General features: G+C 53.1%; 5 protein-coding genes across 20 annotated transcripts in view; 3 read left to right on the forward strand and 2 right to left on the reverse strand.

The window, feature by feature from the left end:
• Positions 1-4,413: 4,413 nt before the first annotated feature.
• Positions 4,414-17,614, forward strand: HROB (homologous recombination factor with OB-fold). Its single transcript, XM_057716092.1, has 10 exons — positions 4,414-4,587; positions 5,587-5,637; positions 8,351-9,517; positions 10,740-10,823; positions 11,804-11,944; positions 12,556-12,664; positions 12,854-12,939; positions 13,319-13,444; positions 14,950-15,067; positions 17,001-17,614. Exons 1-10 carry the CDS (start codon positions 4,585-4,587, stop codon positions 17,090-17,092), a joined length of 1,977 nt encoding a protein of 658 aa, XP_057572075.1. The 5' UTR covers positions 4,414-4,584; the 3' UTR covers positions 17,093-17,614.
• A 4,012-nt stretch (positions 17,615-21,626) lies between these two features.
• ASB16 (ankyrin repeat and SOCS box containing 16) lies at positions 21,627-29,901 on the forward strand. Its single transcript, XM_057714978.1, has 5 exons — positions 21,627-21,982; positions 25,049-25,316; positions 27,013-27,505; positions 28,060-28,173; positions 28,696-29,901. Exons 1-5 carry the CDS (start codon positions 21,682-21,684, stop codon positions 28,879-28,881), a joined length of 1,362 nt encoding a protein of 453 aa, XP_057570961.1. The 5' UTR covers positions 21,627-21,681; the 3' UTR covers positions 28,882-29,901.
• Positions 29,902-36,801: 6,900 nt separating this feature from the next.
• Positions 36,802-40,895, forward strand: TMUB2 (transmembrane and ubiquitin like domain containing 2). Of its 6 annotated transcripts, none has more exons than XM_057714980.1 (4): positions 36,973-37,222; positions 38,821-39,098; positions 39,210-39,387; positions 39,638-40,895. In XM_057714980.1, the coding sequence occupies exons 1-4, from the start codon at positions 37,002-37,004 to the stop codon at positions 40,002-40,004; spliced, it is 1,044 nt and encodes a 347-aa protein (XP_057570963.1). In that variant the 5' UTR covers positions 36,973-37,001; the 3' UTR covers positions 40,005-40,895. The 6 variants fall into 6 exon arrangements, with proteins under 6 accessions (XP_057570967.1, XP_057570968.1, XP_057570963.1 ...); XM_057714983.1 differs by having other exon boundaries at positions 36,974-37,222; positions 38,821-39,387; positions 39,638-39,772; positions 40,642-40,895; XM_057714984.1 differs by lacking the exon at positions 36,973-37,222 and adding an exon at positions 36,802-36,890 and having other exon boundaries at positions 38,821-39,387.
• A 79-nt stretch (positions 40,896-40,974) lies between these two features.
• On the reverse strand, positions 40,975-49,088 carry ATXN7L3 (ataxin 7 like 3). Of its 5 annotated transcripts, none has more exons than XM_057714986.1 (13): positions 48,418-49,086; positions 46,951-47,061; positions 46,521-46,653; positions 46,142-46,313; positions 45,848-45,945; positions 45,640-45,662; positions 45,268-45,334; positions 45,038-45,066; positions 44,653-44,721; positions 44,338-44,381; positions 43,995-44,066; positions 43,745-43,902; positions 40,975-43,627 (listed from the first exon to the last, which is right to left on the reverse strand). In XM_057714986.1, exons 2-13 carry the CDS (start codon positions 46,999-47,001, stop codon positions 43,479-43,481), a joined length of 1,065 nt encoding a protein of 354 aa, XP_057570969.1. In that variant the 5' UTR covers positions 47,002-47,061; positions 48,418-49,086; the 3' UTR covers positions 40,975-43,478. The 5 variants fall into 5 exon arrangements, with proteins under 5 accessions (XP_057570969.1, XP_057570972.1, XP_057570970.1 ...); XM_057714989.1 differs by having other exon boundaries at positions 45,268-45,313; positions 48,418-49,080; XM_057714987.1 differs by lacking the exon at positions 48,418-49,086 and adding an exon at positions 47,716-48,262.
• A 5,033-nt stretch (positions 49,089-54,121) lies between these two features.
• Positions 54,122-67,137, reverse strand: part of UBTF (upstream binding transcription factor) — a 16,318-nt gene continuing 3,302 nt past the window's right edge. For 4 of the 7 annotated variants that reach the window (XM_057715175.1, XM_057715174.1, XM_057715173.1 and 1 more), the window contains exons 2-21: positions 66,949-67,073; positions 65,274-65,449; positions 64,641-64,724; positions 64,388-64,543; positions 61,936-62,000; positions 61,533-61,653; positions 61,064-61,174; positions 60,582-60,715; positions 60,301-60,442; positions 59,964-60,005; positions 59,719-59,832; positions 59,471-59,626; positions 58,968-59,102; positions 58,617-58,814; positions 58,108-58,196; positions 57,815-58,004; positions 56,971-57,018; positions 56,794-56,865; positions 56,568-56,711; positions 54,122-56,485 (exon numbers count right to left, since the gene is read on the reverse strand). In XM_057715175.1, coding sequence (XP_057571158.1) covers positions 56,360-56,485; positions 56,568-56,711; positions 56,794-56,865; positions 56,971-57,018; positions 57,815-58,004; positions 58,108-58,196; positions 58,617-58,814; positions 58,968-59,102; positions 59,471-59,626; positions 59,719-59,832; positions 59,964-60,005; positions 60,301-60,442; positions 60,582-60,715; positions 61,064-61,174; positions 61,533-61,653; positions 61,936-62,000; positions 64,388-64,543; positions 64,641-64,724; positions 65,274-65,449; positions 66,949-67,006 — 2,361 coding nt within the window. In that variant the 5' untranslated portion in view covers positions 67,007-67,073 and the 3' untranslated portion in view covers positions 54,122-56,359. The remainder of the gene's footprint in view (positions 56,486-56,567; positions 56,712-56,793; positions 56,866-56,970; positions 57,019-57,814; positions 58,005-58,107; positions 58,197-58,616; positions 58,815-58,967; positions 59,103-59,470; positions 59,627-59,718; positions 59,833-59,963; positions 60,006-60,300; positions 60,443-60,581; positions 60,716-61,063; positions 61,175-61,532; positions 61,654-61,935; positions 62,001-64,387; positions 64,544-64,640; positions 64,725-65,273; positions 65,450-66,948; positions 67,074-67,137) is intronic. The other 3 variants (XM_057715177.1, XM_057715179.1, XM_057715178.1) reach the window with 3 other exon arrangements.

Consider the following 67,137-nt stretch of genomic DNA (forward strand, 5'->3'; position numbering starts at 1 on the left):
TGATGGGTGAGTTTACGTGATAAGACGGAGGGGATGCACCTCCCTTGGTCTGTGAAGAACAAGTTTGAGGTTTCTGTCAATAGCCTACCTGTGACTGTTTACATTTAAATTAAGTAAAATTAAATCCAATTAAAGCTTGATTCCTCAGTCTCACCTGCCACAGTCAAGTGCTCAATAGCCACATGTGCTACTGCCAGTAGCTACTGTATGAGACAGTGCAGAAAGTTCTATGCGACAGTGCTGCTCTACACAGCCTTCACACACACAAAGCCGCACAAACAGACGAGCCCTTCCCCCACTCCCATACACTCAGACCCCCACCCTTGTAGGCAGCACACAACACACACTTAATTCCATACACATGCCACACACTCAGTGAACGTGCAGCAGCCACCCCCCAACACAGTCACTCAAAACTCTCAGTGTGTATACACACTGCCAGTGTATGCCGTTGTCCATACCAAGACAAACGTAAACACGTAAACACACATCATCACCCTGAATTGCATACAACTGTTCATACGATCAAAATACAAATTAGGACGAAATGCATTTGCAAATATGCTGAAACAGATACAAACTCAAGCCATGTGGTTCCCACAACAAATTTCAGCACGTTTGCAAACTCAAGTAGGGGGGAAGGGAACCCACATTGTTGAGCCCCTGCCAACATGCCAGGCATGGAGTTAGCCATTTCAATGCATTCATTCATTTAATCTCACAGCAAACCTGTGAGGAAGATGTATTATTCCATTTTCATAGGGGGGACAGCTAAGGTTCAGAGAGGTAAAGTAACTTGCTCAAGGTCACACAGCCAGTTAGCAGCAGGGTCAAATATGAACCAACATTTGCCTAACTCCATAGGCATGCAGCATGCTGTCTCCAAACACAGACACACAGACACAGACACACACACACACCCCCCACACCACACACACACAAATACAGGTGTACTTTCTCTTGTATCTAAGAAGGTGAGGCTTCTCTTCTAATAAGTACAGGTATTTGGGGAAGTTAGCATGGAGTTACCTAGACTCCTTTGCACTCCCTTCTGACAAATAGCATTAGGTCATTCAACAAGCACTTACTGAGTGTCTTTCGTGTGCCAGATCCCATGCCAAGTGCTGGCCCACAAAAGTGAAACCCTACAGTCAGTTGCTCTGAAAGAGTTCAAAGGCCAGCAGGGAGGTGTGAGGGAAATTTGAAGTCAATATGGGGCATGCAAGAGACCTCAGCTACCATGGAGGTAGCCCCTGAGTGCAGGGAACCAAGGAGAGGAAACCTGGATCTGCCTGGGGCAGTCAAGGAAGGCTTCTTGGAGGAGGCAGCATGTGATCTGGGGCAAGAAGAATGAGTGGGATGGAGAGGGATTGGTGTTGATTGGGAGACTGGTTAAGAGACAAGATAGGACAGGGAAGCAGATGCCAGGGCATTGCAGGCCCTGGGGATTTTATATGTCCTCAGGTGACTGGGAGGGATTGAAGAATTTTTATGGTGGAAAAATAGTATCCCGTTTGCATGTTGGAAAGAATGGACAGAAGGGAAGAGAGCTTGGACTAGGGAGACCATGCAGGAGGCTACAGCAATAGTCCAGGCAGGAGACGGTAAGGCCTGACGTTGAGTGTGAGGCATCTGGACAAGATAAAGGATGGAGGGGGATGAGCAGTTAGGGTGTATCCTGGTCCTGAGATAGTGCAAGGCAACAGCCTTCTGATCCATGTAAATGTAATAAAAGGCATGATATTCTTTCAGAACAAAGCATATGTGCATAGGCACATGATGTTTTGGACATAATTATATGGAATTCATATTCCCTGAATCCCCAGGTTAAGAACCCAGTTCAGTGGATTCTAAAAGGCAAGACAACGTAGTGGTTAAGCTTGTAGATGCCGGAGTCAGACTGCCTGGTGCATCATCTCAGCTGCACCACCTATTAGCTATGTGAGCTTGGACTGGACACTACCCCTTTCCTCCTCTGTAAAGCAGAAGTGATCCTAGCACCTATGTCAAGGCTTGTTACAATGAACAAGTGAGTTGATTCATGTAAAGGGCCTAGAACCTTGCCTGGAAAACAGAACGTGCTCAGGAAGCACTGGCTGTTGTTATTATCATGGATTAACTCAGTGCTATTGAGACACTCCTCTTTGTACCCAACTTCACAGATGAAGCTCTGGTGTCTTCTGGAATGGGTCCTCCTGCCCCAGTCCCAGTACCCATTTTTCCCTTTCCTGGAACCCACCCCTTCTGTTTTGGTCTGAGTCTCCATTATCCTCAAGCCTGGTTATTTGTGTTAAACCCACTAACCCCTCTTCTAAGAGAAGGAAGAAGAGTACCTGGGCCCCATCACTATGGAGTCCAGGTCTTTGCTTTTAGCTTGGATGACAGTGCTAATAAGGGAAAGACATGATCTGGGGGAGAATCCTTCAGCATGGAGGTCCTCCCCAAATCTAACATCATAGACAACCTCCTCACTGTGTCCTGCCAGCCCCTCTCTAAAATGTCCCTGGTCAGCATTTCCATTTGCTCCAGCCACCACCCCCACTCCCATCCAGATTCTAATAGGAGGTGGGGGCGGCAGATGCCAAGTTCACTGAACTCCGAAAGGCGATGGAGGAGAAGGCATAGGACTTCCAATCAGAAGATTCACCACTGAATGACTGTGTGACCCTGAGGGAGTCCCTTCCCCTTGGGCCTCGATTTCCTAATCTGTAAGTAAAAGCTGCCCCTCACCCTTCGTGGAATCTTTGTGAAGACAAAATGAGCCAATGATTAAAATTGGAAAATGGAAACTACAGTGTGGGTAGTAGTTGATATTATTCCTCTTGGCCTTTTGGGCTGTGTGATGTCTCTTCAGCTGGAGCTGATGGAGCCCAGATCCACAGGGAGCCCTGTAACTGGGTGTACGGGAATATCCATAGTTGGACATAGGGTGGGCTGTGCCTGGGATTCCTGGGAGGAGAGGGGGGCCTGTAAATGGGAGGGTTGGGGTTTTGTCCCCTAGCTCAGAAGCACAGAGGCCTTGAAGGAATTCCTAACTTGGATGAGAGTTAGAGGTCCAGGTTTCCTTTCTCATCACCATTCTGCCCTCCATTGTGACATATGACAGGTTAGCTGGTCCACATGGAGTGGTAATGGAAGCCATAGGCTGCCCAGCGGTCAGGCCAGGGCAGGCAGGCTCCCCTAGGGAAGACCCACAGTTGATTCAGATCAGATCGTTAAAAATTCAAGACAGCTACCTCTCTCCTGCCTTTTGAGTCCTCAAAACTATGCGAACCTTGTTATCTCTCTCTCTCTCTTGTGACAAGCAAGAAGGGAAACTGCTGAATCAATAACCACAGTAGGGTTTAGTGATAAGAGCTGGCCTTTCCAGATCACTGGGCCCCTGCCCATCTGTCTGCAGAACTCTCCTGGACTGTATCTTTTGATCTATATCTCCCTGACTTGTTCATATTTTATTTATTTATTTATTTTACATACTTTTTTTGGCCATCGCGTGGCTTGTGGGATCTTAGCTCCCCAACCAGGGACTGAACCCACGCCAACAGCAGTGAAAGCATGTAGTCCTAACCACTGGGCCACCAGGGAATTCCCTCCCTGACTGGTTTCCAAACTTGAGAGCACAGGAGTCATTCATTTCTCTATCCCCAATGTCAAGCACGATGTCTGATACATAGTAGTCGTTGTGTCATTTATTCAATAACTCTATGGGGCATTGTTCTAAGTGCTGGGGATACAAAGTTGAACAAGCCAGACAAGGCCCTTACCCTCATGGAGCTCACAGTCTAGTAAGGAAAACACAGTAAAGATGTAAACCATGACAGTTATAAATAATGAAAAATGCTGTGAAGGAAATTGTGTTGTGATGGGGGGAGGGGTGTTACCTGAGAGAGAAAGTGACAGGAACGATCTGAGATCTAAGCTGAAACATGAAAGATGAAAGAAAAGGTCCCCACCGAGAACATCTTGCTTAATAAATGTGTGGCAAGAATAGATGGATGGATGGGTGGATGGATGGATGGATGGATGGATGGATGGATGGATGGATGGAGAGATGAACAGACAGACAAACCAAAAGGGTGGATTCTGGTGTGAATGAGAGTCACGCTGTAGTACCCAGTCCCTAGTATGCTTAACACAAGAGAGGAGGGTGGGCAGGATGGGACATAATGGGCCCAAAATTCCCAACCTGGCTCTCACCTGAGCGCCCATTGAACAAGCGGATTGGGCCCTAGGGGCCGCTGGAGGGCGACCGAGAGCCCATCCGTTTCCCTTTAAGGCCGGGGCGGAAGACCGCGGTGAAGAGCCTTTGTGTCGGCGGGATAGAAATAGGCCCGCCCCTTTAAGAGGGCGGAGACGCTGAGTGGCGGCGGCTTCGAACGCGGCCTAGGACGCCAGCTCCCAGCTTCCCAACCACCCACCCTCGGCCGCCACCTGGGTTGCAAAGACGCCTCTCTCCAACCTCGCCTCAGAGATACTGTCGCCCGGACGCTGACCCTCCCACCTGGCCCAAGGCCGAGGCCCCGGCGACCCGTAGAGTCGGGGTCTGCCCGGCCAAGCCGCTCCCGGAGCCTACAGGCCGTCGCCATGGTAATGCCGCGCCTGGGACCCCCCCCACCCCCCCAGGCCGCCAGGTCCCCCGGCCTCAGGGACCTGCCTTCCGGGTTCCACCTCCTCACCCGTGCGAGCTGCAGGGCCGGGTTAGGGTTTAGAGGAGAGCTCGGAAGTGTCGGGAGGCCTGGGCCCAATCAGGTTTCGACATGGACACGCCCGGAAGGTCGTGTGGAAGATCTCTCCACTCATCTCCCTCTGGGCCTCAGTTTCCTGCCTCTTGCCTTCCATTTCATCTTGGAGGACTCCTGTTCATCCTTCCCGGTGTGCTCAAATGGCACGCCTCCTGGGCCTTCGCCCCTCCCCCTAACCCTTCCAGTCTGATCCTTGAACATTCGGGGATAAGGTCTCCCTAACTGTAGCTCTTGCTGCTGTGGCATCTGGGGTTAGGCACAGCCCTTGGCTCTAGCACTGACACACTTTTAATGTTGGCCACAGCAGCCTTGCTGCCCAGAAAAAAGGCACTGAACTGTGGACTGGGAGGTATCCCACCCTCCTGGGACCGTAGCTTTTGAGTGTTGAATTAGATAAAAGGAAACTGCTACCTTGACTTTCAGAATCAAGGCCAATGTGTTGGGCATGCTTATTTAGGTAGAGTCCCTTATGTTTGACAAAGGTTCCTCAGGCCAAACCTGAGGTTGCAAAATCCTTAGGCCCACGTGCACAGTGCTGGGTCTAAAGTATGACCCAGGCTCCCTTGGGCAGTCTTCCCTTTGCCTCCTCCCTCTTATTGCAAGATTAATGCAGATGGTCCTGAGTGAATTATTTTACAAGAAAGGATTCTAAATCACTTGTCTTTAAGTAAATCCCATGTCTTCTCTCCTCATCCCTTATTCTTCCCCCAACGCTAGCAAAAAAATACAAACAAAACAGTACACCTGATAGTCTTGTTAGAATTGGGAAGAAGCAGAGTGAGAACAGAATGTACTTGCAAACGGTATTTCTCCTCCAACCTCAGTTGCTTTGTTTTCCTTTCAGGCATGCAGTCTGCAGAAGCTGTTTGCTGTGGAAGAGGAGTTTGAAGATGAGGTAAGGAAGGATTGGTGATCAGAGATGGCAGCGGAGGTCTTACGATGGAAACACCCAAGCCCAGAACCCACGTTTCCTTTTACTTGACATGTATATCTTTTTTTTGTCTGTGAGAGGCTGAGAAATGATGAGAAATGTAAACAACCCACTTAACTGTCTCAGAAACAAATAAAAAACCAGAGAGATGAGTTACTTAATTGTCATACCTTTAAATTATAAGGGCCCTTGCCTGGAAGCTGTGTCACGTGGATGCTTTGATTCACCTTCAGGATGACATACTTGATGTGGGAAGAAAGTTTACGGAGGGGCAGAGACAGCACAGTTATTGGACAGCGGGAGGCCCAGGGTTGCCAACTGGCTACCTGAGCCGGGGCAAAGTACTTCATTCTCTGGCCTTCCATCTTCTCTCCCGCAACATTAGGGCCGTTTTTCTGCCTCAGACATTCTTCCCTTCCCCCTCTTTCCTCAGAAGATGAGGGATTAGATCAAATCTGAAGCTGGCATATTAAAATCACCTCTGCTGAGGCCCTACCACACACCAATTAAATCAGAATTTCTGGGGATGGGCCAGGCAGGGGTATTTTTTTTAAATTAATTAATTAATTTATTTATTGGCTGAGTTGGGTCTTTGTTGCTGCACACAGGCTTTCTCTAGTTGCGGCGAGTGGGGGCTACTCTTTGTTGCAGTGCGTGGGCTTCTCATTGCGGTGGCTTCTCTTGTTGTGGCGCATGGGCTCCGTTGCTCCACGGCATGTGGGATCTTCCCAGCCCAGGGCTCGAACCCGTGTCCCCTACGTTGGCAGACAGATTCTTAACCACTGCGCCACCAGGGAAGTCCGAGGCAGGGGTATTTCTAATCTCTGGGTGCAGCCAAAGACCACTGAACTAGTGATCCGCACAGCTGTCTTCCCACTTAGATCTAACATATATAGTTTCATCTGGGCAGCCCAAAATTGCTATCTCAAATCCTTTTTAGAAAGAAACAGGTTTTAGGTGAGTAAAGCCCCAAAAGGTAAATTACATTGCTTAGGAATACATCAGCAGCAGCCAGGATGGCCTCCTGACTCCAGTCTAACGTACATGGAAACTACTGAACTACGTTTATAGAATAGAGTTGTTCTGGTTTATCAATGACAAGCCATTCAAACCTACCTTTTGTCTGCCAGTGATTTGCTTTAAAAATCACGTTTAGAGTCTGTGCAGATGCCTACTTGGTGCCTAGTGAGATGGTGAATGCTGCACCAGGGACCCTTGTGGCAGCCACAGCACCATGCTTCCCTTCCTTTGAGGCTTTTGGAACCCGAGGTTTGAAGGGAAAAGCAGACCTTCCTCAGACCTCTTAAAATTCCATCTCTGGCTTGTCTCATTCATTGTGGCCCCAAGACATAGTGACAAAGGTACGTGTGGGTTCCAGTTCTGGTTCTGTGAAGTTACTTAACCTCTCTGAGTCTCGGTTTCTGTATCCATAAAACGGGGATAATAATAGTCCCTATTCATAGGACTATTGTGAGAACTCATTGAGAGGATTCTGGTAAAATATTTACATGGTACCTGGCACCCAGTGAGGTTTTTCAAATGTTAGATGTTTTGTTATCACGTGGGGACTTGATTTCTGTTTTTACAAGTAATTCAAAACTGCCTGCTTTGTCAAGGAAATATGTGTCCTTGTTCTTGTCTTTTAGCTTTGGAGATGTGTAATTACAGGCTGAAAAAGTGACCCTCCTGGGTCTTACCAGGTCGTGGTAGGACTGCTAGGCTAGTAATGGAATTAAGAGTGAAGGACTCTGACAGCTCAAGTTTCTTTTCCGTGACCAGTTCCTTTCCCCCTTCCCAAGGCAGGTGACATCATGTCTGAGAGTGAGCTCTTCAGGAGAAAAGGGCTCCATCAACTCCCAGGGTCATCAGGATTTTCTTGCTGTTGTAATTGTAATATTACTGTTATTATTACTAAGTCCTAAGGTGGTCGTGTTGGAGTATGCTACTCTCCTGATAATACACAAGCAGGAAAGATCCCTTCTGTAGCCTAGACAGTCCAATGCGCAGCAGGGGGTGGGGGTGGAGGGGACCTTCCTGTCAGTTAAATCAGCAGTTCTGACTCAAAAACACCCTCAGAACAGGTCTGTTGCTCTTGAAGGTGTCAATCTCACCTTGCTTCCCAACTGGAATCCATACTTAATTTAACTTGCCTGAAAAGCTATATTTAACTTCTGCTTATTCTGCTGGATCCAAGGCCTCTTTGGCTTACTGAGGATTGTGTGTCTGTGTGCCTGTGTGTGGTGGGGGTGAGGAGTGGGTTGAGGACAGGCAGCAAGACCAGCTGGGTAGATCCCTAGTGCACAGGCTGGACACCAGAAAGCTCATTTCCTTGACATGGGTGTGTGACCTTGGGTGATTTATTTGACTCCTTGGTAACGTGGTTCCTTTGTGTCTCCTACTGCTCCCCCAACTGCCACCAACACCCCTCCCCATCCCCAGCCTGAGATTGAAGAAAGAAGCTACCTGAAGACTTAGCCTTAGAATGTGTCTAGTAGAAGTCTGGTGGTGGGCCTATGGGCAAGGTCAAAGGTGATGAGAGAATTCACCACTGCCTTTCACGCCTTGGTTGCTTGCTTGTGTGTATCTGCACATACAGACACACCACATGCCTGAAACAGTGAAAGCAGTGTTTTCTGATTTCCAGATGCCAAGACCCACTGTCTCTGTTTCTTTGTAGGATTTCTTGTCAGCCGTGGAGGATGCAGAGAACCAGTTTGCTGGCTCCCGGCCTGTGAATGCTGGGTGCCTGAGACCTGCCTCTTCCCGGCCACAGGAGGCCCAGCTGCTGCCACGCCCCACCGCCCCTTCAGAGGCTGCAGGCCTGCCAGCCCTGGGACTCCGCCTTCCTACCTCCGGCATGCCCAGGGCCATTGGGGGTCTACCTTCCACAGGAACAGCTCCCCTAAGGCCTGTCTCGACGTCCAGCAGCTGGACTGGCAATCAGGGAAGAGTGACACTGACAGAAGTGCTCGAAGAGCCAGCAAGACCCCAGTCCTCAGCCTCCCACCCCCAGCTCATCTTTAAGAGCAGACAGCAGGTGGTTGGTGGCTTCGAGGGGCCTGAACAAGATGAATTTGATGAGGTCCTGGCAAGCATGGAGCTGGAGGGGCCTGGCATGGAGCTGGAAGTTGGAGTGAGCAGTGAGGTCACAGGAATCCTGCCCACCTGGCAGCGAGAGGACTCAACATTGGCTAAAAAGGCCCGGGTAGCTGATCTGAGCAGACCTTGCCAAAAGGGGCCCGTGCCTGCCACCCACGTAACTGGTATCCTGTCAGCCCGGGATGCGCCCCCCGATCCTGTTGTCCGCTGTGGGATTCCCCAATCCCACTCGAGACCTGGTGCCACGGGTTACCTTCCTGTCCCAAGTGCCGTGGTGGTTTGCGCTCAGCAACCCCATTGGGAAGTCTCTTCCGACAGTCCCCCTCCTCGAGCACCCCAGCCTCTCCAAGCTGCTGGCAGGCCCATTCAGAGCAGCCCTCAAAATCACTTCCCTGGTCAGCCATTCCAGTCCCCAAATGCCTGCTTAACTGGCAGACCTCGTTTCCTTAGACCACAAACTCCCAGCTCAAGCTGTGCTACTCCCTCAAGGACTTCCTCTGAATTATTTCCTCGGGGGCCCTGCCGGCCCCGAGCTCCAGCGTCTTCTGTTGAGTCTCCTGTCAGCACCCTGAAGGGCCCCCGTCCCGCCCCGGTTCCTCAAGCTGCTCTGCAGACGCCCATTGTCACCAACCACCTGGTGCGGCTGGTCACGGCTGCCAACCGGACACCCCAGCAGCCCACCTGCTCCTCCACCCGCGCCAAAATGCGCCGCTTCCCCGGCCCAGCAGGGCTCCTGCCTCACCAGGTGAGTGACAGCTTCTCTCTGGCCAGAGCCGGAGCTCACCAGGCCGCTGGGGGCCCAGGAAAGCAGCAGAGGCCCAGCCCTGCCCAGTCCCAGGGGATCTTCATACTCCCCCAGTAAGTGGAGGAAGGAAGTGCAGAGGGGGAGGGTTTCCAAAGCTGTGGGAGAAGTCAGAAGTGGGAAGAACTGAATGCTTGAAAACCCGCATGTGAGGTAGATGCTTAAGGCTCTGAGAACATCACAATTTCCATGCATTTGTTGAGCACCTACTGTTTACTAGCACCAGGGTAGGAAGAGTCATTCACTTATATTTGCTAAGGCCTGGCATGTGTTGGGCACTTGCTTGGATCTGAGAATACAGAGATTAACTTAGAAATAATTCCCGTCCGAAGGAGCTTCCAGGGGAGTGGAAGGAGCAGACACAAATGATTATACATAAAAGGCACAGAGAGAGTAGAGGTCGTTCCCTGGGTGCTGGGGTGACACTGGGCTCCTTGGGCTTGCTGCATGGGCTTTGGATGGATGAATAGGAGGTTTACGGCAGTATGTGTCGGAAAGCTGTGTCCTGGAGGACGTTTCAGCAGTGGAAAGAGGGGAGAGCGAGTGCAAAGGCACAGATGCTCTGGGACATCCACAGAACCACTCATTGTAGCTGGTGTGTGGGGTCAACCTGGGGGAGCTGGGGCTGAGCTGGGGGCATGGATTTCGGCAGCAGTGGAGAGACAGGGTCCATCAAAACTAGTCTTGGATCAGATCCCAAATAATTGGACTCCGAGGACCTGGTCTGGTTGTGATAGGTTACCCCCTTTGCTCATATTTGAAGAGTGTTTGAAATGATTCCTCCCTGTTTACTTGCTCTTCCCTGGCACTTTAAGACCATGTACATTCCTCCTGAGCTGGATCTCTGTAGGGAAGGGTGAGGTCCCTGAGAAGGGGTTTGGGGAAAGCTGCCGTTTCACTCGTCTCAGGCCTCTGTATTCAGGTCATTGCCCCTTCAGTAAGCCCTGGGGTTTGTTCCTGGGCCAGCTCTAGCTTCCTCACATTCCCAAAGCATCTTTTTTGAGCTGCCAACGAGGCTCCTGAGACTTCGTTAGGAGAGATGTAATATGTGTTAATTGTCCCTGATAGTTTCCTGAACTCATTATGTAACCCAGACAAGAAGCTGTACTTGTAAATAACAGCTGCTGAGCTTGCTCTCGCCTTCTCCTCCTCTCTCCCCTCGTAGCACAGTGGGAAAAATCTGGACGACATCATGGTTTCCACACCCCAGACTCCGACTCACGGTGCTCTGGCTAAATTCCGGACAGAGGTAACTAATTCCATGCAAATATTAACTTCCTGGGGATCATTGAAGAGTGGGGGACGTCTCTGCATGTTTCAGGGGCTGAGAATCAGAGTCAGTGCTGCTTGGCCTGTTCCCTGGGGTCACACACCACGGGGCATTTGGGGAGGTGGCAATTTTACTGGCATAAAGTGAAGCCTATCCTGATGCCAGAGGGGTGTTAACCGATGCCATGAGTTCAGCCTTCTTTCCCAGCTAAGAAAGAGAGGCCCAGCTAACTCCACCTTCCCCCCAGAGGGGGAGCGTGTAATAAGTGTCAGGAAATTGTATCTTGGGAACCCTTCCTCTACGTTTCTGAGGGTCGAGCTGGGAAGGATCTGCCTTCATCTTGAGTCTGGTGGGTTCCTCTCGGTGGATGAGACCCAGCCTCCCTCCTCCCTGGGATTCTGGTTGACCTGCTCTGCCCCCAGACCCACTTTTGCTTTTAATTCACTCTAGAAATTTTTCTCTTTGCTGTAGCTCTGCAGGTCCACCAGTCCATTTCAGCTCCAAAGCAATAAGTACTCCTCTGGATTCAAAACATTTTTTAATATAAAAACATGACTAGTTAAAGCCAGGGGCATCCCAAATAAAATATAATTGGTTTCAAAATTGCCTGGAAGCCTGTAAATGTATGTGGGGGCTTCCAGCCCTAAGACTTTTCAAGTCCATTATAATAAGAGACCAGCATAGGTAGCCTTTTGCGTTAATGTAATTAAAGTCAGGACCCGATTTAAAAAAAACTGAGTTAAAGAGCACCTTTGCTATTGCTTCTCAGTGAAAGATATGATATGCAACAAGGTTTCACACACCATTTTCTGAGCTTGGAGATAAATGAAGGGAGAAAGTATGGCTACTGTGCTGTGGGGAATTCGCCCTTGCTCTCCCATCCCTCCATCCCAGCTCAGTCAAGGCCTCTAGCCAAGTGGACCCGTTAATGCAGGCCCCCTTCTGCTCTGTTGTGCCAGGTTGTTACTAGTTCCCAGGCATCGGTGGAGGAGGACTTTGGGCGAGGGCCCTGGCTGACCATGAAATCTGCTCTGGGCCTGGATGAGAGAGACCCAGCCTGTTTCCTCTATACCTACAGCATCATCATGGTGCTGCGGAAGGTAAGGGTCCTGAGTGCTGAGACCCAAAGGGGAGGCCATCTTTATCCCTTTCACCAACCTCCTGCCCCACTCCTCCTTAGGAAAGGGGCTCTCCATTTGCTCCCTCCTACCCCAGGCCTGTCTCTGAGCAGCGGCATAAAGCCCCTTTGGTTGTATCTTCTACTCACCTACCTTTTCACTGCCGTCCACAGTATCAGGCACAGGCGGAAGTGGGCTGTGAGCATGTCTCTGCACATCCGGGCCCTGAATGGGGTAGGGGAAGCACACTGCTACCCCTAATACTCCCCAGAGGTCAGAGGTCACATGCAGACTCATGTTAGTACACATGCTAACATATTTCTGCCTGTGGCCCGCGTGATGGAGCTCTATATAAATATATACACATAAACACACAAAAGAAAGGAGGCAGGGGAGAGAAATGAAGGGCCCGCCAGCTTTGGGTCTGCCAGAGGGAGATGGGATGAGCCCTTTAAACTGCCCCTTTGCCCTTCACAAAGGAATGGCATCACCACACCAGTACTCTGCCCCCCTCCCCCGGGTTGCCCTGGTGCACTTGGGAACCTTACAGGTGGGACATGGCCGGCTCAGCAAATGCCTCTTCTCGTAACCAGGCAGCCCTGAAGCAGCTTCCCAGGAACAAAGTCCCCAACATGGCGGTGATGATCAAGTCCCTGACTCGGAGCACAATGGATGCCAGTGCAGTTTTCAAGGACCCCACGGGTGAGGAGTTAGGTCCTGGGAGTGTCTGATCAGTGGCCCCATTGAGGTCAGGAGGTGAGGAGCAGCCACCCTCTCCATTTGCAGTTAGGAAAATTGAGGCAGTAAGCAACCCTCTTCCCAGCCAGGGCCCAAACCAGTCACTGTGCTTCCCTTGGCCCTGAGACTGATGGGGTGGTGTGGTGTTTGCAGGAGAGATGCAGGGCACAGTGCACAGACTGCTGCTGGAGACACGCCAGAATGAGCTGAAGGTTGGCTCAGTGCTGCTGCTAAAGCAGGTACGGGGAGCTCCAGATGGGGACCTGCTCTCCCCCCTCCCCCGCTGGAGAAAGGCCCCGGTTGTCTCTCTGGCTCCCTGCCCTCCCCGGACCCAGGCAGAGAGTGGCTGTGCTGGTGCTAGACCCTGGCTTACTGGAGCTGAGTAAAGGCCTGACTGTCATCCCTTAGTGGGTAGATGAGGGTGGGGGCTGTGCTGTGAAGGGCCGAGTGTTGGGTAAGTGGTGCTACTCTGGCACCAGGGCTGGGGCAGGAACGATTTCTGTGCCCCTGGTGCAGAGACCACCAAGGGAGAGGCAGGCGGGACCTGGGGGCCTTCCGGCAGCACCGAAAGCTCTGTCAGGACATGGGACCCCCCCCCCCCGCCCCTCTCTACTCCAGATTGGAGTGTTTTCTCCTTCACTCCGAAATCACTACCTCAACGTGACGCCCAACAACCTGGTCCACATTTATAGCCCAGACTCTGGGGACGGGAACTTCCTCAAAGCACCTCAGCCCTTTCCTAAGGTAAGAGGAGCAGGATGGAGTGGGGACGGGTAGAGCCGCTTTCTGCTGAATCTTCTGATTTCTTCCCCTCCTCCACCCTGGGGAGCAGAGATGTGAGGTAGACAGTTCCCAGTCAGGTGAAAAGATGCCTTTGGGGGCAGGGCCATCTCCTCTTGTCCCTGGTCCAGCCACCTGCCAGATGGCACAGTAACAGGAGCTAGAGGAACAGCTGGCTTCTGGGTGATCCCTGAGTGTCTGATGGCAGGCTTGTACATCGAGAGCACGGGAGTCACTTGAGAACTGACTGAGTTGAGGGTCCACGAGGGGGTGGGGCCCTCAGTGAGTGACTGAGGGTTGGATGTGCTGCCGGGGCAGTGCAGAGAACAGACAGCTACCGATGGTCGGTCTGGTGAGCCAGCCCTTGCTCTGTATCTTCCCTCCTGGTTCCCACCTCTGCTAGGTGAGGGGGCACCGGCCCAGAACGCCTTTGGGAACCAAGGGAGACTGGATTCTAGGCAGCTCCAATCCAGGGTGAGGGTACAGAGCCCGGTCTTGACCTGGCACACAGTGTCCCCTCTGTGGCCACCGCCACCTTCCTGGGAATCCTGGGTTGTCGTCATGGCCTGGCCTAGGGGTCAGGAAACTTGGGTCATGTCCCTGCTCTGCTGGAAACTTGCAACATGACTTTGGGCAAGTCCTGTCCCCTCCCCTGCTGTTGCTTCATCTATAAAATAAGTGGGTTAGACTCGATGACATCTAGTCAAGTTATACGTTTAGCTCTAACTTGCTACTTCTCATCTTTCTCCCTCACCTTCTGCATTCTCTCAGTATCACCCCACTTCTGAAAAAGCATCTTGATTTCCTTTTGAATTTCAGGTCACCCCAGGAATTCCCTGGTAGTCCAGTGGTTAGGACTCCGTGCTTCCACTGCAGGGGGCACGGGTTCGATCCCAGGTCGGGGAACTAAGATCCCTCATGCCTCGAGGAGAGGCTAAAAAAAAAAAATTTTTTTTTCAAGTCATCCATACTTATTGAGAAAAATGGAAATGGTACAGAATGAAGCAATGTGAAACTGACCCTTTCCCACTTCCATTCCCTTGGGCCAACCATGACTAACAGGTTTAATTACCAGTTTTAATTACCTGTTCATATATTTGTTTGGGGATTGTTAACTGCTCATTTTTAATTTCAGGCTAACTCCTCAGCATATTTCTGAATGGCCTCTTCACTCTCTGCTCCAGTTATAGACATTCGCTGAAACGTCAGATACCAACCAAATTAGAAAAGAAAATCAGCCAAAAATTTTTTTGTTTTTGTTTTATTTTTTTAATTATCTGCTGTTTGGGGTGTTTGGATTTCTGCTCCCTGTCCACAGCATGGGCCCGGGTGACTGGCCAGTGCCATGGTCCTCTGTCCTGTCTTTTCTGAGCCCCCACCCATTCCTTTGAGGTTGTCTGGGTGGAGATGGTACCGCCCAGGGGGATTTCAGGGACACAGGTATTGGTAACCAGATCCTCTATCCCCAGGATCCAGGAAGCTTCCATGAAAGCCTCCAGCATGAGACTGAGAAGCCTGGGAAAGGCCCCAGGACAGCACAGAACCCGGAGGCAGGGGCGTCCCCTGAGAAAGAACACCCAGAAGCAGGTAAGGCTGGCAGCCCACCCAGGAGCAAGAGAGGTTCCCCTTCCAGTTCCTCTTGAATAGCTCAGCCAGATTGTTCTGGCTGCATGGTTCCTTCTCCTGTGAATCTTTGGAGCTTAAAGAATCGTACAGAAATCAGATGTGGTGTCTTCTCTGGCAAGGCTGTAGGCCACAAGCTAATTAATGCAAAGAATGTGACCCGCGGCTCCCCTGTTTCCAGGCCATGTGCTGTTAGCCACGGGAGGAGGTAGACTGGTGCCGTGCTTGAGTCTCCTGTGGGCTGATGGCCAGACCACAGAGGCAGATTTCCCCATCCTGACTAAGCTCCGAGGCCCTCCGGGTGGTGCTGAGGGGTCAAACATCCATGTGGTTAGGGTGGGACCAGGATATGGACCCGAGAGGCCCAAATACAGACCTCTTAGGGGAGGGCCAACTTGTTCCTCAGGAGGGAGCCTCACCCAGGTGACGCTCACACTGTCCAGGTCTGGTCCTTAGCTCTTTGATTCCGTAAACTCAACCCTGTTTGGCCCCAGAGTTCTTGGGATTATTGGTAAGTGTCTCCATGTTAACCAAATTCACAGTAAACCACAAAGCCCATTTATGTTGTATGAAAAAGTATCTACCCTGTATGCTGGAATCTTCTCTAGAATCTTGCACTGTCTCCTTGATGACAAGCCAAACCGTCATCGGAAGGTTGCTGGTGGTCATGGAATAAGAGGGAGGCGAGTTGCCTGTAGAAGGTTGTGGTTGGTGTCACATCTCCACTGTAGGGACAGACCTGCCAGCCAGGCAGCTGCTGGTGGTGGCCGGGCAGCTCTAGGAGACACGGGTGCGGATTCCTACCCTGATGCCCGTTTTCCGAGGCCCACACGGGCTGCTTACTCCCCTTCATTTAACCTAGCGTCTCTCTAGACAGTCCTGGTGTAGCTAGTGAGGGGCAGCTTTCTTTGTTACCATCAAACGCCAGTCCTGCTTCCCTGAGTGGAGTGCTGGTCACCCTAATTGAATGTGAATGCCCCCCAGCTGACTTGTGTCCTTCCAGCAGCAGTGTTTACCGAGCGCGCGTGCCAGACTGGGCGCTGGCCTCTCCAGGGTAGTTTCCAGCCTGAGCCCGTCCACGCAGTGGGGGTTTTCTAGCTGGAAGCTGTGGCTCTGGCATCGAATGGATGCTCACTTGGGGAAGCTGTTGACCTCTTTAAACCCTGTTCTCTCAGGTAAAGTGGGGATTATAACAGGACCTACCATGAGATGCCCTCTGAAGGGGCCCTGTGAGGCCTAAATGAAGGCATGAGTGTAATGTGTACGGCCCTGTGCCTGGCACCCGGCACGCCCCCGGTGCGTGTTCGTCGCCCTGGTTAACAGCGTAGCAGCAGGCACTACTGAGGGCCGCTCCATTTCCAGGCTCCCAGACGGAAGCACCCCATCCAAGAACGGTGGTCAGGAACCGTTACTTCCGTGCCCTTGGCCCACAGAGGCACTTGGGCGGAGGGGACGATGATGTCTCCCACTCTGCAGATCAACCAGGTTAATGAACGGTGTGATTCTGCACATCTAATGACTTTTCCTGGGCTTCTTTCTCTTTCTGTCCAACGGGAAGGTTGCACAAGGGGACCTCTGAAGCCTTTCTGCCCAGGCACTATGCTTCTGGATGGGAAGAGGAACCATGAAGGGCCAGGGGGAGCCTCTTTCTTAGCAGAGTGGCCCGGACATTCTGCCTCTGCCTTTTGTTGTATGTGGGTATGTGGGGAGCAGAGGGGAGCTGGAAGTCAGGCAGCCTCAGGCGCATCGGCGTGAATACCGCCACCCTGAGGGAACCACATCCCTGACTGTGCAGCCAAGACCAGGCCCTCCTGGAGGGCGGAAGCTTTGGCTCTGAGTCACGTGGAGCCCCAGTATTATCACTGAGTCTCCCCACCCTCTCCATCCCCCCTTGCAGATGACCTAGATGGACTCCTGAGCGAGCTCCCTGAGGACTTCTTCTGTGGGACCAGCAGTTGGGACTGCCCCAAGGCAGGGCACCCCCCGTGAGCCGGCAGCCTCTTAGCATCCAGGCAAAGCTGTGGTCGTGTCTGATCACGTTCCAGGGAGAAAGGAAGACCAGCACAACTGGAGAACAAAGTCCCGGGGCTTCTGTGGCTGCTCCTACCCTGGACACTTTCCCCAAGAACACTCTTGTCCCTCGGATTCTGCACTGCTGTCACTTTGAGTCTTCCTTTGGCAAACAGAACTCTGCCCAGAATCGACTCTCCAGCCCTACTGTCCTCCAGGCCCTTGGGTGCATATTCCTTCTCCTCCTGCAACAGGGAAGGTGTGTCACTTTCCCACCTCAGCTTGACTTCAGAGGGTGTGGGGCCTGGTCCCTTTACTCCCTAATCCCCGGACAGCTGAGGAGCCACACCATAGCAGTGGAGACCTGTCCCTCCGGACAAGGAAGGAACACACTCAGCCTTCCCTCTGCTTTGTCTCGTGAAGCCATAGCTGACCAGCTCACCTGTGCCCCAGGCTCCCAGATGCAGGGGTAGGGATGTGGCTGAGGCGCCTTATTCTGAAATAAAGCAGCTGCCTGCTTCACCCGCCTTCCTCTTCTTTCCAGCCTCGCTGCTCCTTGTGCTTTCTGCCCTGCTGATGGTAGCTTGGCCAGGGCAGAGCCCAGCCACTCGTCTTCTCTCTCTCTTTTTTTTTTTAAATAAGCTTTTTCTTTTGGAGAGTTTTAGGTTTACGGAAGTATTGCAGAGGTGTTACAGGGAGTTCTCACGTGCCCAACACCCAGTCTCCCCTACTGCAGCCATCTCACATTAGTATGGTAGATTTGTCAGAACTACAGAACCCGTAGTGGTACCTTATTGTTAACTGAACTCCATACTTTATTCACATTCACTCAGTTTTCCCCTGATGTCCTTTTTCTCTTCCAGGATCCCACGTTACATTTAGTCATCATGTCTGTGTAGGCTCCTCTGCGCTGTGGTTGTTTCTCAGACTTCCCTTGTTTCTTGATGACCTTGACAGCTTGGAGGAGCACAGGTCCGGCATGTTGTCGGACTTCCCTCTGTTGGCATTGGTCCGGTGCGTCTTCATGCTTAGACTGGGGGTATGTGTTTGGGGTGGGGGGAGACCACAAAGGTAAGGTGCTGTTTGCATTGACAGACCTTGATCACCTGGGTGAGGTAGGGTTTGTCAGGTTTACCAGGTTTCTCCACTGTCAAGTTACCCTTTTTCTCCCTTTATGCTTGATACCCTTTGGAAGGAAGTCACTCTGTGCCACCCACACTTAAGGAATGAGGAGTTATGTTTTGCCTCCTTAAGGAGAACATCTGCATGGATTATTTGGAATTCTTCTGCGTGAGAGATTGGTCTATTTTCCCTTATTTTTTGTTCAACCACCCATTTATATCAGTATGGACTTGTGGGTATTTATTTTATATCGTGGGTTAGAGTCCACTACTACTTTGTTTGTTTTGTTGCCAGGCAACTCTTCACCACTGTAGCTTCTCTGTACCACCTTTCAGGCAAGAATTGGACAAGGGTCATGGGTGGGGTGTAAAAGGTCTAATTATACCAAGTTGCCAACCAACCTTGTTTTCCTTTCTGGAATGAAGGAAAGGAAGATTCTCTCAACCCATGGTTGAGGGGGTGTGGGTTCAAGACCCCAGCTTGATGCCTAGCCTCGCCTGCCTCCGCCTCAGCCTTCACCAGGCAGCTGTGAGTCGGGGCCTCCAATGGGCTTGGTACGGCTCTGGGAGAAGGCGTTAAGTCTCCCTTTTTCCAAAGAGAAGCTGATCCCACGGATCCCAGTCTCAAAGCTGAAATGAGCAAGTGCTTTAGGAACTCCATGTTCAGCTGGCTGCTTGTGGCCGTGGGGCTCTGTTCTAGAAGGCTTTTGTGGCCCAAGCCCAGGAACAAGAAGAAGCTGATTCACCAGCACTGCTCTTGCACACTCTCACTTGGTCTTCCTACCTAAGCGCACCATGTTCTTTTTTCTCTTCCCTGTGCTGCTAACTCCCCAGTTCTGCCTCTCTAGCTTGGATCTGGGCCAGAGCCCGTCTGTGCCGCCGGTGGTCTTCCTGCACAAAAACCGCCTGTCCCCGTCCCCACTCAGCTCCCTTGAGCTCTGGTCTCTACTGCTCACAGTCCTGACAGGTGTCCTGCTTTCTGGTGTGCTGCATCACCCCACAGTCTCTGAGCTCCCAGAAGGCAGACTTGGTATCCAGTTGCCTGGCACTGTTCCTGCCAGTAAAACTGGGCTCCCTATAGGTCCATGGGTGGGTTGAAGTAAAGGCCTCAAGAAGTTAAGACGAAGGACAGGAGACAACATATGGTATCTCTGGGGGCTGACCTGTAGCCAGAGCACAGCACCTTCAGGCTTGTGGCAAGAAGGCTGCAAAGAGGCTGGGAGGTCAGCACAGCCTCGGGCCCCACTCACCATGAGTGTCAGGGGAAGGCCCCTCTTGGCCCCACCCCACCTTGCCAGCTCCCAACCCTGGGAACCCAGCTGTAGATGCTCAGCTGGGCCGTTGGCGGGGCAATGAAAACATCGAATGAGTGCCAACAGGGTTAATCACAGCTGCGTTTATAGAGGCGTCTTTCTCTGAGGATCTTCGAGCCCTCGCTGGGCATGATCTCATTCCTCCTCTGGGATCCCCCACCCAAGAAGCTGGGGCCAGAGTGGGGTAAGGGCAGAGCCTGAAATGGCCCAGGTTGCTGCCACCTACTTGGGCAGGCAGATGAGTGTTTGAGGGGGAACCGCAGCCTTCAGTCAATGTGCTGCACGTAAAAGCCCGGCTTGCGACAAGCCAAGGACTCCTAGACACCGCGACAAAACCTGTTGTGCGCCAGGTCCTGCTGCGTATTCAGAAACCCAACTGAATCCATTCAGGTCCCGCTCTGGAGCCCACATCCAGAGCAGCAGGCTGTGGTCCACAGTATCTGGGGGCAGGGGCTTGACACAGCACACGAGGTCCTCCAGGAGCACAGATTGGGGAGTGGCTGGAACCGCGGGGTTGGGAGACGTAAGCAGATGTCTCCTAGAACAGGTGACTTTTGAGGTGGACTTTGAGGGGTGAGTCAGAAGGGAATTCCAAGCAGAGGGAACGGCAGGGAAGGGTGAGGAGCCGTGGGGAGGATGCTGCCTGATGTGAGGCCAAACCAGGGCATGGGGTTGGTTGGAGAGGGCAGGGCTCGGAGGTCAGCAGAGGTTTTCAAGCTAGAACTGTTTTAGACAGATCCTTCCCTTTGGGCAGTGGAGCAGAAGAGGGCTTGTGGCCATAGAAGGGATTACCAGGTAGGAGGCTGGGCTGGTCCAGGTTAAAGGCCTTGAGATGGTAACTGAACATGTGACAATGGGAGCTAGAACTCTGTGTGTGTGTGTGTGTGTGTGTGTAGGGGGGGAGGGGGGAGGGGGGTGTGGTACTGGGGACTGGGGCAGCTGTGGCCTGCAGCCAGTGGAGAATGGGGACAGGCTGACCCTGAGGGGCTAAGGGGCCCCTCACCGCCACCCACTGGCTGAGGAGAGCTGCGGCCGGCGGGGCTGACCTCCCTCCTGCCCTCCCCTTGGCTGCTCGGCAGCCACAGCAGCTAGTGCTGTTTCACGGCCTCATTCCTCCCCCTAGAGGCTCCTGGAAGCACAGCCACTTTGAGTGAGTGGGTTTGTGGCTTGAAATTCTCCTTGGGCCCCAGAGTTGGGAGGTCAAGCCCTTGCTTCCTCGTCAAGCAGGCATGTGAGCCCTTTTACAAGCTTCGGGGGAGAAAAACCCCTAACTAAGACTTGCTGAAGGCAGTGTTAGGGACCATGCTGTCCTGCTTGGAAGGTGGGGAGAGGCTCTCTCACTGAAGTGCCCTGTCTATGGAATCACACCCACTGTGGTCCTAGTCTGGCTCCCCCCTCACAAGCTGAGACCTTGAGCAAGTAGTTTCACCTTGCTAAGCCTTAAGTTCCTTATCGGTAAAACAGACACAAGACCACCCATCTCAGAGGTGTTTGAACTGTGATAATTAGCCTGATCATAAAATTTATTGTCAAAATCAAGTTTGGTGGTTAGCTGGGCGAACCAGGAAATATGTCACCTGAGTAAAGATGGATATAAAAGTGATTTAAGTATGCTAAAGCCCTGTGCCTGTATGTGCAGAGTTGTTGCTGTTAGTGCAGATGCCAAGGAGAGCTGTTCAAACTCTGTCTTGACGTGCCCTTATTTCCTGGGCAGGGGTCTGCCCTCCAGACAACATCAGAGAGGCCTGGGGATTCTGGCTCTCCCTCTCTGTCCTGTCCATTTCCCTGATTGACTGTTTCACTCACCTTGGACCTTGCCAACCCAAGATGCTCACTCCAGAGAAGTGGGAGGATGCGGACCTGGGGCTCAGCTGAGGGCCAGCTCCCCAATCGGAGGGTATCCACAGGGGCAGGGGCTGTCCCTAGCCCCAAGCTGGGGTTGGCCCAACACTTTCTCTGCACCAAGATCATGACTCTGGGCAAACTGTGTTTGCCAGAGCAGTGAAGGGCCTAAATATAGCCTCAGCTGCTCCTTTCTCTGGGTCCCAGGTGAGGGGGCAGGGTGGCTCCTCAGAGCACTGGTGGCAGTCGGACAGAGGGAACCGGCTCTGCCCAGACCTCTGGATCCCTCCCCATGGCAGAGGAGACCTTCCCCTTCACCTCCTCCACCCTGCGCTCTCTCCGACTGCAGCGGGAGTGGCTGGAATGGGAGGACCGGAGGCGGGCTGTGGCCCAGCAGTGCCGGAGCCAAAGGTACCCCCCACGTTCCCAGGCCCGACTCACTAGGCCACGCCGCTCCTGCCGGGACCCAGCTGTGCACAATGCCCTGTTCTCCGGTGACCTGCGACAGATCCAAGCCCTGTTCCAAGATGAGGACGCTGCCAACATGATTGTGGAGACTGTGAGCAACCAGCTGGCCTGGTCAGCTGAACAGGGTAGGGAGCACCAGGTGGGGGAAGGGGAGGAGGGAGAGGGAGGAGGGTGGGGGTGGGGAGGGGAGGGAGCCTGGGCCCCGTCACCCTCCTCTAGGCCATAGACTAGATCGTACCCTCCCACTGCCCATTCTAGCTCCCTCCTAAATAGAGATGAGGCAGAGTTAGTGGTTTGTATGTCTTTTCAGAATTAAAGTTGTAGTAACATGTTTTATGAACTACATAAGAACAAAGCTATGGTCTAATGCAATTTTTTTCCTCTGGATATATACCCACACATGAATATTTTTTCTTTGAAGAATGAAATCATACTCCAGATGCTATTTATAGCCTGTTTTTTTCATGTAACATCTTTCTATGTTGATAACTGTAAGTCCACATAATTATTTTTTTTGGCCGCGCTGTGCGGGATCTTAGTTCCCTGACTAGGGATTGAACCTGGGCCCTCAGCAGTGGACACTTGGAGTCCTAACCACTGAACCACCAGGGAATTACTCACATAATATTTTAAATAGGTGCATAAATTCTATTGTGTGGGTGTGCCATGGTTTATATAACTAGCCCCCAAATAGATTGGTTAGATTAGGTTTATTTTTAAAAAAAAAAACTCTTTTAATATTTATTTATTTTGGCTGCTCTGGGTCTTAGTTGCAGCACACAAGATCTTCATTGCTGCATGCAGACTTCTTAGTTGTGGCACATGGCATCTTTTAGTGGCGGCATGTGGGATCTAGTTCCCTGATCAGGGATCGAACCCGGGCCCCCTGCTTTGGGAACTCAGAGTCTTACCCACTGGACCACCAGGGAAGTCCCTGAAAAAACAATTTTAAACAAACACATGACCAACATCTTTGTGTACTTGGTGGATGATCTTTTTTTTTTTTTTTTTTTTTTTTTTTTTTTGCGGATGATCTTTCTTAGGCTCTATTCTGACCGGAGAGTTTGTCCATGTAAACCAAATGGTCGCTCTGTTCTCAGGCAGGAGAAAACGAAAAAAATAAGAAAAAAGAAAAAAAAAAAGACCGAACCCTGCCCCCCCCCAAAAAAGATTGACAGGAGATTGCCTCAAGCCCCACTCATAGGGACTTCCCTGGTGGCACAGTGGTTAAGAATCCACCTGCCAATGCAGGGAACATAGGTTCAATCCCTGGTCCGGGAAGATCCCACATGCCGTGCAACAACTAAGCCCATGCACCACAAATACTGAGCCTGTGCTCTAGAGTCCGCGTGCCACAACTACTGAAGCCCACGCACCTCGAGCCTGTGCTCTGCAACAAGAGAAGCTACCGCAATGAGAAGCTCTTGCACCACAACGAAGAGTAGCCCCCACTAGTGGCAACTAGAGCAAGCCCACATGCCGCAAGGAAGACACAACACAACCAATAAAAATAAATAAATTTATTTTTTTAAAAACCCACTCACAGATACGGGGATTCAAAATCCTTGAAGAGCTTATGCTCTCACAGTCACCTCCGGGCCAGAGTCCTTCAACTCTTAGAGATGTGACCCCACCCAGGGCATCCTGGTCTCTTGCAGCATGTCCACCATCTCCATCTCCCAAATGGGACTTGGCCTTAATTTCAATCCTAATAGAAAACAAAACATGCTTTACCCAAGATTTAAGAAACCCAGGGATTTACTTCCCTACAATGCAAACAACTGACAGCAGGATATTAGCCATCTATGGCTATTTCTACAATTGGAATCCAACACCAATGCCACAATTAACCTCTCTTCCCACTCTTCCTTTCCCCACCTCTACCTCTTATCCTCCCCCTCTGCCCTTCCCCCCATTTCCACACCACTCTCTCCACCCCAGGAGCATCCTAGGACTTCTACAGCTCTGCTCTGGCCACTCCCCAAGTTAGTTCCAGGCCCGCTTGTGCATAACTCCCTCCCCTCCCCAACACTAGAGCACCGAAGTTAACAAAAAGAGCTAAGGACTCCACCAGCAGCTCAAAGACCCAGAGGTTTCCCTAACAGGAATCACCCTCCTTAGCTGTCCTTGTGTTTTTTTTGTTTTATTTTTCTTTTAATTTACTTATTTATTTATTGGCTGTGTTGGGTCTTTGTTGCTGCACGCGGGCTTTCTTTTAGTTGCGGTGAGCGGGCTCCTTATTGGGGTGGCTTCTCTTGTTGTGGAGCACGGGCTCTGGGCGTGTGGGCTTCAGTAGTTGTGGCACATGGGCTCAATAGTTGTGGCTCATGGGCTCTAAAGCACAGGCTCAATAGTTGTGGCACATGGGCCTAGTTGCTCCGCGGCATGTGGGATCTTCCTGGAACAGGGATCGAACCCATGTCCCCTGCATTGGCAGGCGGATTCTCAACCACTGCGCCACCTAGGCCCTGTCCTTGTGGTTTTAAAGAGCAATTAAGGGAATTCCCTGGAAGTCCAGTAGTTAGGACTCAGCACTCTCACTGCCGAGGCCTGGGTTCGATCCCTGCTGGGGGAACTAAGATCCCACAAGCCTCTCAGTGCTGCCAGGGGAAAAAAAAAAAAGAGCAATTCAGTGTTTTTTCTATGACACACATATTATATTTTGTTACAGACTGACAAACTATTTATTTATTGGCTGCATTAGGTGTTTGTTGCTGCACACGGGCTTTCTCTAGTTGCAGCGAGCAGGGGGCTACTCGTTGCAGTGCGTGGGCTGCTAATTGCAGTGGCTTCTCTTGCTGTGGAGCACGGGCTCTAGGCACGTGGGCTTCAGTAGTTGTGGCTCACAGGCTCAGTAGTTGTGGCTCATGGGCTTAGTTGCTCCACAGCATGTGGGATCTTCCCGGACCAGGGATCGAATCCATGTCCCCTGCATTGGCAGGTGGATTCTTAACCACCGAGCCACCAGGGAAGTCTTACAAACTGTTCTAAAAGCCTATTCCAATTTACAGTCCCAACTGGGGGCTTGAGCAAGCCCCTCTCCACAGGTACAGACGGGCACAGTGTTTGTGTCCTTTCAGCCAGGCATACAGAGGGCAGGGCAGCGTCAGTTGTACACGACTGTACACGTCAGTTGTGCCCTGCCTGCCAGCCTCAAACCCACCCCCCTCAACACTGCCTGCTCTTTCCAGGGTTCTGGGTGCTGACCCCCAAGGCCAAGCACACGGCACCCCTCACCATCGCTGCTGCCCGAGGCTACACCGACTGCGCCCGCTACCTGATCCGGCAGGGAGCTGAGCTGGATGCTCGGGTTGGGGGCCGGGCAGCCTTGCACGAGGCCTGTGCCCGGGCCCAGTCCGACTGCGTGCAGTTGCTGCTGACCTTCGGCGCCAAGGTCAATGTGTTGTCTGAGGAAGGCACAACCCCCTTGCACCTTTGCACAGCCCCTGAGTCCTTACAGTAGGTGTCCAGGGTTTAGATGGTTTGGGGAGGGGGGGTGTGTGTGTGTGTGTGTGTGTGTGTGTGTGTGTGTCTCCAGCTCACATGCCAGAAACACATGTCCTCACAATAGCCTGGGAGACAGGTCTCATTCTATGGTGATAGAACTGAGACTCAGAAAGGTTTAGTGACTTGTCCAAGGTCACATCAGCTAAGTCCAGGAGGCAGAAGCCCTGTTGCTTTTTGGGAAAAGCCTTTTCCAACTGCAGTGTCCTATTCCCTGGGAACCCTCTACAGCCACGTTCCTAGCTGTTTGGAGGTAGGCATCAAGAAAGATCTGGCCCAGTGTTTCCCAATCTTAGTATGAGGCACACCTCCTCCTCCCACCTTTTTAAGGTCAACAGGTTCTTGGACCCCCTACAGGATGGTGTTTGCACTTTTACAAGTCAGGTCCACAGACAAGGCAGGGGTAAGGAGTCAAGGGCTCCTGGAAGACATTCCACAGCCCACGTGCTGGGGACCTCTCCCTACACAGATCTAGATCAGCCATGGACCCAGAAATGATCCAAAATTTCCAGTCCTTTCTTGAGTTCTTATGGGCATGTGGTGCACTTTCCAGCAGACTTGATCCTTTTAAGTGAGGTAAGAATGGAACCCTACTAAGTGAGCTTCTTAGCATTATTTAAATTTAGTATGTAGAAACAGAAATTAGCCTGATTAGAAATTACTGAGGAAATAAATTAAGTAGTTTGTGGCTGGCTGGCTGCTACTCAATGCTTGGCCACTGAGCAAAGCACCTACTGGACATGTGCACTGAAGGGAGCTGGAACTCTGGCGGTTTGGGGGAAGGACACTTGGTCATCAGCGTTTAATTGGGGTTGATGTATCTGCTCCTGAGTTTCCAGTGGCTACCATTCTGGCTTTTAAAATTACTGTTAGTTTAGTGTTATCATTAATTTAGTTTGCAGCGTGTTTAGCTTACTATTCCGAGGTTAGTGATGCATATTTGCCTCAACAGTGTTCTGACCTATAATTTTTCCAAGAACTAGAAGACTGTGAAACACGTGCTCCCTCAAATCTGGTTTTTGTTGTTTGGTTTTGTTTGTCTTCTCCAGGGGAAAGTGGAATAAACGGGACCCAGGTGCCTTCCTTTGCTGGAGTGGGTGTGGCTGGCAGAGAAGGGTGGTCTTCATGTTAGGAGATGGGAAGGAAATACTATTTAGGACTTTTTTTTTTTCACTAATTAGGATTTCTGTTTTCTTTGGGGGTCATACTCCTTAATTTTCTATGCTTCATAGAACACATTAGTGGGTTTTCAAGACTTTTTGTGCTATCAAAATGTTAGGAGATCACTGACAAGTGTTTCAGAACTAGGCCTTGGGGTCGCAATCTGATTGGGGAGTGAGGTTAGACTCTGGGAGGGACGGTCTGAGGCGGTATTAATTCCCGCCCAGTTACTAACTTGCTGTGTGTCCTGGGCTGCACCACAACCTTTCTGGGCTGAAAACCGAAATGCTCCTGGTGACTTGGATGGACCTTCCAGCTCTGCTGTCTGTCATGGGGCTTCCGTGAGTCTGGCGGTGGGTGCCAGGCTCGCCTGAGCCAAGAGGGGTGGGAAGAAGGGGTCAGGAGTGGCAGCAGACTGAGGGGTTCCCAAGCCAGGCCTGGTCCCTCAGGATCTGTCCCCGGGGGGGCGGGCCTTGTACCCTGCCCCTAGGTGCGCCAAGCTGCTGCTGGAGGCTGGAGCGACCGTGAACTTGGCGGCGCGGGACAGCGAGGTGACACCCCTGCACGTGGCGGCGGCACGCGGCCTGGAGGAGCACGTGGCTCTCTACCTGGAGCACGGCGCCGACGTGAACCTGCGCTCCAGCCAGGGCGAGACGGCCCTGAACGCGGCGTGCGCGGGGGCCGAGGGCCCGGGCAGCAGTCGGCAGCACCAGGCCGCTGCGCGCAGGCTCCTGGAGGCCGGGGCCGACGCCCGGGTGGCCCGGCGCAAGCGCCACACGCCGCTGCACAACGCCTGTGCCAACGGCTGCGGGGGCCTGGCCGAGCTGCTGCTGCAACACGGGGCCTGCGCTGCAGCCCCCAATGGGGCGGGCCACACGCCCATGGACTGTGCGCTACAGGCCGTCCAGGACGCCCCCAACTGGGAGCCTGAGGTCCTCTTCGCCGCGCTGCTGGACTACGGGGCCCAGCCTGTGCGCCCTGAGGTGCACAGGGAGGGCCTCTGAAAGCAGGCTCCTGATTGGGGGGAGGGGTGGCCTGGAGCTGGAATTGCCCAGCCACTGGGAAAGAGAGGCCAAGAGATAGAGAACCCACCCTCTGGGCTACAGGCCTGTCCCCATCTTGGGAAGGACCAGTGAAGGCTATGAGGGAGGGTGTCCAAGGGAGAAAAAAAGCCCCCAAGAAAACTGGCTGGGGCCAGGAGGTTGGAGCACACCTGAAGGTGGGGCAAACAGAGGCTAGAAAAGGATGAGGAGGCACTCAGATCTTGGCCTCTCAAATTTGGATGTGGGACTTCCCTGGCAGTCCACTGGTTAAGACGCCACGCTTCCACTGCAGGGGGTGAGGGTTCCATTCCTGGTTAGGGAACAGATCCCGCATGGCACGTGGGGCGGCCCAAAAACCCCCCAAAAACAAAATAACGAAAAACAAAAACAGATTTGGATGTGAATGTGATTTTGGCCCAGGCTGTTGGGTAGGGACATGGTGCCCCTGAGACCCTCTTTTGTTTTCTAGCCTGAGACTCTCTTTTGATTTCTAGATGCTGAGACACTGTGCCAACTTCCCTCAGGCCCTGGAAGTCCTACTTAATGCCTACCCTTGTGTCCCATCCTGTGATACCTGGGTTGAGGCGGTGCTCCCAGAGCTGTGGCAGGTGAGTCTACCCCACAAGCACAACTCCCTCCTGGGCTCTGGAGGACATAGAGAGGAAGGATGAGCCCCAGGCCTGTCCCTCCAGGATGGGCTTCCTGGAGTCAGGAGCAAATGAGACCCTGGGCCGGAGGAGGATGGGCAGAGTGAAACCTCTGGGTTCCAGGGTCCCCCTGCCCCCTGGCAGCTCAGAACAACCTTTAATTGCACACAACTCTCTAGCCTCTCTCCTACCTACATCAGTATAGACATTTATCAGGCATCTCTGACTCAGTGGGCACTATGCCAGCATCTTTGGAGTTGGGGTGGGTGCAGACATGGCTGAGACCCTTTCTGCCCTGCAGTGTGGTCCCAGTTCCCGTGACCCCTGCAGGCCCTTTGGTTCTGAATCTGAGTCCTTCAAGATGTGCCGAATGCCCACATGGGTGCAGGTTGCAAAATCCCAGGGTCCCACCGCTAGGTCACCCCCAGATGGAAAGGCAGTCAGGGTGTTGGACCATCTGACCTTGTTCCACTCCCAACCTAGGAGCACGAAGCCTTCTACAGCTCAGCCCTGTGCATGGTGAACCAGCCGAGGCGGCTGCAGCACCTGGCCCGGCTGGCCGTGCGAACTCAGTTGGGTAGCCGCTGCCGACAGGCCGCCGCCTGCCTCCCCCTGCCCCCGCTCCTCAGGGACTACCTGCTGTTGCGTGTGGAGGGGCGTATCCAGTGAATCCCACGTCCAGCTGCTCCCAGAGCCTGTCCTGCCTGCTCCATCAGTCTTCCCCCCCCAACTGTGGAGGACCAGTCCCTGGCTTCTCATCCACACTCTGCATGTCCTCTGGGGCCAGCTCATCCCTCAACTGGCTTCTTGAGCCACCTGTTGACCTCCAGCCCGACCTGAACTTCAGCTTCTTTCTCCCATGGGAAGGTCTGCAGGCTCCATCTTTGCCCGCATCCTCCTCCTTTGCCTAAGTGGATGATGGCCTCTCCATCCAGGCAGCCCCCAAGCCAGGAGGAAGTGATCCTTGTTGTCCCCTCTCCCCTGCTACCCATGTACCTGTTCAGCCTCCTAAAGAGTGACAGACTCTGCCTCTAGCTGTACTGCCAATGCCTGACCTGCCTTTGTCACTGCAAGGGAGGACCTCACTGACTGGTCTTGAAATCCATGCCCTGCAAGGATGCCGGAACGATCTTTGGGAATCACAATTTGGATCAGGCCCTTCAGTGTCTCCACACCACCTTCAGGCCAAAATAAAAACTCAACAAGGCAGACAAACTTTCTAGCCTCTGCCTCCGCCAAGCTCTCTGTCCTCCTGATCCCCCTTCTCCCTTCTAAGGCTCCTGTAACCCAGCCTTTGCAAACTAGTTACCAATTGTCAGATATGACCTGCTTCCCTTTGCTTCCAGGCATCTGCATGTGCTGTCCCCTCTGCTTGGTCTATCCTTCCCATTTTTTTTTTTTTTGCCCTGGTTGAAGCTGATTTGATCCTCAAGACTTGGCCCAATAGCCCTCTCTCTGCAGAGCCTTCTCTGCACTGGGTAGGCGTTCCCCACCCCCCAGTGATGCACAGTCTTAAACCATGGTCACTGCACTCATGGGTCTTTGAGGGTCCGTGACAGGAGGACCAGCCACCAGCTTTCCCCTCTCTCTCCCACTTCCTCCTTTGGTCCCAGAGTCAAAATTATCACCATTCATCTTTAAGAGAAAGATTTTCAAGCCAAGCCAGTTTCTATGAATGCAAATAAATGATTTGTGCACAGAACCAGTGTGGCTGTTCTTAGGTTGAAATGTGGCTGAGATACCTATAGCTGAATATTTATTCCCCCACTTTGTACTCTTCTGTGGTTCAAGTTGTCTGCACTGAGCACTTGTTACTCTCGTGATAGGAAAAAGAGTATACGAACAACACGGGAACCCTCCCAGACCCTGAGCTTGTAGTACCCACCGGAGGAGCGGGGTCCCAGCAGCCTGTTCTCCTGTCCCTTTGCTGAGGTGATGGACCCTGGGCTCTCCACTGTCATTTACCATTTGGAGTCACATGGCAGAGATGGATCAGGAGTCCTGGGTCGGCCTCCTACAGCTGTTGCCCACCCTCCCCTCCCCTCCTCAACTGGAAAGTTGTCTCTGCGGGGATTTCCTTTCACCAACACGAAGACAGTCCTTTACCTTGTTATGCAGAGCTGCAACCTCTCCTTTCTGGATGAAATTTTTGCTTTAATTTCACAGATCCAAAAATAGTCCGAGAAGAGAGGGAGATCCTCTCTAGTCCTGGGGCCAAGCCAGGAGCCTCACTCTCAGGGGAGGACGCCAGGCTGTCCCCCCCTTTACAGCAGGCAGACCCCAACAAGCATGGCCTTTTCTGTTACATTTACAATGACAAATATCTGCTTTAAGAAAAACCCAAAATATGCATGTGATTATGTATCTGATTTGGGGATAAGAGAAGATTTTCCAGGATAAAAGCATAAAAGACTCATCAATCTGGATATAGAAAAAATTTAAATTTGGTTATAAAAGCACCAATTCATAAACACAAGTAAAAGGCAAAATTATGAAAAAAGTATCTGCCACTAAAAGATTTCATTTCCTTGATTTTTAAGGGCAGGAAAGACATCCGCTTTATTTACCATTGCTGACTTGGTGCTTGTACAATGCCTTGCAGAGAGTGGACACTCAAATATCTGTCAAAGCAATGAATCATCATGTTCAACCTCGCCAGTAATTAGGGAAATGCAAATTAAAAGAACAATAAGATATAATTCTCCTACTAGACTGGGTTCTTTTTTTTTTTTTTTTTTTGGCTGTACCATGTTGCTTGCAGGATCTTAGTTCCCTGACCAGGGATTAAACCCGGGCCACCGCAGTGAAAGCACTGAGTCCTAACCACTGGACTCCCAGGGATTTCCCAGGAGACATTTTAAAGATTAATATTATGCAGTGCCTGTGAAGATATGGAGACAGAAGTTCTTGCTCACCCTATGGGTCGGAAAGGAAATTGCCTCTTCAGTGGGCAATCGAGCAGTGCCCTTAATTGCACCCCAGGTACACAAAAGGCTGGTACACCCAGGAATATTCATTCCAGCCTTGCTTGCAACAACTCAACATGTGGGAAATGGTAAACAAATCCATACTATGGAATACAATTCAGTCCTTACAAAGGGTAGTACCCACAGCAGGAGAGAAGTGGGGAGGGATTCCAAGTGACGAGCATATGCACTAACTTGGAAAGATCACCAAGACTGTTACCAAGGTTGGAATACAACATGTACGGCAAACAAAACCAAACCCCATGATTAGAGATAAATAGAAAATGGCCTGGAAGGCAGGTGCCCAAATATTCCCCTCTGGGGAGCGGAGAGGGACTATGTGCCAGTGGGGCTTTTTATGGTCGGCATTTGAATGTTTTACAAAGGGGTGTACCCATGGATTTTTGTGAAATTAAGAAAAAAATTGAAGGGAAGACAAGGCAAAAGTGCTAAACTATTAATTTACAAGGTGGTTGATGGAACATGGCAGATGTGCAAACTCACTAGTAATTCAATGAATGCAAATTAAAGGAACAGACATCCTTTTGCCTAGCAAATACGCAAACATGAAACAAATACCATGTAACGGTTAGGGAAGGAGCACTTTTTGATTTTTTACAGAACGGATTCACTGTAAACAGTTAGGGCAACATCCAGGATTTATGGATCCATTCACCACTCTATAGCCATCATAACTGCACATAAAGGTATAAAAATACTCAAGCTCAATAGTTTAGGAAAAATAAACAGATAAGGAGCTAAAATCCATTAAAATACTCTGTTAATTTTAAATTATTATTATATGTAAGAGACCAGCTTTGGGCAGTGATATAGTCCCAACTGCAGGCTTCTTTCTTCACTTCTCCTCTCATAATTCCTCCACCCTCAAAAACTTAACCCTGAAAGCCCCTCTTTCAAAACACCCTAACTCAACTGCATCCTGTCCTTTGTTGTACACACTCACAAAATGCATCCCTTGTCAGACTCAGCCCCCACTTTTTCTAACCCTTCATCCCAGCTGCCGATCATCCCAAGGATACTCCAAGCATATCCCCATCCCCAGCCAATCCTTCCTTCTTCCTTTCCATCCATTTTCCTCACTGCCATGGCTATCTTAAGACTTCACCTCTGGAGAGCTAACTAAACTTAAAAGTTTTTGCACAGAAAAGGAAACCACTGACAAAACGAAAAGACAAGCTACTGAATGGGAGAAAATATTTGCAAATGATTACAACCGGAAAGGAGTTAATATCCAAAATATATAAACAGCTCATACAACTCAACATCAGAAACAAAAACAAAAAACAAAAAAACACCAAACCAATTAAAAAATGAGCAGAAGACCTGAATAGACATTTTCCCAAAGAAGACGTACAGATGGCCCACAGGCACATGAAAAGATGCTCAACATCCTTAATCATCAGAGAAATGAGAATCAAAACTACAATGAGGTATCACCTCACACCTATCAGAATGGCTGTCATCAAAAAGATCAAAATAAAAAATGTTGCCAGAGGATGTGGAGAAAAGGGAATGTTTACAATGTACACTGTTGGCTGGAATGTAAATTTGGCGTAGCCACTGTGGGAAACAGTATGGCGGTTCCTCAAAGTTAAATATAGGATCCAGCAATTCCACTCCCGGGTATGTATCCAAAGAAAAGGAAAACACTAATTCAAGAAGTTACATGCACTCCAGTGTTCACAGAAACATTTACAATAGCCAAGATACGGAAGCAACCTGTGTCCATTAACAGATGAATGGATAAAGAAGATGTGGTACATATATACAATGGAATATTATTCAGCCATAAAAAGGAATGAAACTGGGACATCTGTAGAGACATGGGTGGACCTAGAGACTGTCATACAGAGTGAAGTAAGTCAGAAAGAGAAAAACAAATATCGTATATTAACATATATGCAGAATCTAGAAAAATGGTACAGATCAACTGGTTTGCAAGGCAGAAATAGAGACACAGATGTAGAGAACAAACATATGGACACCAAGGGGGAAAGTGGGGCGGGGAGGGAGGTGGAATGAATTTGGAGGTTGGGATTGCCATATATACAATACTTATAAGAAAAAAATATCAAACTGTACACTTTAAGTATATGCAGCTTATTGTATGTCAATTATGTCTCAATGAAAGTTCTTAAAAAAAATCAAATTGTACACTTTAAATATATGCAGTTTATTGTATGTCGATTATATCTCAATAAAAGTCCTTAAAAAAAACAGATGAATGGATAAAGAAGATGTGGTATATATACATATCACAATTATATATATATATATATATATATATATATATATATATATATAAAATTGAATACTATTCAGCCATAAAAAAGAATGAAGTTTTGCCATTTGCAACAACATGGATGGAGTTGGAGGGTATTATGCTTAGTGAAATAAGTCAGACGGAAAAAGACAGATACTGTACAATATCATTTATATGTGGAATCTAAAAAATAAAACAAACTGGTGAATATATCAAAAAAGAAACAGACTCACAGATACAGAGAACAAACTAGTGGTTACCAGTGGGAAGAGGGGAGGGGGAGGGGATTAAGAGGTACAAACTCATGCATATAAAATAAAAAAGCTACAAGGATATATTGTACAGCACAGGGAATATAACCAATATTTTATAGTAACTATACATGGAGTATAACCTTTAAAAATTGTGAATCACTGTTGTACACCTGAAACAGATATCAACTATACCTCAATTAAAAAAAAAAAAAGACTTTATCTTTGGCCAGCAGATGAGACAACTCTCTCAGATTATCCTATCTCTTTCCCCAACTTCTCTGACTGCATCTATCATTCATTTAATAAAAATTTGTCAAGTACTTGCTGCATGCAGGCACTGGATAGACTTTGGAAATACTGGAATAAAAACAAACAAAACACAGTTCCTGCCTTCAAAGAATTTGGTAAGACAGAAAAATGAAAAATGATGTGTAGTGTGGTAAATGCTCTGGCAGAAGTCAGTCCATGCAGCCTGGGGAACACAGAGTGCATGTTCCTAACCCCAAATGGATGGTTCGGGTACTCGGGGCAGGGGGCAAGCCAGATTCCCCACATCCTCTGCAGGGCAAACCCAGAGGTTAGCCCAGCCCTCCTTGGCTCCAGAGGCCACTGCTCAGTCATTTATTCCCTTCTCAGATTGCATTTATCTTCACTTCTCTTCTGCTCTTTCCTCTTGGCTTATAAACATCTTCAGGATTCGCACATCTCTCAAGCCACCCCTCCCCCATCTATTCCCTGTTCCTCTAGCCTCTACTCTGTTTTTTGAGAAGAGAACATTAAGGGATGCTCCTCACACTGCTTATGGGAATGAAAATAGGTACAACCTCTAGAGGACAATGCAGCACCCTGCATCAAACATCTTAAAATGTGAACATCCTTTGATCCAGTAATTCCAGTTCTGGGAATTTACCCTAGGGGAAAACAAATCATGGATGTATACAAATAACTGTCATCAAAGATGTTTATCCAAATGCAGCTTAAAAACAAAATACTGAAAACAATCTAAATGTCTATCTAAATGAGGTGATTAATTTAAAAATTATACTGCAACGTGGAAGGTAATACTGTTGAGCAGCTATGTAAATATGCTCTGATGCTATAAAAATATTCTCTGACATGTGAAATGCTTTATGGTAACAGCTAAGTGAAAATAGTAGGGGACCAAATATTGACAATAAGACATACATACAGAGAGGGAGGGAGAGCTGGATGACTTTAGCTATACCACTAACTGCATAATTTGGACAATTATTTTAGTCTCTCTGAGCCTCAGTTTCCAAATCTGTAAAGTGGATACAATATGAGGTACTAGACAGGGCTCCATGAAATGGAGTGCTTAGCACAGTACCTGGCATATAATAAGCTGGCATATATAATAAACTCTCAAAAGCATTAACAGTGATTCAACTCAGTGCTTTTTCACTCCCTCAAATATTTATTGAGAGCCCTTGAACCTGCTCTTCTCTCTGTTTGGAACTTAACTTGGTAAATCTGTACTCCTTTAACATTTTCTTTAACGGTACTATGATGCCCTGCCCTCTCCTGTGTTCATCACAATAAAAACACCAAACTTTAAACCGAAAAGGTACATTCATGAAGAAATTAAAACAGTACCTTTTATCTTACAAACATAATGTTGATCAAAAGAAGTCAGACAAAAGAATTGAAAGCAGGGACTCAAACAGATACTTGTACATCAATGTTCACAGCAACATCATTTCTAATACCCCAAAGGTGGAAACAACACAAATGTCCACTGATAGATAAATGGATAAAGAAAATGTGGAATATACATACAATGGAATATTACTCAGCCTTAAAAAGGAATGAAATTTTGGTATGGTATACAACATGGACGATCCTTGAAAACATGCTAAGTGAAATAAACCAGACAAAAAAAGGACAAATGTTGTATGATTCCACTTACATGAGGTACCTAGAACTGGCAAATTCATAGAGACAGAAAGTAGAATAACGGGGGAGAAGGGAAAACAGATACAAGGAAATGGATAGTGATGATGGGTGCACAACACTGTGAATTAATGCCACTGAATCAGCCACTTAAAAATGGTTAAAATGGTAAATGTCATGTGTATTTTACCACAATAAAAAAAGATTGAGAGAAAAACAGAAGCCAGACACCAAAGAATACATATTGTCTGATACCACTTATACAAAATACAAAAACAGAAAACTAATCTGTGGTGACAGAAATCACAGTACTGACTACTTTTTGGAAGTTAGTGGCTGGAAGAGGACTGAAGGGCGGTTCTGGCGGGGGGGGGGGGGTTATTTTCTATTTCTTGATCTGAGTCCTGTGTTCACTTGGTGAAAACTACCGAGCTCTTCGCTTTCGAGTTTGCCCATCTGCATTATTTATACGTCAATGAATAGTTCACCAACAACAGCAAAAAGCCCAGAACTGCAAAAATCTGGATAAATTCTTGTAAGCTGAAGCTTTTTCCCCTGCCTTTCCTGGGGCTCCTTGCTTTTCCTGTGCCTTAAGCCTGCAATGAATCTGTGCCTTCTTTTGAAATGCTTCTTGCCTTATTTACCAAGGTTTCCCACTACCTGGGGCCGCATTCTCGGAGCACCGGACGGTGACTAAATTGTCTCCTTGTCTGTCATCTCGACCAGCCTTGAGTTGAACTCTGCGATCAGAAAGACCAGTCCCAGCTGATTCCGCTAACCCGGAGCTCAGTGCGCGCTGCAGAGCAGTGATAAATCCAATCAAGCCCAGAAGGCTGGGAGCAAGGACGGAAGAAGAAGGCTGCGAAGAGGAAAGCGCCTCTCGGGTCTGCCCAGCGGTGCCAGCCCACTCGGACTTCCAGACGCGAAGCCACACCCCTCGCCCAGGCACCTCCCCTAACTCCCTCCTGATCCCGCCCCTTACCCCAGGGCTCCTTAGGCCCCGCCCACCAGCCGTGGCCCAGCCCCGGGAGGGCCAATCCCGCCAACAATGACTCCGCCCCTCCTTCCGCTGAGGAACCTGTCCCTTTTATTTAAAGAATACGTTTACGTCAGCCCGCTTTACGTAGCTTTTCGTCATCAGTGCAAGGCGCGGAGGCGGGACTTCCTGTCTCTGGTTCTAACAGCTTCCGGGAGAAGCCGGAAGAGACAGGACCCTGGACAGAATTGGGGCTAGCCAGCCCCTCCCCCGGCCCCTACAGAAAGGTGAGTCCACGGGCCGTCTTGGCGAAGTCAAAACACTTACTCTGTAGTTTCAGGTGAGGACCTCCTTCCTTATCCAGGCGCAGTAGCAGTCCAGATCCCCTTTAATTTCCCATGTTCCCCCGCGTACTCAAGCCCCGCCCCCAGTCTCCCGGCCCCGCCCCGAGGTTTGAGGGGTGTGGATGGTTTGTGACCCCCTCACCCGGTTCTACCCCTCGCGGGTTGGGAGAAGTGGGTTTGGGCGGCCGGAACTGGGCAGCCTTTCGGCTTGGGTGGACCCACGGACCCCTCTCCAGCGCCGCGGGAATAGGACCGCCCAAACGCGGAGGCTTCGCGTAAGAAAAGGCCGGATCGGGGACCCCTCCTCACCGCGCCGTCAGGGTCGCCCACAGGTTGAGGAGAGAGCAAAGGCCTCTGAGGAGGGAGACCTGGGGTCGTGCCCGGCCCCCCCCTCGAAAGTTCCCTGTGGATGTGCCATTCGTTTTTGCCTCTGTTCGCCGCATTTTCCTTTTCTGTAAATCGGGGTTAATGACATTAACCTTCTTACCATCAGGGGTTAGTGGTGGGAGTGATAAATAATTGCTACTATTTGTTTACTAAACAATCGATGATTTCCCATCATCTTCAAAACAGCCGTATGAGGTAGGTGCTATTTTTAACCCCATTTTACTGATGAGAAAGCTGAGGCTCTGAGAAAATTGTTTGGGTTACAGAGCTAGTTAAGAGGCAAGACGGGGATTATAATTACTTTTGGTTTTTTTGTTTATTTTGTTTTCTGACTTAAGGGCCCATGTACTAAATAAGGATGTGAAAACTATTCAGATGTTGATACGTCCCACAAATATTCTTTGAGCAGCTACTGTGGGATTATGCTGGCCACTGTGGTACATAGAGAAATACATGTGCTCCTTATCTTCCGGGAGTCTAGTAAAGAGATGGGCTGGTAGATAAATATAATGAAATTTTATAGGTGCTCTGCGAACCATCTAGTGATGGTAATCATCAAGCTGGATTTGCCCAGGGACAGCTGTGAAAGCAGCAGATTCTCCAAGGGAAAGAGTAGGTCCTCCAGGGAGCAAGCAGAGATCCTTCCTGCCTTTCTAAGAAACTGCCGAGCGAGCACACAGCACAAGAAGGGAGATTGCGATATGGATCGTGAGAGCCATTTTGGAATCTTGTCGGAATCAGTTCCATGCAGGTAGTGGTTTTGCAGTTGTGAGCCTCCAGTGACCCAGGAGGCTGGTGGTTCTGGTGTCTGTCCTGCTTTGCTGCCGGAAGAATTTCAGAGGAGGCGGACCGAGTGTCTGCTTCATAGTGTCTGCTGATGACGCCTGTAGCGTTGTCCCTTTGGGGTGGTCTGACTTTGCTTTTGATAAAGTAATTTTCTTTGGCTCTTGACATCTGGACCTAGATCCATGACCATGAATGAGATTGGGTTCAAGTGACACAATCTGGCAAGAGTGGCTGCACTATGTCTCCAAAGGGGCCCCAGATAAAATATTCTAGGCTTTTTTGGTTTCTCTGCAGCCACCTTAGAGGCGTCTCAGAGGGGCATAGTTGCTTTACCAAGAGATAGGAATTCTAGAGAAACTCAGGGCTCAAAGAAGCAAACGTTTTCCCCACCTACCAAAACAGCAGCAAATAGTAGCAGCAGCAACAAAGCTGTAAGGTTTTCCTGATGATCCATGCTTAGTGAGGGGTTGGAATGTGAGAGAGGAAGGGCGTGGAATCTGAAAGCCTGTGTTTCACGATAGAGGCAAAGGGTGAGTCTTTAGCTGTAGATTGGGGGGTTCAGAGTTAGGAAGGTTTGTGCCTCTACAGGACACTGAACTCCATTTTCTTTCAGGGCTGGGTCACTTAGAGCCTAAACAAACAGGAAACCTGGTTGCAACCCCTCCTGCTCTGCTGATGCTCTCCCCCTTTGTTCCTGCAGTGTGGACCCAGTCAGCAGCCAGGCCATGGAACTCTCTGATGTCACCCTTATTGAGGGTGTGGGTAATGAGGTGACTGTGGTGGCAGGTGTGGTGGTGCTGATTCTAGCCTTGGTCCTAGCTTGGCTCTCTACCTACGTAGCAGACAGCAGTAGCAACCAGCTCCTGGGCACTATTGTGTCATCTGGCGACACATCCATCCTCCACCTGGGGCACGTGGACCATCTGGTGGCAGGCCAAGGCACCCCAGAGCCAACCGAACTCCCCCATCCATCAGAGGGTAATGATGAGAAGGCTGAAGAGGCTGGCGAAGGTGGGGGAGACGCCACAGGGGAACCTGGAGCTGGGGGTGGTGTTGAGCCCAGCCTTGAGCATCTGCTTGACATCCAAGGCCTGCCCAAAAGACACGCGGGCCCGGGGAGCAGTGGTCCAGAGGCGCCCCTGAGATCTGAGGATAGCACCTGCCTACCTCCCAGCCCCAGTCTCATCAACGTGCGGCTCAAATTTCTCAATGACACCGAGGAGCTGGCTGTGGCCAGGCCAGAGGATACTGTGGGTGCTCTGAAGAGGTAAGTGGGCTGGGAAGTGGGAGGCTGCTTGTACCCCACTCCCCCAGCCCTTGGTCTCCTCGGAGGAGGCTGGTATAGACATGGGCGCAGCAGGGAAGCATCAGGTGCAGCCCCTACGGGGCGGGAAAGGGAATACTTCCTTAGAAACCCACCCTGCAGTCTCCCCCCAGTGCCTTGCTTTGTTGGTCCAGGCCTTCCGGCCTTCTCACTCCTTGCCCCGTCTTTGCTTCTGTCTCCCTCATCGTTACAGTAAATACTTCCCTGGACAGGAGGGCCAGATGAAACTGATCTACCAGGGCCGCCTGCTGCAGGACCCAGCCCGCACACTGCGTTCCCTGAACATTACCGACAACTGTGTGATTCACTGTCACCGCTCACCCCCTGGGTCAGCTGTTCCAGGCCCCTCGGCCTCCCTGGCCCCCTCCTCGGCCACTGAGCCACCCAGCCTCGGCGTCAGTGTGGGCAGCCTCATGGTGCCTGTGTTTGTGGTGCTGCTGGGTGTGGTCTGGTACTTCCGTATCAATTACCGTCAGTTCTTCACAGCACCTGCCACTGTCTCCCTGGTGGGGGTCACTGTCTTCTTCAGCTTCCTAGTATTTGGGATGTATGGACGATAAGGACCATAGGGAGAAAAATGAAAGGCATGGTCTTCCTCCTTTATGGCCTCCCCCCTTTCCTGGCCAGAGCTGGGCCCAAGCGCCTGGGAAGGGAGGGTGGAAAGGATGTGGCAGGTCCTCCTCCGTAGGACCCAGGAGGCAGGCACGGGGCCTCCCCTTCACGTCCACAAGGGTACAGAAGTCCCATCTGTGCAAGCACAACTCAGGTAGAAATGAGAATGTCATCTTCCTTCACTTTTAAGGTCCTGAAGTTCAGAGCTGAGCTGGTGGCCCAGCTCAATGGGGAGCCTGGGCTCTGAGGATTCTCTCCCAGCTGTGGCCCTAGCTCTTTCCATCATCCTGCATGTCTACTCAGCCCCCAGGGCTGCCTGGCAGGGCAGCTCAGCATGGCCCCAGCATAATTCTGTAGGGAGCCTGGAGAGTCTTTCGGTTCCTTAGTGGAATAACCATCTTTTGAGACTAAAAGTCACACAGGCAGGAGTGCAGTTTGTGTCAGCTTTCCCTGTAGGCACCTGGCCACCTCTACCTTCTCTCCCCACCCTGTAGCGGGAGTAGGGTGTTCTCTGTGTTCTGGACAGTTTCCAGTGTTCTTTTTTTCAAAGCACTTTGCTTATATTCTTTTTTTTCTTTTTAATAGTCCTTTATAGAGCTCAGTCAGGAAGGGGATCGGGGCACAACGCCAAGCCCCCAGCATTGGGAGAGGCCGGGCCACAGCTGCTGCCAGGCCTAAGGCTGTAAGCAGGAGGCAGCTCTGGCCATCAGCCAGTGTCCTACCCTGCCCAGCTCCAAGGAGGAGCTCTGGGTACAGAGCCCTGGGCCCCAGGCCCTTGCCGCTGGGGCTCTTGGATGGAGAGTCACTATCTGTGACTGAATAAAGTTCCATTTTGTGGCCGTGGAGTCTCCTGTGACATTAAGAGAATGCTGTTGCTCTGCCCCCAGTGACATGGGAATGAGGGTGGGTAGGCCAGGCTACCAACAGGAGATGCAGTTTATTTACACCAGCAGCCATGGGGGCGGGGGGAATACACAGCGTTTACGAAGTTAGCTACCTGTACAAGATGGATTACATATGCAAAAATAAAAATCTCAAGACCACAGGACAGCGTGAGCCCCACCCCCCTCCCCCAATGACCCCAGCATGCGGTAATGCCAGGCGGGTGGCCCCTGGGCATGCGGGGGGGAGTGATGCATGGAAGGAAAAGCCACCGGCCATGGAAATTAGTACAGAACCCCCCCACACACACTCAGACACATGATAGAATACAGGGTGGACGACACCTAGCCGGGGTGGGAAGGATGGGAATTGAAACCCACACAGCCTGCTGTTAGAGGGAAGGGAGTGGGGAGCTCCTAGCCCCTGTTCAACTACATGGTAGGGGGGGCACACTCTCCCCGGAAGGAAAGGGGTTTGCTCCCTCAGGGTCCCTGCTGGACCAAGCCCATCTCTTACCCAGCCTGGGCAGGGGGCTCTGCCCTGAGGGCGGGCCAGGGAACAATGGGGAAGTGGACGTGGACGAACCAGTTCCCAAACTACTTCCCACTTCTCCCTCCTCCAACCAGAAGGGGGAAAGGGAGAGGCCAGAGGGGAAAGGGTGAATTAGGGCCTGAGCTGCAGCTGCCTCTCAGAAGGGAGAGTGGCCCGCGGCCTTCCTCCCTTCACCTTCAACCTACTCCCAAGTCTTCATTTGGGAGCAGGCTGGAGGCCGGCTGAGATCCTCCTTTCCCTCTGGCTTCCCCTTAGAGGGGAGAAGGCTGTGGAGGGGTGAGAACAGAGGAGCCCAGGCCCCAGGATTTAGTCTAACTCCTGCCAAAAGTAGTTTGGCTTTTTAAAAAATAATCAATTCTTGGGTTAAAAACCAATTTGTAACTAGGCGTCAACCACAATCAGAGCCACCCCAGGGGGTAGATTGGGGTTCCAGACAGGGTACTACAGCCCTATCTCTGTTGTTCCCTTAACCCTCTAGGGTCCCTAACCCAAGTCAGTCCAACCAGTCCTGGGTACTAGCTACCCAAATGTGGGATGGCTCCTCCTGGGAGGAGGGCAGGGGACACGTCCAGCAAGTGCCAGAGAACATGGCTCAGGGTCAACTCCATCCCTGTGTCAGTCAGCTCTGCTCCCAGCCCAGACTGCAGTCCTCCAGCTCAGCTCCTGGGAGCGATGGTGCCCGCATGGAGGTGGGGCGATACATCTCTTCAGGATGTAGACCAGGCAGGTGGGCACACAGGCACCACAGGCCCACAGAGGGGCACTGTCTAGGCATGGCACCCCTTCCCCTCCGCTGACAGCCCAGAGTACAGAGACCACCCTCTCTTCCCGCCCCACTCCTAGCAAAGCGGGGAGAGGTAAAAGATCAGGATTTTCCTCAGAGCCCCAAACCACAAGTACAGAATAAATAACTTAAAAGCGGCTAAGGAAGGGGAAACGGGGCAGGCTTCGGAGGCAGGAGCATTGAGAGAGGAACTGGAGCTGGTCAAGGTGAAAGGGGGTGTGGCAAGCAGCAGTTGGGAACTGGGGCTGCCCTGGTAGGGCAATGGGGCAGGGCAGGCAGGAGGAACATGGGGCCACCCCAGGAGGGTGAGGCTGGGCCCCATCCTGGGGCAGGGAATGAGGTAAGAAAACATTTCAAATAAAGCAGCACCGTTCCCTCTCACCTTGGGGCCCCACTCCTCGCCAGCCCTGGGTCAGGGAGGAGAGGTGGGGGGGGGGGGGAGTCATTTTGATACTCAGCTCCCTCTTCCTACCCTCCCCCTGCCCGTTCCTTGAAGCTGTAGAGGCTGGAGGCCCTTTCCTGGCACCCAACAACAAAAGGACAGCTCCTGCTGCCAAGGAGGCCCATGGGGACTGAGGGGAAAGGGCTGCCCCTGTGAGGGGCAGGGAAGGCGATGGCAGTTCTGGACGCCTACCTCAGCAGACAGCTTGCCGTGCCTGCCTGCCCCCGGGATGGGGGCGTTCGATAGGATTCTGCACACAGACAGGACACGCCCAGCCCTGCCCCTCAGCTCCAAGCACCGGACCCATTCACATTGCTGAGGGCAGCTGGGAGAGGCCCCCTCCAGGCTCAGCTTCCAACCCATGGCCTCCCGGGTAGCCACGATGCTCCTCGGCAGGGCTTAGTCCAGTTCCTGGGGTGGGGGTGGGGGGCGGCAGTGCCCTGGCACAGTGCCCAGGTCAGGCCCCTGGCCTAGCTGGACATCCAGTAACTCACAGAATAAATAGGAAAACCGCCTCCCCACCAAACTTATGTCCAAGGCATAATATGTCCAGGTCTGAGTCCTGCACACCGAGGGCTCGTGCTCCACTGCAGAAGACCCTGACACCCCCCAGGGGTGCATAATTGGATCCTCTGCCTGCCTGGCCCACCAAGCTTCCCAAGCCCAAACCCCCAGCAGCCGTCCATTCGCCAGGCTATGCCACCTGGGTGGGGGTTGGGAGAGAGGGCTCTGCTCAGCCAAAGGCTATCCCTTGTACCCAAGTCAGTTGATGTCATCATAGATGCTGGGCGTTGGGGGTGCCGGAGGCTTTGGCTTTTTCTTCTTGTTGGAGCCCAGGCCAGAGGCAGTCCCTACCAGGCTCAGATGGGATTTCTTTTTCTTGGTTTTCCGTGACTCGGAGCTGTTGGTACCTGAAGAGAAAGAGGCACGAGGGTTGAGGGAGGGGTTGTGGCAGGGGAATGCGAGGTGCCCCTCCGCCTCCTTTGCTTCGGGCAGAAAGCCCCTTCGGGTCCAGCTGTATCACCTACCTAGACCCCATCCCTGATTCTCACTCGTCTTGGAGGAGCCTGAATCAGAGGGTGAGAGATCAGAGGAGCCGTCCCACTGAAGCCGGCTGATCAGGGCCTGGCTGTCAGTCACGTCAAAGCTGTCATTATCCAGGGAACTCTCGACCTCTGGAAGGACACTGGAAAGGGGCGAGGCCAGAGAGGGCTTCAGGAACACCAATCATCCTCCTCACCTTCCACAACCCACCACCCTTCCTGGAGGGTCACTCACGCTGAGGGGCCGAGGAAGTAAATCCGCACGGCTCGCCGCTGCTCGTCTGTGTGCTGGGGACAGCGCAGGGACCTGGTGGGGAGAGAAATATCAGACCCTGACGAGGCAGGAAGGGTCTGAGGAACACAGGTGGAGCCCCTCCCCTCAGCAGAGGCAGGAGTGATGGACACAGACAGGGAGGGATGAATGGAGAGCCCCCGGACTGTGGCCTAAGGCCTGACCGTTAGAGGAGGGGAGGGGGAAGGGTGGGAGTCCCGCTGCTCAAGTCCAGGGGTACTCCCGACCTGTGCCCAGCGTGAGTGTGCAGGAGGGCCCCCGGCCCCTTCCTAGGTTCTGAGCTCACCTTGTGCACATCTTCTTGGTGTGTTCAGAAATCACCCCACATTGCTGGAAGAGGAATATAAGCTGAAAGGAGGGATGGAGGGAAGCCTACTCTAGACACTAGACGTTCTCTTCTGCACAAATGCTACACTGCACAAGCACAAATGGCCCCAGGGTGTCCATGGCGGACGGCCCCAGACCACCATCGGCCAGGAAACCTAATGCCAGAGAGAGACCTAGATGCCCTCACTGCTATGTCACCAGCCTCTTCCCGGGCCTCCACCACGGCCTGTGGCTCAGCCTGTTCCCGAGGGCCTCCCCTTCCCTGGTCCCTCACCGTGGTGAGCAGGCTACGCAGCTCCTCCGGCCCCAGGGTCTCGTAGCTGATCCCAGTTGAGTTGTTATACTGGGCAAGAACCAGAGGTACAGGTTAGAGAAGGGGCAGCCAAAGAAGGGCGGGAGGGGGTGGGGGTGGAGAACCAGTTCCTCTCGTCCCTTCCTAGGTGAGAAGGCCTGAAGACTGCCCAGCAGTTTCCCAACAATTCCTTCCATCCCACCTGTGCAGGGGCAAGGGGTTGGGACCCAGAAAGAACACAAACATGCAAGACCTAAACACCCCACCTAGTGCTTCTGGCTGTCAGCACTCTCATCCCCGCTTGTCCAATCCCACCCAACTCACAAGGAAAATGAGAGGGAACCTACGAGGGGCAGCCCCTACTCACCTTAAAAGGATCCGAATTGCTAAGTTCCCCTGAAGAAGAAAAAAGAAGGGGAAGGGTGTTTGATGCAGAGGTACAGACAGAGAACCCTGAAAATAACCAGAGAGGAAGTGGGGGTGATAGAAGGATCACAGGCCCTCCCTCAATACCCCTGCCTGCCCCCACCTCCGCCCTCCAGCAACGAGTCCCAGAGACACAGCTAGAATCACTCCCGTTGTTCCAGCCCCACTTACCATTTTTGTGTTTTAAAGACTTGGATCTTCGAGGGGAATTGGGGTTCTGGAATGGGAGATACCATAGCTTTGGGGAAAGGGTAACGATAAGGGGCAGCCGAGAACCCAGGGAAGGAAAAAAGATTTGACAAAGAAATATCCTCAAATTCCTATTCTTCCCGACCAGTAAGAGGCCCATCTACCCGTATTTCCTCCTCCCACCTTCCCCCAAGGCCTCTGCTGCCCTCCTGCCCACCAGACACCCTCATCCCAGAACCCAGAGAGGCACCCAATGACCTCAGGCTTGAGTCAAGACACCCGAGGACACCCTGCCCAAAGGGGAGGGGATCTGTCCTTCGCCCAAATCTCCCTCATGCTTGCCCCGGCTCTCACCTTGTCTGATTTTCTCTTCTTGGCTGTGTAGGACAAAAGGATAAAGGGCAGGGTCACTTTAAGTTTTCAGTCTAAGGGCACCTAAAGAAAAGTACAAAGCTACACTCTCCTCCCTCATTCAGGATGACAACCTGTGACCGTTACATACCCAACTCCTGCTTGCCCGCCTCACCCCAATGGCCCCCAAATTCCCCAGATCCCCAGACACCTTTCTTCTCTGAGCCATAGGACCAGTCGTTGTCATTGATGTCATCGTTATCCTCTTGGTCACTCTCAGACTTGTTCATGTTGTTGCTGTTGGCAATCCTGCCAGGGGTAGGGAAGAGGAAGGGCCACGGAAGGCTGTCACCTCTCCCTGCCCCTGACTTCACAGGTATAGTGGAGCATCTGGGGCCAAGCACGACCCACCCTCTGTGCCTACAAATGCCCCCAGGGGACGACACCGTGAGATGGGCTGCAAAAGAGGAGCTGCTCAGGTTCTAGCGGGGGGAGAAGCCCTCACCGGCGGTTGGCGATTCGGCTGCTGTTCCGACCCATTCCCAGGCACTTCTCCAGGTGGGGAGCAAAACGGGAGGCGGCAATGCTGCGGCTGCAGTTGGGGCAAACACACTCCTTGCTCTTCCACTGGTTGAAAACCTGTCCAAAGATGTCCAACCCCGGCTGGTCCACGATCTCTGGGGACAGGAGAGGCGTGGCGATCAGGACGGGAAGGGGACCCTCACCTCTCCTTCCCACCCACGGCCCCGTGGCCTCTTTGGCAGGAGCCCCTGCCTAAGCTCACAGGAACTCCAGGCTCTACATCTGGTGTGGCTGCCAGAGAAGGACCTTCCAAGCACTCTCAGGGCAGGGCTAGACTGCTCTCCTTCAGCTCTGAAGCTCACCAAAATCCTTCATGCTATCAGGGTCCGTGTCGTCCAGGAAGAAGTAGCCACACTTGACAGCCCGGTGCACCTCAAAGCAGAATCCCAAACAAGAATCCTCGACCAGGTCCGCGTATATCTCCTGAGCGATGGCCTGGACCCAGGGGAGAACACCCAGGGTCACGAGAGTCATAGTCCCATGGACTGAGAGCAACTCTCACCAACCAAATCTCCTGCCAATTCGCCCTGGCCAAAAATAATGCTTTCTTTGCCATTTTCCCCATCTTGACTTTGAATTCTTTCTTCTTCCGGATCCTTGGGCCTTCTTAGCTGGCCTTCCCTTTAAGGAACAAGGCTGACTACCCAAATTCCTCTCTGGTGTGGATGCCAGATATAGCGACGTAGAGACATCAAGAGAAAGAACTGGAGGCACACGTGGGGGAGCCCTCACCTCTAGTTTGCTGTTATCCAGGCCAGACAAAGACATTTCCTCCATTTTCATTTGTAAACTCTTGTGGAGACGGCGCTCTGACTGCTCATAGCACAGCGGGCGGCAACACGGCTGCACACATGGGGGTGGGAGTGTTGGTGTGAGTCCAAGGCACCTCTGATGACTGCCACCTCCCCTCCGCACCTTGCTGCCCGGAGCTTAATGGTGGCATCAGGATCTACCTCTCCCTAAGGCCTAGGCTCACTAAGTCTGGATGGTCCTTCAGGGCCTGAAACCCAAGGGCGGCCTAGTCCTTCCCAGGCCTGAACTCGGGCCCTGGACTCTACTGCCAATCACAGTCTGGGTCTACAGGAGGCAGCAGCTCACCCCAGGTCCCCAAAACTCAAACCCCTTTTCGATACCCATGGTGCAATGCAGCAGGGGGAGGAGAAGGAACTCTTAAGGCCTCAAAGCAAACCCACAGGGTGTGGCAAAGAACTGCACAGACTCCTCAATACACTCCCCCCCTTCCCTAGGCTCTCCTCAGAGTCACCTCTGCTTTCAGCCAGGATGTCCACTTGGGGGGGTACTGCTACCAGAAGTAGGAAAGGCCCTTAGGACCCTACAACCTTCACCCCACTCTGTCTTCCCTTGAAATAAGCCTGCCACTACAGAAGGGGAGCAGAGCCCACAGAAACCTAGAGGTACAGGGGCATTTCTAGTCACCACAGCAAGAGGAGGTAGAGTCTGGTGGGATGGCATGCCAGGAGTGGGCACTCCCCTTACCTGTTCTTCTTTTAGGTAACCACCCTCCCTCCCTCAGGACCAGCCCGGAAGTCTCTCCAAGAGCCCCCAAAGTCCAGGAATCCCCACCAAAGGATTCAGAAACAGTGCCCACAGTCCGGGGCCCCTCTGAACGGTGGGTACGAGTTAGGGAGCTGCCGGCCTAGAGTGAGGTGGGGACTGACAAATGAGCCGGGGGCACTGGGGAGGGTAGGAGGCCGGGCCTCGGCTCTTCCCCCGTCCCTGCGGCACTGCTGCTGCATCATACCGACTGGGGGGAGGAGAGCCGAGCCGCCGGAGGCCGGCGCCGGTCCGGGACAGACCGACCCCTAGAGAGTGGGCAGAGTGGGACGCGTCCCGGCCCCTCTTCTTCGCCGCCCGCCGACAGCCCCGGCCGGCCGGGGAGAGAAGTCCGGGAGGGTGTCTCTATTGTCCCGGGGGCTGGGGCCTGGCTCCCTAACAAAGGCCCCGCGCCCCCTCCCCGGCCGGCCCTGCCCCGCCCAGGGGGGACCCAGACAGGGGAAGAGCGGGGGGCCCCGGCCGGGCCGGGAAGCCGGGGGAAGCCGGGCGTTTCCGCGTCGGCCCGGGGGGAGGGGAAGGGGCGCTGACCCAGACCTGGGGGGAGGGGGCCCAAGCCCCGCCTCGGGCCCCGCCCCCCGCCCCCCGCAGGCCCCTCCCCCGTCCCCGTCTCCGTCCCGTACTCACCCCGCCCGGGGGGCCGCGCCGGGGCCCGGCGGCCTCTCAGGGCCGCGTCCTCCGGCGGCGGCGGCGACGGCGGCTGCTCCGGAGCCCCATGTCCGTCGGTCCGTCCTCGCCTCTCCCCGGGGCCCAGGGCCCGGGGCCGGGGGGTCCGGCCGCCCCCCCGCCTCGCCGCCTCACCGGGCGGCCATGGCCCCTTCCCCTCCCTTCTAGTCCCGTCGCCGCCTCCTCCTCCTCACCTCACCCCGCCCGCGCGCAGTCCGCGCGCCGTCCGCGCGCCCCTCCCCCCGCCCCCCACTCCAGCCCGCCTCTCCCGGGCGGGGGGTGCGGCGCGAGCCCGGAGCGCGCGCGCGTGCCGCGACCGGAGGATGGATGGATGGAGCGAGCGAGAACGCGAGCGTGCGCGCGCGCGCCCCTCTCCCCCTCCCTTCGCGCGGGCGCGAGGCCAAGCGCGAGCGCGCTCCAACCTCCTCCTCTTCCTCCTCCCGCCCCTCCTCAACACCCCGCCCCCGCCCTCCCTTCCTCTTCCTTCTTTCGCTTTCGCGCGCCCAGCGACTGCTCGCGCCTGCTAGAAGGGCCCGAGCGCGTGCATCTGCCCCGCGGCCGCAGCTCGGCAGCATTTGCTCCAGGGGGCGGGGACCGGGCGGGGAGGAGGGGCGCCACGCCGCCGTCCAAAGTACCGGCGGACGGGGACGGGGGCGGGGAGATGGGCGGGGCCTTCGGAAGCCACCTCGGCCAATCGCCGTCTCGCCTCGGCCAGGCGGGCCCAATAGGATGGCGATGGGTGGAGCGGCGTTCAAGGTGAGGTGCGCGGTGCGCTGGGGGCGGAGACGTTGTGCCGTCCCGGCCGGCTCCGGGGCGGGGGCAGCGGGTGGCGTCGAAAGAGAGCGCCGGCTCCCAGCCGAGCCTGGGACGCCTTCCGGCCCAGGCTCCCCCGCCCTTCCCTCCGGGCTCCCGGCTCCCCCCCCCACCCCAGCGCCCCCACTCCGAAGTTTACCCCGAAGCGTGCAGCCACTTCTGTGAATGGGCCAGAGTTGAAGTGGGACGCATTTAGCTCCTCAGGGCAGAAAACCCGAAGGGGCTCGTCGGAGCCTCGGTTCCCAGTGCTTCTGGGCGGGTCTCAGCCCACTCCTGGCCTGAGAACCAACAGACGCCCGAGATGAGGGTCCTCCGCTGAGGGCGGAGGCCGAGCTGTGCCAGTCTGAGCGGAGCGCCCTCCCAGCCCTCATCCTAATTTAGATCCCACACCTGCTCTCCTTTCCTGCTTCCGGAACCCACGCTGGACCCCCCACCTCTCCTCTACACAGCCTGGCAGGCAGTGGCCAGACCCTTCCTCCGACCCAGTTCTACTCCCCTGGGTGTGCCCGTATCCGCGCGCTCTCACAGTCCCTCTTTGGAGCAAAGGGCCACTCCCAGCCGCAGTAGATGCCTAGACTGGCGCTTCCATCTTGGTTACTCTCTGTGTCTGGAGTCCTGGAACGGGTATATGACAGCCCTCTTCCCTCAGAAGATGAGATTAAATGAGGAAACTCTTAAATCACATACTTTGGGACCATCACTGACTCTTTAGTATTCAGCAAGCACTTGCTGAAGCAAAAGTTTTAAGTGGTGAAGACCAGGAATCATTTGAATTGAAATCTGTGGACTTGACAAATGAACTTGAGGAAGTGAGCTCTCTGTTGCCTCAGTTTCTTCTGTTGTCACCGGGTATAATGATAGTACCTATCTCTTTAGGTTGTTGTGGGGATTGACAAGGCAGTGCATGAGAAACTTAGCTCAGTGTAAGTGTTTGGTAAATCTTAGCTGTTATTCTTACAGTGCACTGTAAGAATTCTTACCGTGCATCCGTGCTGAGATGCAAAGATAAAATAAGACAGTTACACTTCCTCAAGAAGTTCACAATTTGTGGGGTAGGCAAACCTGTAGGAGAATAATTGCCAAACAGTGTGATAAAAATAAGAGAGCTAGGGACTTCCCTGGCGGCCCCGTGGTTAAGACTCCACGCTTCTAGTGCAGGGGGCATGGGTTCCATCCCTGGTTGGGGAACTAAGAAACAGATCCCACATGCCACGTGGTGTGGCCAGAAAAAAAAAAAAAAAGCTAACCATAGGGGACAGAGGTGGCCAGGAGGAGGAATCAAATGATGTAAAAGAGTTGGTCAGAAAAGGCTTCCTGTAGGGGGAGAGGAGCTAGGTCAAGGCAGACCAAGAAGGCGCTAGATATCTCAAAGAGAAGCTTCAGAAGTGAAGTGCCCAGAAGTTTGGGCACTGGCTGGAACATAGAAATGGGTGGGGAAATAGCAGGAAGTAAGCAGGGCAGACCATACAGGATGAAGGATGTGCTGATGATTCTGTGGGCTTTAACCCTGCAGGCTGTGAGGAGTCCAAGGAGAATTGTTTCACTGGCATTTTAAGTAGATCACTCTGGAGTGTGGAGTCTGGACAGCTTAGAAGTAGTAGGTTTTTGTTATAGATTGAGATGTGTGGGGTAGAGGAGAGAGAGACCCTGAAAACATTGTTGACATCGATGGGGAACTCTGAGGAGGAGATGTGGGGATACAGGAGAATGATCAGGTTGAGATATGTTGAAGTTACTGTGGGATTAGCTGGCGGAGACTCTCAGAAGGTGTAAGAACTTGAGTCTAGAACAAAGTAGTAAGGCCAGGACGTCAGGTGTCTCCACAGTGTGAATCGGGAATTCTCCACTCCGATGATGCTGATCTGTTTCTTAGTCTCAGAATATGTCCAATATATCCTGCCCAAAGGAATTTACATATGCCCAGAAAGCCTTCCGGTCTCTTCCCTGTTTACCTAAATCCTGCCTCACTTTTCCACCCCTGGCCACCCTCACAAAAAACTCCTTTAAAAGTGGATTGTACTATTCATTTAGTGTTTGGCCTGACCGGCTCTGTGGTGGTGACCTCTTTGGGCACGTGCCCAGTCTCCACAGTTAGCACCCGTCAATAAACACTAAGGACTACACTGGTCCATGCTCTGGGCAAAGCCCTGGGGTTACAGCAGTGAGCCAGAGAGACACACAGACCTTGTCCTAGTGGAGCTTACAGCCCAGTAAAGCCTGACGTGGAAGAAAGATTGAATGTGAAGGCATCCAGGCTGCTGAAGAAACAAATGCATAGAGATCTTTTTGTCGGGGGGTCAGGGAAGGCTCCTTGGAGGAAGTGATCTTTTAAGTGGAGCCCTGCATTAGCTAGAAAGAGAGGTGAAGAGGAACATTCTAGGCAGAGGGAATGGTTATGTGTATAGGCAGAATGTGTAGAGGACTGGGAAGAGAGGGAAGAGAGTGTGGTGGGTTTGAATCTTGGATGCCTTGTGTAGCTAGAGTTGGGCAGAGAGGCCATCAAGGGCACCAGATCTTCCAGGACATTGTGCATTGTGGGCCATACTTATTCCCTCATTCAACAACGAAAAAATTTTAAGTCTTTATTGAATTTGTTACCATATTGCTTCTGTTTTATGTTTTGGTTTTTTGGCCCCAGGCATGTGGGATCTTAGCTCCTCGACCAGGGATTGAACCCTCACCCCCTGCACTGGAAGGTGAAGTCTTAACCAATGGACTGCCAGGGAAGTCCCTCAACAAATATTTCTTGACTGTCAGATGTATGCCAGGCACTTTTAGGTGCTGGGATTACTGTAATGAATGAACAGATACGTTGTCTTCTACTTGGGGAGACAGACAATGAACAAGTAAACAAATACAGAAACAAGGAGATGTAGGAGACGGCCTCTCTAGAGAGGGTGGTCAGGGAAGGCCTATTAGGTGACATATGTGCTTAAGTCTGAAGGATGAGAAAAACAAGCTATCTGTAGGGTTGGGGGAATGGCATTTTGGGCAGAGAGAACAAGTGCAAAGGTCCTGTGGTAGGCATGTTTGAGGAACAAAAGACAGATTGCTTGGGTGGATCCTTGTGAGTGATTAGGAAGAGTGGAGTGAGAGAAGAGAGAGGGGAAACAGGGGTTGGGCCTTTTAGGGTCATGGTAAGACAAGGTAAGTTTTAAGTGCAGAGGTCATCAGATTTGTTTTTAAGAGAGAGTTTTGGTTGCTGTATGCAGAATGGACTGTAGGGGGCAAGAGTGCAAGCAGGAAGACCAGTTTTAGGCCTTTGCAGAAGTTGAGCTATGGTTGATGGCCTTGAATAGGATGCGGATGGAAGCAGGTAGACAGATTTGAGAGAGAGACCGGAAGTGGAATGGATGGGTCTAGGTGAGCGAATTTCACTTCCTTTCACTAAGAGATGAAATAGGGAGAGAGGAGTTAAGGCTGATACCCTGGTTTCTAGATTGAATGACCAGATGGTTAGTGATCATCTGGGGTCTTGAGGTACGAGGTGCCTGCAAGATATCCCAGAGGGGACTTCCTAGGTGGTGCAGTGGGTAAGAATCCCTGCCTGCCAATGCAGGGGACGTGGGTTCGATCCCTGCCCCAGGAAGATACCACATGCCGCGGAGCAATTAAGCCAGTGTGCCACAACTATTGAGCCTGCGCTCTAGAGCCCGTGAGCCACAACTACTGAGCCCATGTGCTGCAACTACTGAAGCCCACGCACCTAGAACCCATGCTCTGCAATGAGAGGCCACTGCAATGAGAAGCCCGCGCACCACAAGGGTAGACCCCTCTCACCACAACTAGAGAAAGCCCGTGTGCAGCAACAAAGACACAGCACAGCCAATAAAATAAATTTATAGAAAAAAAAAAAAGATATCCCAAAGGATACACTGAAGTCTGTACTAGTCTGCAACTTGGAAGAGCAGTCTCTATAGAGACCACCTTTTGGAATGGTCACTATGGGTGATAACTGGGGGTTCATAGAGTGACTTGAACACCTAGGATGGAATGAGGGGGAGCTGATGTCAGCAGAGTAGACCAACAAGTCAAGAGACAGACAAGTGGGACTTCCCTGGTGGTCCAGTGGTTAAGATTCCATATTCCCTATACAGGGGGCCTGGGTTCCATCCCTCGTCAGGGAATTAGATCCCACATGCTGCAACTAAGACCCGATGCAGCCAAATATATATTAAAAAAAAAAAAGAGAGACAGACAAGTGTCCACTGGGTGTAACTGAACATGTTGGTGACCTCAGCAAGTCACCTCAGGGGAATAGTGAGTGGGAGGTGAGGAAATGGGAGACCATGAAGGGCAAGGAGCTTCAGAAGTTTTGCCAAGAGTAAGAGAAGGGTGTGGGGTGAAGGGAGAGGTCTTAGATGGGCTTGGGTCTTAGCCCTTGGTGGTTCCAGGAACACAGCCAAGGCCCATGGAGGGAAGGCTGTCTTGCGAGTCATCTCAGCCTAGCCCACTTCCCATCAGAGGTATGGGTGAGGCTGAGGGCTCAAGGGGGGAGGGTTATCCCAACTCCCAAAGATAAGCCCTTGCATGACCAGGGTGATCCCCCGACCCTAATGGTTCATCACCTCCATTTTTCAAGGCAGTGCACTCTGGGAGGAAATAATGTATTTGTTTTCCAAATTCTCAGTCCTTAGTGATCTGATGACACAAGGTGAACAAACTGAATTGAGAAAGTGCAAGAACAGTAGCACAAAACAATGTGAAGGTAGGTTGCCTATGGAATCTTCAGGAATGAGGAAGATGGGTCTAGAAAGAAGGGGTTCTGGCTTTAAGGGTCTTTCCACATTGAGCCTATTGGGTCATCCCTGCCACCACTCCCCCTTCATTGAGTGCAGTGATCAGACAGCAGTCAAACCTTTTTTACTTTATTGTACAAAAAAAGGAAAAACAAAACTTCCACAATTGGCCTTAGCTTAGGCAGACACCTCTAAGCCATTCCCTCCCACCTCCCATGATACAAATTCAAGTTGTGGTTGTTGTTGAAACCTACAAAAACACTTCTTAAATATTAGAAAAAAAACAGGGGGGAGGGAGTGGGGGTCCTCCCGCCCCAGCCATCCCATCCCAGTGCCAAAATGCACTCAGAGTGACCTCTTACAGCACTAACACCCCCACCCCCACCGCCTTGTTCGTACTGTAAGAATTTTTCAATTTTTAAAACAGGAAAAAAAAAAGTGCCCCATTCAAAGTTGTTTTTAAATGAAAACACATTCCACTAAAACACAACAGCGCAGAGGCACTCAAACAGGGAAATGGGGTTCTTTGCAGGGGCTCGGGAAGAAATAGAACCTATGAACCCCTGTACCTAATTCCAGAATCAGGACAAAGGAAGGGGAGTGGGAGTGGGGAGTGTCCCTCCCTAGCTCCCCCTACCCCAGCACCATGTCCAAGGCAAAGCAGATTGTCTGCCTTCCTCTGGGAGTGGGACCCACCTTTCCCACCCCACCTCCTAGGCAGAGTTCCCATTCTTCCCCATCCCTTGGTTTTCAGAGGGGAAGGTGGAAAAGCACAAAGCCCCAATTAAATAGGTCACTGACATGATTGTTTAAAAATAAAAAAAAGCCAAAATTTAATTAAAAACAAACAAAAAATTAAACCCACAGAGACAAGGTGGCTTGGCTTATTAAGAGCCTAGGAATCAGGGTACAAAATTTGGGAGATGGCTGGGAAGGTTTAGAAGGACAGCTGCAAAAGCAGCTTTCGCAGACCTCTTCCCCAGCTGTGGGTTTGGGGAGGTGGGATGGGGAAGGGAGCAGACCTGAGAAATCAAAGGAAATGGGGGGGAGGGGAGTAGCTGGGGGATATGTGCAGGGAGGGGTGGGGAAAGCAGGAGGGATGTGTAAATTAAGAGCTTCCAACCCATTTCTTGGAGCCCAGGTTCAGAGCCTAGGGTGGCTAGGTGACCCCTCAGATGAGCTGTAGAGGCCTTTCCCACCAAATCAAAGCTTTAAGGTTCACTCGGTCTGTTCCCCTCCCCACTGTCCTGCTGGATATTGGACACTAGTAGTAGCTCCAGTGGCCCTGGCAGAGGGAAACCAGTATAGGAAGCATCAGAGTGGCTTCAGTACACCCCCCCAAATTGAATCAGAGATCAGGCAAAGCAGAAGATATAGAGAAAGGGGCCACCCCAGCCTATCCCCACCAGGAGCAGTGTCTCCCCAGCCCTCACCAACCCTTTTACCAGCTTCACAGACTGAGGTGGGCTTCCCTTTCTCTCTTACACGCACAAATACACGTGCCTTTGCACACATCCACAGGTGCACCCATGCTATGTACAGGCCACACACGTGCGTGTGCACGCACACATACACATACACACACACACACACGCACACACATACACTTTTCCATACGCATCAAGACCATTTTAAAAAAGTCCTAAACCTACCCCTCTAAACCCTCCCTCTCCCAGAAATGACAACAGAGACGGCAGCCGAGATCGGTAGGAAACGTCTCGTTGACAGCTCAGAGCTTAAAAAAAAAAAATATATACACATATATAAAAAACACTTCTGCCCCCTCCCCTCCGTGAGTGGGTCCAGGCAGCTCCTTCCCGCAGGGGGCAGGGGAGAGGGCTATGGGGCAGCGCCTATTTTCCCATAGGCGCCCGCCCTCCTCTCCCATGTTCCCTGCCTCCAGTTCCAATGTAGGGGTCCAGGCTGCAAGCCCCTCTGGAAAGAAAGGCGTCTTCCCCAAGCTTCCACCCTCCCTTGGGTTGGGCTGCAGGTGTAGGGGGCCTCACTGAACTCTTTGGGACCCCCCCATCCCACTCCCAGGTCCATTGTCCATGCCGGAACCACAAGTGCAGAGTGGGGGTGGGCTGGGCCGGTCCAGTGGTGGCTCAGTCTGATGGTTGTGCTCCCTGGAGGGCCCCCCAGGGCGGATGTCTCTGAGGCCGCAGAGTTCTGGCCTGGGCGCCTCCAGTGCCTCCCCCCACACCGTATTTTGTTAAAAAAAAAAAAAAGAAAAAAAAGGAAAAAAGAAAGAAAGAAAGAAAGTGGGGGGAGGCCAAGGGGCAGGGGACAGAACATGGGGGAGAAACAAAGGCGGTCAGTCGGGGAGGGGAGCCCCCAGGCGGGACTGATCCTCAGTTGGAGTCAGAGTCCGAGGAGTCCCCCGAGGAGGAGGAGCTGGAGCTGCTGCCCTCGGACTCGTTGTCCTCGTCCTCGTCGTCGTCCTCGTCGTCGTCCTCGTCCTCATCGTCCTCCTCATTCTGGGAGGCAACGAATATGCAGTTACCAGGCGGCCGTCCTGGCAGGGCCCGCCCTCCCCGCCCACTGTGCCCATCCTCCCACCTCGTCCCCGTCCTCGCTCTCATCCTCGCTGCTGGACTCGGAAGAGTCCCCGCCATCCTCCGAGGAGTCCCCATTCTCGTCGTCCTCCTCCTCCTCCTCCTCGTCCTCCTCCTCTTCATCCTCCTCATCGTCATCCTCAGACTCCTGGGAGGGGTGGAAGCACATCAGCGGTCCCCACCACACCACCCCAGGCACCTCAGACCCCCTCCTGGGAGGGGCTCCTTACCGACTTAGACTGCAGGGTAGTCCGGCTGGACTTGGGGTTCGGGCCTCGCAGCTTGGTCATGCTCTTACGTTTCTGTAGGAGAGGATGGGGACACGGGCAAAGGGAGCAGCCATGAGATCCAGACAACCCCCGCCAAGCCCCCCCCTTATCCCAACACCACCCTGCTCCCAGACTCACATTAGAGATGTACTCTTTATATGCTGCACGGTCCTGGGGAGACAGACTCTGGGGGAGACAGAAAAGGAGGTGAGAGTTGGAACATGACCCCAGCTACTGCTGACTGAGCATGCTGGCCAAGTGCCAGGCAGTGGGCCAAGCACTGACCACCATCCCACCTTCGCCCGTCCCAGTCTCCCCACACCTTGGGTCTCTGCAGAGAATCCCAGGGACCTGAGAACACAGCTCAGTGTTTCTGCTTAAGATGCCCTGAAACCTTTTCTAAGCTATCCTGTCCTAAGACTGTTGGCTTTCGTGTCTGTCCTGTTGCTCTACCCAAATGGAGGCTCCAGAGTCAGGGCCTTCTTCAACTCAGAGAAGTACCCCCATGATGACTTCCACAGCCTAGCTACATCACCCCCTCACCCCAAGCCAAGCCCAGAGCCACTGCCGAGGCAGTCTCGGGCTCACCAAACTTCTGGAATACTTAAATTCTGCTGTTCCCCTGGGTCCTTGGCCATGCTGCCTGGGTGGCTGGTGAGGGCATCAGTGACTCTCCCCACTTTACAGATCTGATTGCTCAGGCAAGGCACAGAAGGGGAGCTCAGAGGCTAGGGGCCGAGCTAGACCTCTAGGAGAGGTCCCCTGGTCCCAGCTGGAGGGAGGAAAAAGTCTGATTTGGATTTTCCTACTCACTAGCTGTGTGACCTTGGGTAAGTTACTTAACCTCTCTGAGCCTTGGTTTCCATATCTTTGACAGTCATCATTACACTAAAGGACTGCGGAGACACGGAATGAAATCATAAATGCGGACCAGCCAGCATGATGCTTCCGTCTTCCTTCCTAGGGTCCGCTGCCCTCTCACCTTGACCCAGAGATCCAGGTGCACCTTGTACTGCTTCTGCTGCTCCTCAGCCTGCTTCTTGTAGTGCTCCTTCTGGCTCTGGGAGATGCGCTGCCAGCGGCTGCCAATCTCCACCATGCGCTCCTTCAGTGGCAGGTGGTTCAGCTGCCCGTTGGACAGCAGCTCCTGGGAGAACTTCTGGTAACCGTTCCTGGGAGGTGGGGGTGTTGTCGGGAAGGTCAGGATACCAACCAAGCAGCCCTCCCGCCCTGAGCCTCCCCACCCCTAGGGTGGACTCCAGCTCCCAGACTCACATGGGAGGCTTCTTGGGTTCTCCCTGGAACTTCATCTTCTTGGAGGAGTTGGCCGCAGCTGGGGGTGCCCGCCTCTCACTCAGCTCTCTCTATGGGGACACCCGGAAAGGTCACCCTCATCCTCCCTCCTGCCCCATGCCAGCAGTCCTTAGCAGACTCTCCTTCTATGTGCCAGGAAGGAGGAGAAACTGAGGCACAGACAGGGAGCGACTTCCTTCCTAACAACTCACGCCTGTGTTAGGTGGGCACTGCCATCTGAAAGCGCTTTCCTGATTGCACTCACATGACTAGTATCACTGCCCTCGTTTCACGGATGCATGACTGAGGCTCAGAGAAGGAAGCTAGGAGACTTACTCAGGGTCACACAACCCAAGCTGGGACTTCTGGCTCCAAGTCCCATGCAGTGAGGAAAGCGGCCCACCCAAGAGGGTGCTCCTGAGTTTTAAGTGGAGGGAGGTGGCCCCAGCTCCATCCTGTCCCACCGTGCTAACCAGGAGCCCCCATCCCACCTCATATCGCTTCTGGTCTTCAGCCGCCTTCTTAATCCACATCAGTTTCTCTTTCTTTTCCATGTTGTTCCAAGTCATCTCCATGGCTTTCAAGGCCTTCTCCCGGTCGTTCTGGGGACAGACAGGGGTGTCAGCTGTGGGAGGGGTCACCAAGGGCTGGAGGGGGTCTGCATGGGTGGTGGCAGAACAATCCCTTTCCTATGAAATTAATAATAAAGCAACTACTTATCCAGAAAAACAAACCCAAAACACCCAAACAAGAAGAACAACAACAAAAGAAAACAACGGGAAAGAAACCAAAACCAAAACCAAAACCAAAACCAAAGCCACCCTTCTCCCACCGCCTGCCACCTTGAAGCGGGCCAGGTAGTCGCCGATGACGCTCTGTTGCCAGATCTCCTCGGCTCTCTTGGGCGACTCGGGCAGCTTGCCGGGCTTCCTCTCTGACTGGGCCTTCAGGGCCGCCTCCCGGGCCTTGTACTTGGCCTGCGGAGGGGAGGCAGAGGCGTCAGCCTTCTGGCCACCCCCAGGGGGCGCGCGCGGCTCATCCAGCCGCTGGAGGCTCTCCCCACCGCCGGCAAGGGTGGGGCGAGCCAAGGCGTGGGCTGGTGCAGATGTCTCCAGCCAGGGGTGCAGGCGGCCCAGCGGCCCCGCTCCCCGGGGAGCCCACAGCCCACAGCGGACAGCTTCCCGCCTTCCGGCTTGCTGGGTTCCCAGCCCCACCGCCTGCGCCCAGGCACTCGTGTGGCTCACACCTCGCGCACACCCGGGGCAGGGTGAGGAAGTGCAGCTAGCCCCCGGGCACAAGCGGCCCCGACTCTGCCCGGCAGCCCCTCTGGCCTGGCAAGCCTGACCTTTTTCTTCTCTGACAGGTCGTTCCACATGCGGGCCAGCAGGCGGGTCAGCTCGCTCTCCGAGAGCTCGGGCCGCTCCTCCTGCAGCTGCCGCCGCTTTTCTTCCGAGAAGATGAACATGGCGGACACGGGCCTCTTGGGCTTCTCTGAGCCGCCCTTGTAGATGTGCAGAGGGTCGGGGTCCACGGGGTGCTCACGGGGAGCCCCGCCTCCCCCCCCCCACCTGTTTGGTCCTGCCCCTCGCCCACCTTGCCCCCTTCCTGGGAGGGCTTCTTGGAGGCGGGGCTGGTGGCCTGCTTCTTGCTGATGTTCAACATCTTCTCCTCCCCCAGGACTCGCTGCTGCTCCTCCTCAGGCAGGCTCTGGTCGGGGAGAAGGGGCAGCACGGGGTCGAACGTCTGGTCCCCAGGCCGCTTCCGGGTTGTCTTCAGGGCCTTGCTCACCAATCCCCCGGCCTCTCTCTGCCCAATGCCCTCTCCAGAGGAACACTCACCTCTAGAAAACGGAGCAGTTCCACCTCGTAGTCTTTCTTTTTCTGAGAAAGGAAGGGGAGTCACGGTCAGTCTGGGGGCGGCCTCACTGGAGCCCCTCCCGTGCTCGGGGGAAAGGACAGTAGCCTTCAGCCCACCATCCAGAGCCTGGCCAGGGCCTAGTCTCCCTCCATAGATGGTAAGCACGAGGCCTGAGACTCTGCCTTGATCAGCCCAGATGCTAAACCTGGTACAACACTGAGTCTGAAGCAAGTGCTCAGGGGTCACACCTCCTGCTTCGAAACCACACGGCTCTCCAGGAGTCCTCCGTCTCCGGGGCCAGCTCCCGCCACGGCTCACCTGGTCGCACTTCTTGTGGTAGGCATCCTTCTCCTTCTGGGAGAGCAGCTTCCACTGCTGGCTGCATAGCACCATGCGCTCTGTGCTGGGCACGTCCTTCATGTTGGCCATCAGCTCTGCGCAGTACAGCGAGTAGCTGTTCCTGTCACAACCGGCAGCAAGGGACGAGCATCCCTGTGAGCGCCCGGGGAGGCCCGGGGCAGCGGCCTTCTCACTCGCAGGGCCCAGCTCCCTAGCTGCCCACGCGCCCGCTCTCCCACCCGCCTCGGGGCGGTGCTCACGGAGGTGGCTTGGTGGGTCGCCCATCGAACTTGTCCTTGAGCTGGCGTTCGGCCTTGGTGAGGGTGGACTTGGTGATGCCCTCCTCACTGATGTTGAGCTCGGGGTGCTTCTGGATATAGTCACGCATAATTTCCTGCAGAGTGAGGTGGGGGGGATGGAGGGCAACGGGGTGTGGGGTTAGCCGGGGCCGGGGGGGTGGGGGAGAGCCGCTGGGGAGGGGAGGCAGGGAGCAAAGCTGGGGGGTGGCCGTGTGTCTGCTGTGTCACACGAGACGTGGTGCCCTGCCCTGCCCTAGCCTGAGATCTCATGGGGGGGGGGGGGCCGGGCGGGGAAGGTAGGGACAGAGGTGAGGGGCCCAGAAGGCCCCTCCCTCAGTGGTGGGATGGTGAGTGACTGCCTCCCGCAGAGTGCGGAGGCCGCAGAGTCAGAGGGCAGAGGCTCGTGAAGAGCCGGACGGGGAGGAGCGCAGCGGAAGCCTAACCTCGTACTCCTTCCGCTGCTCCAGGGCCTTATGAATCCATTTCAGCCTCTTTTTGTCCGAGAGCTGAGACCACTGCTTCCCCAGGGAGTCCTTCACCTCCTTCGTAGTGGCCTGCAAACCAAAAGCCGTCAGACACACACAGGCAGCCAGGGGCAGGGGGGAGGGGAAGGGGAGGGGGACACAGAGGCCCCCGCCCCCTCAGGCCACAGGAGGTCACGAGAGTGTCCCCCACGGGCCAGGAGGGGAAGGCGGAGAGGCGGGGGGGGTCCCGCCTGGGTGCAAGGGGACAGGCTCGCACACGCACACGCACACACTCGCACGCCAGCTGGCCCAGGCCCTGTCCATGCAGCCCACCCCTGGGGAGGGGCCTCCTCTCCTGCTCCCCTGCACCGTGCCCGGCCGACCTGGCGCGGCTCCCCCCTTGCCACCACCGTGCGCCCTCCCCGCCACCCCTTGGCCGGACACTCACATCTGGCCGCACTTTGAGATACACCTTCTTCTCGTGGGTGTACCACAGCTGCTGGGGGGTTTTGGGCTTCTCGGGGATGTCCGACTTCTTGGCATTCTGGATTAGGTCTGGGTGATCCTCCCTAGCCAGGGCGTGGGCAGCAACAGTCAGTGGTGGGAGGGGGATCCTGCCAGGGCAGACCCAAGCTAGCTGCCCCACCCACCAAGGCTCCTCGGCCCCTCCGCTGGGGCCTGGCGGGACAGCGGCTGCCTGCCTGTCCCTGCCCTTGAGCCCGAGCCACTAGGGTCTACGGGTGACCCATCCGTCATGCCTCACGGAGGGCAAGCGCCAGGCTCTGGTCAGTGCTACCCTCTCCTTCTGTACCCAGCTCCCTGCGGCCCTCCTCTGGGCTCCACTGCCTTACCTGAATCGGGCGAGGTTTCGCTCGAACTCCTGTTTCTCCCTCTGGAAGTCCTGAATATATTTCATCTGGGGGGGAGGAGGCGAGGGGGTCATCCACGACCCAAGGCCTGAGCTACAAAACCCGTCACGTCCTCCTCTGCCAGCTATCTTGCCTCCCAGTCGGTGATGTGTACGGAGGATGCCGTGAGCAGGAAAGGGGTGGTGGGCTGCCTTCCAGTGGGTTGGGGAGGGGGGGACTCAACGGTAGCCCAGACCGTGGGAGCTGCAGGGATCTCCCAGAACACATCCGACTTCTATCCCTTCCTTTTAAGAAAAGGAAAGAGTCCCAGGAGGGGGACACGGCATGACCCAGTCACACATGAGTAGTGACAAGGCTGGGACTCCCCACGACACGACCCCTTCGCCACGAAACTCCCAGCGAGGGAGTCAGGAGAAGCTCTGGGCCTTCCCCTGTTGCGCTCTCCTCCTGTGTCTGCAGTGGCTAATACGAATCTGCCCCCTCAAAGCCAGGGGCAGGCTGAGTTCCACGTCCAAGGCACGAGGGGAGATGGCACTGAAGGCACCCAGAGTGAATTCTTGTGACGCAAATCACATCTTAATAGATGTCTCCAGAATCTGGACTTTCTTCCCTCATCCGCTACCTCTGGGTCCCTGGCGATCCTGACACCATCCCCACCCCCTTCCTCTGTCATCCCCACCTTCCCTGCCTCTGAACCCTTCTTCCAGGCTCTTGGCTCCCTGGCTCCTTGCTTGAGCCCTCCCGCCCCCAGCCCAGTCAGTCTCCTCCGCTGCTTGGCTTCCCTTCCTTCTCCTGTACCCGCGTCTAGCAGCCTGGTCCTCCCTTCCCAGCATCCCACCTCCATCCTGGCATCCTTCCTGCCTCTCCACACCCCTCACTCTTTGACTTCCTTTCCAGCCTGTCTCCTTCCCTTCCTCACCCACCCCCTGTCCTGGCTCCCACTCAACGTCCATCTGTCCTTTCTCCCTTTTCTTCCCAGATTCGCAAACGAGTGAGTTAGCACTGGAGGGGACCAGGGGCTCAAGTTGACTGAGTCCAACCCCTGCCTCTCATCAGGCACAAAGAGTGAGGTGACTTCACTTCCCTCTGAGGTTCCCACAGAAAACCGCGAGCAGAGCCCAGCCTCCTCAGCCCCAGTCTCAGCCCTCCTCACACAAAACAGCAGCTTTTAGAGCTGGAAGAGCCACCCAGATCAGGCTCACCCTCCACACCTCAGATCAAGAGCAGGCCCAGAGGACTGAAGTGACTTACCAAAAGGCACATGCACGGCGATTCAGTGGTAGCCAGGAAAACAGGCCCAAGGCCTGTGTCCCCTAGGCCAGCACCCTGTCCACTCTACCACAGAGTTTCTTCTGTCCCTCCCTGGTCCTGAGATCCTCTGCCCCTCCCTCCCACCCCGTGGGAATGTCTGGGTGTTGTGTGTACAGTCAGCTCTGCAATGGCCCCATCGTAGGGGTCAAGAATGGCTCCACCGATTCATACTCCAGCTCGGCTCAGGCAGCAGCTGCAGACAGCTGGATCTACCCAGCCAAGCTGGCTCCTATTTGGGTACAGAACCAAGCCATGTGAGCCCGAAGCCAGGGTGCGCAGACCAGGGAAAGGACTACTCCCAGTGCTGGTGCCCTCCTAAGAGCCGGCTGCCTGCAACTGTCTCCTCTCCCAGCAAATATATACGCTGTCTTATCTCTCCTGCTGCCCCTCGCCCATCTCGTGTGTGTGTGTGTGTGTGTGTGTGTGTGTGTGTGTGTCTCTCTCTCCCCATCCCATCTCACTTGTGTCCCAGCTGCAGGCTCCTCCAATGCTTTGCTGCCTACCTCTGTGAGGGACGGCGTGACCTCGCTGTGCTGACCTTGTCCACCCCTGCCTGGGAGCTGGGGCAGCCTCTGCCCAAGGTTAACTGGCTTAATGGTCTGGGACAGCATGAGGCCACGAGGGATGATGTGTACAAGGAGAAGGAAGCCCACGTAACCGACGGACATGGCAGTGAGAAGAGCACTAGGCAGGGAGCCTGAGCACTAAACCACAGTCCTGGGACACGATACGTTCCTGCGCCCCAGTTCCTTGCCCACAAAGTCGGGATAACGCAGTCTCCCGGGGGTACCTCTAGGAGCATCAAATGAGACCACGTGGGGAAATGTCAGGAGTGAATGGCTGTGTGAGCCTAACAATGAGGACACGTGTGTAAAGGAACACTATGGGTTGCCTGTCTTGGTCAGGGTTACCCCTGGGGCAGTGCCCGGCCTGACAGTGTGTGGGCTGGGTAGAGGGTGATCACGTGTGGCCGCCCAAGGCCCTACTCTGCTCTGCTGACCCACCCACGCCCTGATGCCAGATTCCTCGGTCTAAGCCCTTGCCACCCCTGACAGATGACCTGCACCACACCAGCTGCTCCCAGTCTTTTCCCTCCCTGCACCTTAACCCCCCTCCCCCCCACCTTCTTCTTCTCTGGCAGCTCCTTATATTTCTTGGACAGGATCTTGGTCAGGTCCAGGTTGCTCATCTCGGGGTGGAGTTTTGCATACTTGGCCCGCTTCTCCATGAAGAAGCGGAAATAAGGGGTCAGGGGCTTCTTTGGGAAGTCCGGATGTTTCTGGAAGGAGGGAAAAGGACATGGTCAAGGTGAGATACTGCCCACTCTCTGGACCTCGCCTCTCCGAACCCTCGTGCTCCTCCTCCCAGAAACTCACCTTGAGTTTTTTGCCTTTGTAAGGATTTTTAACATGTTCCTGAGCGTCAAGGATCAATTCTGTCAACGTACGGAACTTTCTCACCTGGAGGAAGAAGGGAAGTGATTGGAAGGGGAAGTTCCGAAGAGGGGAATGCCACCCAGGAACACAGCCTCGTTTCCTAATGGGCCTTCCCTACTTTCCACTAGACTGAAGTTATCAAAGGAGGAAGGCAGGGCCCGACTGTGACACAACTCAGGCAGCCCTGACGCTCAGGCACTGGCCCGGGCTTACTGCAGAGGCCCAGGCAGTCAGTACATAGCACAGGACAGCGAGAAGGCGACCACCTGACCTCGAATGGCTGTCCATGTCAGCACCTCGTTCAATCCCCAGCTCAGGCGACAGATGCTCTAAGACAGTAAGTATTCAAGGCCACACAGCTAGAAAGTGGCAAAACTGAGAAGTCTGGGCCAGTGCTGTCAACCGTGCCACCTCCCAAAATGCACAAGGGCGACCACATGAGCACCTCGCCTGGTCTCTTTCCTTCCTGTTTATACGCTTCTGTTTCATCTCCCCCACCAGGAAGGCTGAGGCAAGGGTATATGTAGATGTGTGTTCAAATGTGTCGGGGTGGGGGGTGGGGGGATCCGTTACCTCGTTAGAAATCTCCACCCATTTGAGCTTGCACATGTCTCCAGAAAAGTCTTTAAATGCTACTTTTTCCCAGTCCATATGTGACTCGGTGGTTTTGAACTTGGAGCTGTCATTGGATGGAAGGTTGTTCTTCATGCATTCTAGCAAAGTTAGCATGTCTTCCTGGGACCAGCGGTCTGGGGAAGGGTAAGAAAGACCATCACGCCTGGCTCATGCCAGCACCCACCTGCTCCTCAGTCCAGAAACACTCAACCCTTCCTTCCCAGAGCATTCCAGACCCTGGGTATCTCCCATCTGAAGCCACAGACATGACCTGGCCCGAAGGAAAAGCCTTAGCCATACGGATTAGAGTGGGGACTCCAGTCCAGACAGCATCACTTAGAAAATCAGATTTGGAATAGAATCTGGCTAACTTCAAGGCTATTATCATTTCTAACGTGCCAGCCTGCCATGGGTTACAATTTATTGTAGGGAAGCAGGGGGAAAGGAAGCTACAGTGATTTGGGACCCTGTTGGAAAACAGCTAGCTTATCGGAGAAGGAAGGCAAGCAGGGAGGCAACACATCTAAATGTGAAGCTAAATTCGATCCAAGTTCTAGGTTGCTACCCTAAATGTGCAGAGTGAGAAAAGGGGTGGGCAGTAAGGGGAACCCCTGCCAACGTTTCTCTCCAGCACAGCTGGAAACCAACATTAGAGACATGCGTATTCCACCATCCTCCCCTCCCTATCAAAGAGGACCAAAGGAGAACTTGGGGCAAGTAAAACAATCGTAGAACTATATACGGCAGCTGTGAGGCAAGGCAGGCAGGTGGGCAAAGGCTCCCCGGACCCTGCTCCAGGGAGACCCCCCCCCCCCACCGCCGCCCCTTGAATTCTGAGTTGTCTTCTCAGCCCAACTCCCCATGGAGGCAACAAAACAGAGTCTGGGCTGGCTATTTCCAGCTACTGAAAGGTAGCTCCAGTGAGGCCCCTCTGGAGGGTGGCTATCCTGGAAGGTGAGCTGCGAGGACAGGTATCCAAAGCTAGGAGTCAAAAGGGCTCTTAACTTGTATTTACACCTGGTAACCTGGGCCAGGGTTTCCGCAGACGGGTCACATGAACCCATAATCCTCTCTGCTCTCAACGTCCCACAGGCACTGCCAGATACGCAGATTCATCCCACCCCCTGCCACCCTACACACTGGATCCCCACTGGGTGGGGTATGGTGTAATTAAGTATCTTTGAGGCCTCAAGCCATCAAAACACCTTTTCTCTACAACCTGCCTCACCAAAAACTTTGTTCTCTTAATAACAAAAAAAGCTGAAAAGCCTTCCCAATCCCTCTCATCTCCCCATTCCCCCGTATTCCTCATCTGTCCACCCCGTCCAGGGCACTGTCGAAGACACACTCGAGTGGACTGGGAACGCCAGAAAAAAGACTTGCACAGGCCTCCTTCTCCTTCTCCAACGTGGGGGGATGGAGCGTGAAAAATACACTTTACAGGTTCCAGGCCAAATAATTTGGGTTTAGCCAAACCCCCAGTGTGAGAGATGTTTGACACTCAAGCTCCTCCCCCCTGTCTCGTTTCAGAAAATGTAGACTGGAGAAAACCTTCAGAAGGGGAGTGGGCCTTGCAGACCTACTTGAGAAAAGAGGATTTAAGTTCAAGGGGCCTGAGTGTCGGGGCTCCTACCTTGGCCTTTGGGGGCGGCCATTTCCAGGTCTGTGGGGCAGTCGGCTTCTCCGTTCATTCTCCAGCCGTCCAGCCACCTCCTCGGTCGTGCTGGCCAGGCAGGCCGGGGTCAAAGCCACCTCACCCTTTAGAAGAGACACCAGGCCCCACTCAGGCGGGCTGAGAGGTGGGGGACTGTCTATCCCTCCC

This window comes from Hippopotamus amphibius, chromosome 17 (genome assembly GCF_030028045.1).
Source record: "Hippopotamus amphibius kiboko isolate mHipAmp2 chromosome 17, mHipAmp2.hap2, whole genome shotgun sequence".
Taxonomy (NCBI): domain Eukaryota; kingdom Metazoa; phylum Chordata; class Mammalia; order Artiodactyla; family Hippopotamidae; genus Hippopotamus; species Hippopotamus amphibius.

Excerpts from the sequence above, each read along its gene's own strand:
- ATXN7L3 (XM_057714986.1), bottom strand. The coding sequence starts at position 47,001 with ATGAAAATGGAGGAAATGTCTTTGTCTGGCCTGGATAACAGCAAACTA. Across the intron at positions 45,067-45,267 it reads GTCTTTAAAACACAAAAATG|GGGAACTTAGCAATTCGGAT; the intron begins GTAAGTGGGGCT and ends TTTCTTCTTCAG. Across the intron at positions 44,382-44,652 it reads TGCGTAGCCTGCTCACCACG|CAATGTGGGGTGATTTCTGA; the intron begins GTGAGGGACCAG and ends TTCCTCTTCCAG.
- TMUB2 (XM_057714979.1), top strand. The coding sequence starts at position 37,002 with ATGTTCCCCCGCGTACTCAAGCCCCGCCCCCAGTCTCCCGGCCCCGCC. Across the intron at positions 37,223-38,820 it reads CCCAAACGCGGAGGCTTCGC|TGTGGACCCAGTCAGCAGCC; the intron begins GTAAGAAAAGGC and ends TTGTTCCTGCAG. Across the intron at positions 39,388-39,637 it reads ACTGTGGGTGCTCTGAAGAG|TAAATACTTCCCTGGACAGG; the intron begins GTAAGTGGGCTG and ends TCATCGTTACAG.
- ASB16 (XM_057714978.1), top strand. The coding sequence starts at position 21,682 with ATGGCAGAGGAGACCTTCCCCTTCACCTCCTCCACCCTGCGCTCTCTC. Across the intron at positions 21,983-25,048 it reads GGCCTGGTCAGCTGAACAGG|GGTTCTGGGTGCTGACCCCC; the intron begins GTAGGGAGCACC and ends TGCTCTTTCCAG. Across the intron at positions 27,506-28,059 it reads CCCAGCCTGTGCGCCCTGAG|ATGCTGAGACACTGTGCCAA; the intron begins GTGCACAGGGAG and ends TTTGATTTCTAG.
- HROB (XM_057716092.1), top strand. Across the intron at positions 12,940-13,318 it reads CAGTGCTGCTGCTAAAGCAG|ATTGGAGTGTTTTCTCCTTC; the intron begins GTACGGGGAGCT and ends TCTCTACTCCAG. Across the intron at positions 15,068-17,000 it reads GAAAGAACACCCAGAAGCAG|ATGACCTAGATGGACTCCTG; the intron begins GTAAGGCTGGCA and ends CCCCCCTTGCAG.